This window comes from Mizuhopecten yessoensis, unplaced genomic scaffold (genome assembly GCF_002113885.1).
Source record: "Mizuhopecten yessoensis strain PY_sf001 unplaced genomic scaffold, ASM211388v2 scaffold6719, whole genome shotgun sequence".
Lineage (NCBI taxonomy): Eukaryota > Metazoa > Mollusca > Bivalvia > Pectinida > Pectinidae > Mizuhopecten > Mizuhopecten yessoensis.
In genome coordinates, this window is record NW_018406690.1 from 388,130 (window position 1) to 460,218 (window position 72,089).

At 35.8% G+C, this 72,089-nt stretch overlaps 5 protein-coding genes across 7 annotated transcripts in view; 2 read left to right on the forward strand and 3 right to left on the reverse strand.

The window, feature by feature from the left end:
• Positions 1-5,582, reverse strand: part of LOC110452495 (serotriflin-like) — a 10,583-nt gene extending 5,001 nt beyond the window's left edge. The window contains exons 1-4 of the mRNA XM_021501056.1: positions 5,479-5,582; positions 2,879-3,040; positions 1,413-1,628; positions 264-388 (exon numbers count right to left, since the gene is read on the reverse strand). Of these exons, the coding sequence (XP_021356731.1) occupies positions 264-388; positions 1,413-1,628; positions 2,879-3,037 (500 nt within the window). The 5' untranslated portion in view covers positions 3,038-3,040; positions 5,479-5,582. The remainder of the gene's footprint in view (positions 1-263; positions 389-1,412; positions 1,629-2,878; positions 3,041-5,478) is intronic.
• Positions 5,583-16,134: 10,552 nt separating this feature from the next.
• Positions 16,135-33,238, reverse strand: LOC110452505 (WD repeat-containing protein 36-like). The gene is made up of 20 exons (XM_021501076.1): positions 32,965-33,238; positions 31,006-31,033; positions 30,706-30,806; positions 30,041-30,158; positions 29,440-29,627; positions 29,029-29,161; positions 27,887-28,062; positions 27,341-27,461; positions 26,934-27,083; positions 26,133-26,287; positions 24,754-24,868; positions 23,293-23,458; positions 21,796-21,904; positions 21,505-21,584; positions 20,896-21,107; positions 20,102-20,244; positions 19,150-19,263; positions 18,072-18,156; positions 17,291-17,478; positions 16,135-16,469 (listed from the first exon to the last, which is right to left on the reverse strand). Exons 1-20 carry the CDS (start codon positions 33,106-33,108, stop codon positions 16,320-16,322), a joined length of 2,676 nt encoding a protein of 891 aa, XP_021356751.1. The 5' UTR covers positions 33,109-33,238; the 3' UTR covers positions 16,135-16,319.
• Positions 33,239-33,483: 245 nt separating this feature from the next.
• Positions 33,484-39,132, forward strand: LOC110452552 (NAD-dependent protein deacetylase sirtuin-6-like). The gene is made up of 5 exons (XM_021501160.1): positions 33,484-33,948; positions 35,077-35,244; positions 35,605-35,984; positions 36,982-37,175; positions 37,574-39,132. The coding sequence occupies exons 1-5, from the start codon at positions 33,597-33,599 to the stop codon at positions 37,764-37,766; spliced, it is 1,287 nt and encodes a 428-aa protein (XP_021356835.1). The 5' UTR covers positions 33,484-33,596; the 3' UTR covers positions 37,767-39,132.
• A 13,290-nt stretch (positions 39,133-52,422) lies between these two features.
• LOC110452498 (tctex1 domain-containing protein 1-like) lies at positions 52,423-55,188 on the forward strand. The gene has a single exon (XM_021501058.1). The coding sequence runs from the start codon at positions 52,989-52,991 to the stop codon at positions 53,637-53,639; it is 651 nt and encodes a 216-aa protein (XP_021356733.1). The 5' UTR covers positions 52,423-52,988; the 3' UTR covers positions 53,640-55,188.
• A 4,050-nt stretch (positions 55,189-59,238) lies between these two features.
• Positions 59,239-67,417, reverse strand: LOC110452555 (tctex1 domain-containing protein 1-like). Of its 3 annotated transcripts, none has more exons than XM_021501165.1 (2): positions 66,997-67,417; positions 59,239-60,707 (listed from the first exon to the last, which is right to left on the reverse strand). In XM_021501165.1, the coding sequence occupies exon 2, from the start codon at positions 60,588-60,590 to the stop codon at positions 60,045-60,047; it is 546 nt and encodes a 181-aa protein (XP_021356840.1). In that variant the 5' UTR covers positions 60,591-60,707; positions 66,997-67,417; the 3' UTR covers positions 59,239-60,044. The 3 variants fall into 3 exon arrangements, with proteins under 3 accessions (XP_021356840.1, XP_021356838.1, XP_021356839.1); XM_021501163.1 differs by lacking the exon at positions 66,997-67,417 and adding an exon at positions 66,641-66,887; XM_021501164.1 differs by lacking the exon at positions 66,997-67,417 and adding an exon at positions 62,677-62,779.
• Positions 67,418-72,089: the final 4,672 nt, after the last annotated feature.

Sequence of the window (72,089 nt, forward strand, 5' to 3'; positions counted from 1 at the left end):
TGTTATTTTAGCCCTTCACATGTTATTACTATGTTTAGTATGGTGTGTACTTATTTTCATCGTCCGGATATATTAGTTCTCATTATGGAGGGCAAATCAAAAGACGTTTATCAAACTGCGGCGAAAATTTTCCGGTATACAGTACAACAGGAACCAAAGAAACACTTAACCAAAAGGGATGATATCACAAACCAATGCATATTGGAAACGACACCGGACGTCTTCGAATTGTTTCTTACACGACCTGAAATCAATGAACTTACTTTGGGTCATAGAAGCAGCCGATATACCAGGCATTAGGGATGGTGGAAGTTGGATCCCACGGGACGTGAAAGGCGGGACAACGGACCATGGCACATCCTACTTTCTGCGTGTCTGCCCAAATCAGCTGAAAACAAATTACACAAACACAATGTACTATACTTACATTGCAATATAACAGTATGACACAGTGTGCTTACAATGAAAGGACCCTCAATATTAAGTACCTATCTGTCCTACAGCTACAACAAAGGAATATCAAAGTATGAATTGCCATTGGCTGTAGTCATTGGATATATATGTATCTATGTGTGTAACATAGTAAGGACGTGATATTACTAGGATTTGACCGTGATTTCAATGGCAGTTTTCGTCAATGAAACCGAAGACACTTGTGAGAAGTGACAGTCAATTGAGCAGGTCTTGTTGATCCTTACCTGTGGGAAGCGACAGTCCCTTGGGCAGGAAAAGTTGGTCCCTACCTGTGATAATTGAATTCCTTTGAGCAGGATTTGTTGGTGTCTACCTGCGAGAAGCGACAGTCCCTTGAGCAGGAAAAGTTGGTCCCTACCTGTGATAATTGAATTCCTTTAAGCAGGATTTGTTGGTGTCTACCTGTGAGAAGTGACAGTCCTTTGAGCAGGATTTATTGGTCCCTGCCTGTGATAATTGAATATCGTTGAGCAGGATGTGGTAGTGTCTACCTTCAAAAAGTGACAGTCCTTTGAGCAGGACATTTTGGTCCCGAACTTTGAAAAGCGACAGTCCTTTGAGCAGGATCTGTTGGTCCCTACTTGTGATAATTGCATTCCTTTGAGCAGGATTTGTTGGTGTCTACCTGTGAGAAGTGACAGTCCTTTAAGCAGGATTTATTGATCCCTACCTGTGATAATTGAATATCGTTCAGCAGGATGTGTCAGTGTCTACCTGCGAGAAGTGACAGTCCTTTAAACAGGACATTTTCGCCCCTATATGTGAGTAGTGACAGTCTTTTGAGCAGGATTTGTTGGTCCCTGCCTGTGATAATTCAATATCGTTGAGCAGGATGTGGTAGTGTCTACCTGCAAAAAGTGACAGTCCTTTGAGCAGGACATTTTAGTCCCGAACTTTGAAAAGCGACAGTCCTTTGAGCAGGATTTGTTGGTCCCTACCTGTGAAAAGTGACAGTCCTGTGAGCAGGATTTGTTGCCGTACCGGAAGTACTGAATCTCACTGTACCAGTCTTCCATTGATTTTTTAATGAGCTCTTCATTACTCTCTTCGTCAGTGTTAAAAGCCAGGTTCTCTCCGCGGCCTTTCATCTGGTGCTCAAAGGTACACGACGAGATCCAGTCGAGGGCCTCCTGGGCCAGCGTGTCATCCCATTCCTGTTGATAATAATATAGTCAAACATCACCAAACTGACAGAAAAGTGGTTATAGAGGTAAATTTGTAAACAGCCAGATAAACCATCAAATTGACGGGTAAGAGATTATACAGATAAAACTTTAGGATAGTTAAACAGTCAGTCGAATAAATTAAGTGTAAAAAAAGAAGTTATGTTTTTGGCGCGGAATTTCCTTCTTTTTACTGATGAGTCACGAATGGACAAAACGTCCGTATTTTGCAGTAAACGTATGCTGCAGTTAAGGTCCGTATGTTGCAGTTAAGGTCCGTATGTTGAAGTAAACGTTCGTATGTTACAGTGAACTTCCGTATGTTGCAGTAAATCAACAAACTGATTTTTGAAATAGTTTCTACCTTACTTTATGTTTCTAGTAATTGTTAACATGTTTTACTATTAACAGTCGAAGACAATCAAACTGACAGGTAAGTATTTATACAAATAAAAATGAAAAAACTGACAGGTAAGTAGTTATACAAATAAAAATGTAAAACTGACAGGTAAGTAGTCATACAAATAAAAATGCATGGTTATTTAGAGACAATTTCCATAAAAATATCAGGGAATTAGTAATACGTGTAAACGTGTATGGTTTCATGTACAATGTGTTTACGGTAAAAACTGTAAGTTTGACTGGTAGGTTGCTACTGAGGTAAAAAAGCAATTATACAATTAAGTGTTTTTTAAAGATAATTAACAATACAGGTAAGTACTGATACAAGTAAGTAGCTATATACAGGTAAATACTTACATATAGGGTAAGTGGTAAGAAGAATTGCTTAGTGCATTGCTATTTTATTTTCGCATTGATTTAGAAAGTAGAAATCCACGTAGTGCTAAACTTTTCTCTAGATCTGTTACCAACAGTTTGTAACCTTCGTCCTGAATGCACGTCTTTATATTTAAGGTGATATTTGCAAAAATAACCATGCATACAAGTAGTTTACCACGAAACCCCACAAAACATTTACATATTGTGCACTAATATGACGTATGGCATATAACACGAAACATATTTCATTAATATGGAACGTATCGTGAATCATTATTTGTTTAAAGGTTGTCTTTTTTAATATATCTTTAATGAAGTCCACAACAATAGATTATTATCTAAGCATAAGTTTTCAAGTTATCATGAAGTTGTGTTCACTGCTGAAATGTGCTAATATGGATTTTAGCAGTTAGATTATAACTTAAAGTGACTAAAAGTAAGTTATTTATATAAACACCTACTAATTCGTTCATATTGGCTCCGTGCTGTTTCTCTCTCATTGCATTGTGCATTTCCACGATGTACTCCCTCAGGGCCGGGGTAAACGGTACTTCAACTGCAAAGGCCCCGCCCACCAGCAGGCCCAGCAGGCCACATAAAAGCACCATCGATTGATTCATTGTCTGAAATAAACCCGTTGTCATCAAATGTGTAACAGCGTATAACTTGTCCGGGTTTGAGAGAGATTTGAAATGTATTTGTCAGAAAGCTAAGTGATGAGGGGACGTCGAGAAATCGGCGTCACGTGATTAAAATTAAAAAAATCTCTCTAAATATGCTTGCGGAACCCTCCATAGCCATGGAACCTTCGGAAAATGAAATGAGAATTCAATCGCATAACTTATTTACTTGAGTTAAAGAGATTAAATAAAAAGTGCGGATGATACATTCCACAAATGTATTTATAGCAAGATCGATTCTGGTGATCTCGAACCAAGACTGTTGCATGTATTACCATACAGTTGTATTTTTTTTTTAATTCATCAATTATCGATTTATTGATTTTTTAACCTATTTTTCTATGACAACCCAGAAATAGTGTGTGTATGAAGTATGAATTGAGAAAATTCATTATGAGAGACCTGTGCGATTTGAAAAAGCATGGTACTCGGAAAAAAAACAAATTCACGTGATGATGAAAATGTCAACGTTATAGTTCATTTGTTTCACTTTTAGCAAGCAAAGAAAGATAACTCCGACATTTATGGACGATAAAAACGTCCCATCAAGTGTTGCTCTGCAGATGTGTGAGGAATCAAGCCTACAGCTGATGCCAGTGAAACGCATCTTGAGCTTTTTATGACTCTATTTCTGGTTATTTTGCCATTTTTCTAGTTGCGTTTAGCTTACGCGAAGATAAAAGTCATTGTATGCTCTTACTGTTAAAGTACTTAATGCGATCACAAGTTTAATTTTCTAGGTAGAGTTACCTTACAGCTGTGGTTGTTCATCTTCGAAATCTCAAATAAAGTAAACTCTTCAAATACGACCTGACAAAATCGTAAGGTCATTGTCATTTACTACATTTGTAAGAACCAGAAATAATAATAAAAAAAAACACCAATCGCCAGGTTGATACATTGTACCTGTCTTAATAAGATAACAGGTAAGCTACAACCAAATTAAAGCCTGTCAATTTTACCGTTACACTGCCGAGCGATTCCTTCTAATTTGCATCAAAAAGGTATCATAGGTATGTAGGATTCTTGAACAATTTCCAAAATAGTCAACTCATATCATCCGCAAGGTGGCGCGCATGTGAGTCTTCGATTTGTTCATGCCATATTCCAAAGGTGCTGCTACAAAACCGAATGCGGAGAACCCTTAGATTTCGAATATGAGGATTTTGAAAACTCTTCGCTACGTGCGCATTCTCTTCATTTAAACACAATTTATTGACAAATGGATTGGGCACAAGTTCTTCCAACTTACTAGGCCCTCTCCCAACAATACGATATACAACAAGTACAAATATCACGTTATAACTAAAAAATAAACATATATTATGTACTTGATAATTGATATGTAAAACAGAAAGAGACAGGAAAGGGAGTGAGGGAAGTGGTAAAAAGGGGGATCAGTATAGAGGTGTTCTGGTTACATTGGCTGTCCACTAAATTGTTTCAAACCTTTTGGTAGATTTTATGTAAGACTGTACAGCGAGAATAATTCTCTTTTCAAAACAAACAAAAATACCTATGTGTTGTTTGTCTTCATCGGTATCAATTCGTAGATATCATAATTTAGAATAAAAAAGACATTTGAATACAGCAAAACAGCTAACAATAGGTCCGCAAACTTTCACGAGACATATTCAAATCCAGAGACTAAACGGAGAAAACAGAGACGACTATTTAACTGAGTGTAAGAAAACATATTATGATTAAGATTATAAAAAAATAACACGATTGAAAACGTTTACACGTACATAAACCAAATAAATTTACAATTGTTCCGTTTTCCATCCTTCATTATCCAATCCCTGTGGATTATCTAGGGCTACCGGTGTTTTGCGTTCTATAAGACAGATCTACTTTCAAATAAAAGAGTTCACCGGATTTTACCTATTCTTCGACAGGAACAGTCAATATAAATGACACAACCATAAGTCTCAGAACCTTTGTGATATATGACAAACAACTCAAATGCTATTTCTTTTCAAATACGAATCATTGTCAAAAAAACAGCGGAAACGAAAAAATAACTCTTCACGAGCCAAACTCATTTTGAGTCTTTTATCACTTTTATTCCAACATTTGTTGTTTTAATAGTTGTGCCTCACATATGCAACATGTCATTTTCCTCTTTTTAAAAGAAAAAAACTAATTAAACAATCCATTTTGGAAAGAAAAAAAAGAGAGCATTTCTTAAAAGAAATGAAAACATTATACTGAAATTAAAAGTTCAATCAATCGAACTTAATACGAAATACTATTCTATGTTGTTTGTTTCTTGCTTTTTTTTAAAAAAAACATTAAAATAACTTTTCTCGGTATTTCTGTTGAAAATATGTATTTTATCACATAAGAACATAAACTATGAGAATAAAACTTGTACTTACTGCTTTGAAACCGTAATGCGGTATTTCGTGAAGTCAGCTCTGCATTCTCGTGTTGTATGCTGAGACTGTGGGCGAAGTTGGGCGAATACAGCACTTATACTCCTCCCCTCCAAATCCAAAGATTGCGCACGCAGTTGGCACGTAGTACCCAAAAGGTCGTATAATGTGCGAGATGTAATCTCGAAGACCATTCAGATATCAAATGCCGCTTGGTATTATGGAACATCAATTATAGATACTGGTTAATTGGCGGAAGAATAATTATTCAAAGCTCCTTCCGTACCCAGGGTGACCTCTTTTTAGAGTATAAATTCCGTGTAATTGCTACGGAAAAATAATGTCGGTGGCTAGAAACGACTGTACTTCGTCACACAGACGCCTTGATCATTGTTTCACACAATAGTTTTTTTGCCGATACGTTGGACATAAGTACATACTGCACACAATACGGCCTTTCACATCGCAATAAATCTAGGATCGACGGGAAAATACTAACGAACGTAAAAGACAATGTTAAAGTTTCTATTAATAGGTAGAGTTGATATGGGTATATTATACGCATATGTACAGTGGACCTATTTGCATTTTGCTTGACAAGGCGTTCAAATATAACGAAAAAAGGCAACACAGAGAAAAAATATATACATGAAATGTCAGAAATAGTTGAAAAGGCATCTCGAAGGAAAAAGCCGTACTGCATGGAATTCGATGCATACATCTCTGTCTCGATAATATAGTTATTTTCATTGTACGATTAATCACAGTGTCACTCAATCTTTAAACAGACGCAGCCTTATTTAATAATGTTTCCCAGGGACCTTTTATACGGTTTTAAACGTTGTACATGATATTTGAGAGGAAATAGGAATCGACAGATTTTGCAGAACAGATGCTGGTTAGAGTAAGACTTCGGGTTTTATAACTCAAAACATCACAAGCAGTAAACTATTTGCAGTGCAGTTATTTCACTCAACATTCGTCAGCTTGATAAACCCCTCAGAATCATGTTCACGATATATATACGTATACCCACATCAGTCGAGTCCCTTAAACCCAAACAGGACCAGCCTCCATAAACCCCTACAGGTCCAGCCTCCCTAAACCTCTACAGGTCCAGCCTCCCTAAACCCCTACAGGTCCAGCCTCTTTAAACCTCTACAGACCATGCCTCCTTAAACCCCTTCAGGTCCTGCCAACTTAAACCCCTACAGGTCCTGCCAACTTAAACCCCTACATGTCCAGCCTCTTTAAACCAAAAAAGGTCCAGCCTCTGTAAACCTCTACAGACCCAGCCTCTTTAACACTCTATAGGTCCAGCCTTCTTAATCCCCTACAGTTCCAGCCTCCTAAATCCCCTACAGACCATGCCTCCTTAAATCTCTACAGACCCAGCCTCCTTAACGCTCTATAGGTCCAGCCTCCTTACAACCCTACAGTTCCAGACATCTTAAACCCCTACAGGTCCAGCCTCTTTAAGTCCAAAAAAGGCCCAGCCTCCTTAAACCTTTACAGACTATGCCTCCTTAAACCCCTACATGTCCATCCTCCTTAAACCTCTACAGACCCAGCCTCTGTAACGCTCTATATGTCCAGCCTCCTTAACCCCTACAGGTCCAGCCTCCTTAATCCCCTACAGGCTTAAACCTCTACAGACCCAGCCTCCTTAACGCTCTATATGTCCAGCCTCTTTAAACCCCTACAGGTCCGGCCTCCTTAATCCTCTATATACAGGTTTAAACCTCTGCAGACAAGGCCTCCTTAAACTCCTACAGACCATGCCTCCTTAAACCTCTACAGACCCAGCCTCAGTAATCCTCTATAGGTCCAGTCTCCTTAAACCCAAACAGTCCCAGCCTCCCTAAACCCCCACAATCCCAGTCTTCCTAAACCACTACAGGCCCAGCCTCCCGCTACCCCAATAGACCCAACCTCCCTAACACCTACATGTCCAGCTTCACCAATGCAATATCCCGAGAGTTCCAGGCACCTTTAAACACCTCAGGTAAAGCAAATCTCACAGACTGAGTCTCTTTATCGGGTCACATTCAAAATATTTGCCAATTTTTTCTTGATGTTATTTTCCTTATTGTTGATCTATATAAATTTCAATGAAAATGATAAACGTCTTGGTTTTCTTATTATTTGAGTCACACGTATATTGCTAAACCGTGTATCTGTTATTATTCAATTATAGCCTTTGGCTGAGGTCGATACCTGGATTTATCAAACCGAGAAAAGATGTATTAACCGAGGACGCAGTCCGAGGTCAATATTTCTTTTCTCGGGTCTATAAAACCAGGTATTAACCGAAGTTAAAGGCTACAATTGTTTTATTATTTTACAAAACAGTAATGTAAGCAATCTGAAAAAAAAACACAACAAAAAAGCTTCGGAAGTGGGACGATGCATTGTTTGGAGACACGTCATAATACTATTTTTAGAAACACCCAGTCCTTCAACAAAAAGCACGCGCTTCAAGTCAATATCGGTTTTTATCGGTGGACACGTGATGCACTCCTGACCAATCACTTGTCGGGAATAATATGAAATAATAATAATAAGTTATAATTGCATAACGTTATTTATTGTCATTTGTTATTTTAAGACATCCAAAAATTAAAACTATTGCTATTAATATGAAAGTGAAAATATTGTTTTTCCAGTAGATTATTCTAGCATTACCCCAGAGATGTAAAATCTTGTATAGATACATACAGAGTAGAATATTCTTTCAAAAGTGAGAAGGAATGTGAAACAATACATCCACTCAGTCAAACGATACCCATGAACAATTACACACCAAAATGTTTATATACACTCAGTAAACCGCAGGGGAGGGGGCTTTAACGACGGTAAATTATCGACCGGCAGTAATTAATTAAAGCATATATACATGATTGATGTTCATAAATATTTATCCGATTCAGCTACTCAAACGTGCTGAATTAATGGTGAAATGTCAGTGACTCTGATAATATCTACATATATATCCAGGCCTGTAATCTCGTACTGCCGTGACCTGAGTCCTTACTCCCGTGACCTATGACGACTCCAATGATGGTTCTGAAACACTGTGTCCTGTGGTAATTCCTATTTTTTTTGTCCTATGATGATTCTGTATCGTATACTAGTAACCTATGGCGATTCTTTGTCCCTTGTCCAATGGTGATTCTCTAGCCAGTGTCCTTTGATTTTCTAGCACGTTGTCCTATAATTATATAGCACGGTGTCCTGTAATTCTCTAGCACGGTGTCCTGTAGTTCTATAGCACGGTGTCCTGTAATTCTATAGCACGGTGTCCTGTAGTTCTATAGCACGGTGTCCTGTAATTCTATAGCACGGTGTCCTGTAGTTCTATAGCACGGTGTCCTGTAATTCTATAGCACGGTGTCCTGTAGTTCTATAGCACGGTGTCCTGTAATTCTATAGCACGGTGTCCTGTAGTTCTATAGCACGGTGTCCTGTAATTCTATAGCACGGTGTCCTGTAGTTCTATAGCACGGTGTCCTGTAATTCTATAGCACGGTGTCCTGTAGTTCTATAGCACGGTGTCCTGTAATTCTATAGCACGGTGTCCTGTAGTTCTATAGCACGGTGTCCTGTAATTCTATAGCACGTTGTCATGTAATTCTATAGCACGGTGTCCTGTAATTATATAGCACGGTGTCCTGTGATTATATAGGACGGTGTCCTGTAGTTCTATAGAACGGTGTCCTGTAATTCTATAGCACGGTGTCCTGTAGTTCTATAGCACGGTGTCCTGTGATTATCTAGCACGGTGTCCTGTGATTATATAGCACGGTGTCCTGTAATTCTATAGCACGGTGTCATGTAAATATATAGCACGGTGTCATGTAATTCTATAGCACGGTGTCTTGTAATTATATAGCACGGTGTCCTGTAATTCTCTAGCACTATGTCCTGTGATTCTCTAGCACGGTGTCCTGTAAATATATAGCACGGTGTCCTGTGATTATACAGCACGGTGTCCTGTAATTATATAGCATGGTGTCCTGTGATTATATAGCACGGTGTCCTGTGATTATATAGCACGGTGTCCTGTAGTTCTATAGAACGGTGTCCTTTGATTTTCTAGCACGTTGTCCTATAATTATATAGCACGGTGTCCTGTAATTCTCTAGCACGGTGTCCTGTAATTATAAAGCACGGTGTCCTGTAGTTCTATAGAACGGTGTCCTGTAATTCTATAGCACGGTGTCCTGTAATTCTCTAGCACGGTTTCCTGTAAATATATAGCACGGTGTCCTGTGATTATACAGCACGGTGTCCTGTAATTCTATAGCACGGTGTCCTGTGACTATACAGCACGGTGTCCTGTAATTATATAGCACGGTGTCCTGTAAATATATAGCACGGTGTCCTGTGATTATACAGCACGGTGTCCTGTAATTATATAGCACGGTGTCCTGTGATAATATAGCACGGTGTCCTGTGATTATATAGCGCGATGTCCTGCAATTATGTAGCACGGTGTCCTGTGATTCCATAACACGGTGTCCTGTGATTATATAGCACGATGTCCTGTAATTATATAGCACGGTTTCCTGTGATTCTATAGCACGATGTCCTGTAATTCTATAGCACGGTGTCATGTAATTCTATAGCGCGGTGTCCTGTAGTTATATAGCACGGTGTCCTGTTGTTCTATAGCACGGTGTCACGTAATTCTATAGCGCGGTGTCATGTAATTCTATAGTGCGGTGTCCTGTAGTTCTATAGCACGGTGTCTTGTAATTCTATAGCGCGGTGTCCTGTAATTCTATAGCGCGGTGTCATGTAATTCTATAGTGCGGTGTCCTGTAGTTCTATAGCACGGTGTCATGTAGTTCTATAGCGCGGTGTCCTGTAGTTCTATAGCACGGTGTCTTGTAATTCTATAGCACGGTGTCCTGTAATTTTATAGCACGGTGTCCTGTAGTTCTATAGCACGGTGCCCTGTAGTTCTATAGCACGGTGTCCTGTAGTTCTCTAGCACGGTGTCCTGTGATTATCTAGCACGGTGTCCTGTAGTTCTATAGCACGGTACCCTGTAATTCTCTAGCACGGTGCCCTGTAATTCTCTAGCACGGTGTCCTGTGATTATCTAGCACGGTGTCCTGTAGTTCTATAGCACGGTACCCTGTAATTCTCTAGCACGGTGCCCTGTAATTCTCTAGCACGGTGTCCTGTGATTATCTAGCACGGTGTCCTGTAGTTCTATAGCACGGTACCCTGTAATTCTCTAGCACGGTGCCCTGTAATTCTCTAGCACGGTGTCCTGTGATTATCTAGCACGGTGTCCTGTAGTTCTATAGCACGGTACCCTGTAATTCTCTAGCACGGTGCCCTGTAATTCTCTAGCACTATGTCCTATGATTCTCTAGCACGGTGTCCTGTATTTTTATAGCACGGTGTCCTGTGATTATCTAGCACGGTGTCCTATGGTGATTCTGTCTTCTCCTGTCACACATTGTGTATGATGATTCTATATACATATAGAATAGATAATGTTACCTATGTTGATTCTGTACGTTTTCCTTGTTTTATGATAATATTTTGTTCCCAAGTTTAATGATGACTCTGTGCATCCTTATTTTATAACGGTTCTGTGAGATCTATGTTGATTTTGTGCTCCTGAGTCATGTGATGATGATACTGTGATCTATATTTTCATTTTCGTGTCCTATAACGATCCTGTTCTGTGACTACATGGCATATGACGATTCTGTGACCTTGGACAATTCTATAACCATATAACCTGGACTGCTCTGTGACCTTACAGGTATGGTACTGATCCATGTACAAACCCCAAACTTACAGGGATGCTACTGATCCATGTACAAACCTCAACCTTACAGGTATGGTACTGATCCATGTACAAACCCCGACCTTACAGGTATGGTACTGATCCATGTACAAACCCCAAACTTACAGGGATGCTACTGATCCATGTACAAACCTCAACCTTACAGGTATGGTACTGATCCATGTACAAACCCCAAACTTACAGGGATGCTACTGATCCATGTACAAACCTCAACCTTACAGGTATGGTACTGATCCATGTACAAACCTCGACCTTACAGGGATGGTACTGATCCATGTACATACCTCGACCTTACAGGTATGGTACTAATCCATGTACAAACCTCGGCCTTAAAGGGATGGTACTGATACTTGTACAAACCCCGACCTTACAGGTATGATACTGATCCATGTACATACCTCGACCTTACAGGTATGGTACTGATCCATGTACAAACCTCGGCCTTACAGGGATGGTACTGATACTTGTACAAACCCCGACCTTACAGGTATGATACTGATCCATGTACATACCTCGACCTTACAGGTATGGTACTGATCCTTGAACATACCCCGACCTTACAGGTATGGTACTGATCCATGTACAAACCCCGACCTTACAGGGATCGTACTGGTCCATGTACAAACCCCGACCTTACAGGTATGGTACTGATCCATGTACAAACCTCGACCTTACAGGGATGGTGCTGATCCATGTACATACCCCGACCTTACAGGTATGGTACTGATCCATGTACAAACCTCGACTTTACAGGGATGGTACTGATCCATGTACATACCCCGACCTCACAGGAGTGATACTGATACATGTACAAACATCGACCTTACAGGGATGATACTGATACATGTACATACCTTGACCTTACATGGATGATACTGATACATGTACATACCTCGACCTTACAGGGATGGTACTGATCCATGTACAAACCTCGACTTTACAGGGATGGTACTGATCCATGTACATACCTCGACCTTACAGGTATGGTACTGATCCATGTACAAACCTCGACCTCACAGGGATGATACTGATCCATGTACAAACCTCAACCTTACAGGTATGGTACTGATCCATGTACAAACCTCGACCTCACAGGGATGGTACTGATCCATGTACAAACCTCAACCTTACAGGTATGGTACTGATCCATGTACAAACCTCGACCTCACAGGGATGGTACTGATCCATGTACAAACCTCAACCTTACAGGTATGGTACTGATCCATGTACAAACCCCGACCTTACAGGTATGGTGCTGATCCATGTACAAACCCCAAACTTACAGGGATATGGCATATGACGATTCTGTGACCTTGGACAATTCTATAACCATATAACCTGGACGGTTCTGTGACCTTGGACAATTCCATAACCATATAACTGGCATATGACGATTCTGTGACCTTGGACAATTCTATAACCATATAACCTGGACTACTCTGTGACCTTGGACAATTCTATAACCATATAACCTGGACGGTTCTGTGACCTTGGACAACTCTATAACCATATAACCTGGACGGTTCTGTGACCTTGGACAACTCTATAACCATATAACCTGGACGGTTCTGTGACCTTGGACAATTCTATAACCATATAACCTGGATGATTCTGTACCCCGACCTTACAGGTATGATACTGATCCATGTACATACCTCGACCTTACAGGTATGGTACTGATCCATGTACAAACCCCAACCTTACAGGGATGCTACTGATCCATGTACAAACCTCAACCTTACAGGGATGATACTGATCCATGTATAAACCCAGGACAATTCTATAACCATATAACCTGGACGGCTCTGTGACCTTGGACAATTCTATAACCATATAACCTGGACTGCTCTGTGACCTTACAGGTATGGTACTGATCCATGTACAAACCTGTAAGGTTGAGGTTTGTACATGGATCAGTAGCATCCCTGTAAGTTTGGGGTTTGAACATGGATCAGTACCATACCTGTAAGGTCGGGGTATGTTCATGGATCAGTACAATACCTGTAAGGTCGGTGTGTGTACATGTATCAGTACCATCCCTGTGAGGTCGGGGTTCGTACATGGATCAGTACCATACCTGTAAGGTCGGGGTATGTTCATGGATCAGTACAATACCTGTAAGGTCGGTGTATGTATATGGATCAGTACCATCCCTGTAAGGTCGAGGTATGTACATATGGTTATAGAATTGTCCAAGGTCACAGAATCGTCATATGCCATATCCCTGTAAGTTTGGGGTTTGTACATGGATCAGTACCATGGTACTGATACTTGTACAAACCCCGACCTTACAGGTATGGTACTGATCCATGTACAAACCCCAAACTTACAGGGATGCTACTGATCCATGTACAAACCTCAACCTTACAGGTATGGTACTGATCCATGTACAAACCTCGACCTCACAGGGATGATACTGATCCATGTACAAACCTCAACCTTACAGGGATGATACTGATCCATGTATAAACCCAGGACAATTCTATAACCATATAACCTGGACGGCTCTGTGACCTTGGACAATTCTATAACCATATAACCTGGACGGTTCTGTGACCTTTGACAATTCTATAACCATATAACCTGGACGGTTCTGTGACCCTGGATAATTCTATAGCCATATAACTTGGACGGTTCTGTGACCTTGGACAACTCTATAACCACATGACCTATGACAATTCTGTGACCTTGGACAATTCTATAACAATATAACCTGGACGATTCTGGGACCTTGGACAATTCTATAACCATATAACCTGGACGGTTCTGTGACCTTGGACAACTCTATAACCATATAACCTGGACGGTTCTGTGACCTTGGATAATTCTATAACCATATAACCTGGACGATTCTGTGACCTTGGATAATTCTATAACCATATAACCTGGACGATTCTGTGCCCTTGGATAATTCTATACCCATATAACCTGGACGGTTCTGTGACTTTGGACAATTCCATAACCATATAACCTTGACTATTCTGAGTCCTTGGACAATTCTATAACCATATATCCTGGACGGTTCTGTGACCTTGGACAATTCCATAACCATATAACCTTGACTATTCTGAGACCTTGGACAATTCTATAACCATATAACTTGGACGATTCTGTGACCTTGGACAATTCTATAACCATATAATCTGGACAATTCTGTGACCTTGGACAATTCTATAACCATATAACCTGGACGGTTCTGTGACCCTGGATAATTCTATATCCATATAACCTGGACGGTTCTGTGACCTTGGACAACTCTATAACCACATGACCTATGGCAATTCTGTGACCTTGGACAATTCCATAACCATATAACCTGGACGATTCTGTGACCTTGGATAATTCTATAACCATATAACCTGTACGGTTCTGTGACCTTGGACAATTCCATAACCATATAACCTGGACCGTTCTGTGACCTTGGACAATTCTATAACCATATAACCTGGACGATTCTGTGACCTTGGATAATTATATAACCATATAACCTGGACGGTTCTGTGACCTTGGACAATTCAATAACCATATAACCTGGACGATTCTGTGACTTGGATAATTCTATAACCATATAACCTGGACGGTTCTGTGACCTTGGACAATTCTATAACCATATAACCTGGATGATTCTGTGACTTGGATAATTCTATAACCATATAACCTGGACGATTCTGTGACCTTGGACAATTCTTCAATCATATAACCTGGACGGTTCTGTTGTTCTTTGACCTTGGACATTTCGATAACCACATGAAATGTGATGATGCTGTGGTTATTTGATAATTTTGTAGTTATTTGACCTTGGTCAATTCTGTGACCTTATGACCCTTAATTCTGTGACCTTAGATGCTTCTGTGATCTCATACCCTGCCCATTTCCTAAAGTTGAATACCTCGGCTTTACTTTTATGTGATCTGATATCCAGGACCAGGTATTAGTAGTGTTCTATTTAAGTTGACTGTCCATGTACTTTTTATCATGAGGTTCCAGATATTCAGGAACATTCTAAATGCGTATACATACAACATATATGTAAAGAACACCATAAATCTCTTGTTTTGTTCAATATTTGTTTATTAGCTTCCCTCTGGATCTACTGGAGGGTACTATAGACACTTTCCATCGTCAGTCAGTCTGCAATTGCCTCACTTTGCTCAGGTGATATCTTATATAATCTGTCAATTACAGATGATCAATAATGTACTTCTTTGTATGCATTTGGCAGAGTGTCATGAATTGTAATTGGGTTTCATGCTCCACTTCAAACAGAGTTATGAGCCATTGTTCAGTGTGCATCAACATCAATTTATTTGGGGCATATCTGTAATACTCTGTCACCCACAATTGTCAAATTTTGTATGCGAGTATCTCTGGAGACGGAAGAGTGTCATGTATTGTAACTGGGTCTCATGCCCCACTTTAAGCAAAGTTATGGGCCTTTGCTCAGCGTACACAACTTTGTATGGGGCATATCTCAAAACCAGTAGGGGTAGTACAGATTGTTTACTGTATCTTGCCTTGTTCTCTATAAACAGGTTTCTGTCAAACAGATCAAGTTTCAATCATGTAAATCAAGATCTCAAGGTTAGCACCATGTCAACCACAGGTACTAGCCTCGTTTGTCAATACACCTATAATATCATCTTATAGGTGTATTGACAGACGAGGCTGGTACCTGTGTGTCAACTGTAACGGTTGTCATGATGTTTGTCTGGGAACAGTGTTATAACCGGCTGAAAGGGGTGACTTGCTTTGTTAACACCAGGCACTAAAATAACCTAGGATTGACAGGTGTGATACAGATGTAAAATAATAAATAAGAAAAGTTTGGTTTTCATATACATTTATTACATATATTTCAAGAATAACAGTTTTTGTTTTATCCTGAAACAGTACTTTCTCAGGCTTTAGTCACTGTGTGAATTTTGTTTTACCTGGTATTAGTTTCTGTGCATTATTTCAATATTGTTCAGCACCTTTGGCCATCAGCAGTAAAACAAATCTGCAGTATTGTAATCTATATTGTTGCTGTTCTTAAATAGTTCACTAGACACAAATTTTGTGTAAACAAATCCTGCACCTCGTGCCAAGCTTCTGTCTGCACCTGATTTACATTTTCCAATTCCTTCACCAATGTGGGTTCCGCAGCAATCAGACTGCCATGGACCTGGAACAGACATGGAATAATCTAATATTCATTTACTCTGTTTTGACTTGAGGATCCCTGTCCCACAGCAGGCAAAATGCTTGAAAATTCCACTGTAGACTTTTTTGTATAAAGAGTAGCCTCCCCTTAATTTTGTATTTGTTGTAACTGTAGAACAATCTGGTCAGAGTACTTCATTTGACCGGTTAGCTCAGCTGGAAAGGGTGAAATTATACCAAATTGAGGTTCAGAGTTTGAATCCTGGTCTACCCTTGCTGATTTTTCACACTCAAAACGATTCTGTAAGTTTCACAAGATCTAGTTTTCTTTTCAGACATGATTCATAGAAAATTCTGTCATACTGGGAAATATTTCCCAATGAGTAAATTTCCAGCACTGGTATGTGGATCCTCAAGTTAAATGTTCATGTAGTAAGCTACAAGCCTTCCTTATTCATCCTTAAAGTTGTTTGGTGATTAAAAAATAAACTACACGGTTACATGTAAGCTTGGCATTAAAGAATAAACTACACGGTTACATGTAAGCTTGGCATTAAAGAATTAACAACACGGTTACATGTAAGCTTGGCATTAAAGAATAAACAACACGGTTACATGTAAGCTTGGCATTAAAGAATAAACTACACGACAAAGTCAACTAACAAAAACTTTTTTTTAAAACTTTCAGTAACGATGCAACAGTATAAACATTAAGCAACAATGTAATGCAATTCTGTAACAAATAGGAAGCTATATTTAACCTTTTCAAATTCTCAAACATTTAGATTGTATGATTTCCTAAGCCAAATTCAATGGGTTAATTAATTAAGATATTACAATTACCTGGATAAACAATCCCAGGTAAGCATTGGCCAGCTCAAAGTCCCTCCTTGTGGTGAGGACATAGCCAATAAAGCTAAGAAAACAGGACACTAGCTCCAGAGATCCCCCTCCATCAGGTTCCAGGGACCGAATCTCAATATCAATAGCGGATGGACCAAGCTTTTTCATCATCTGAAGGGTCTGATCAACTGTAAGATAAACACATTGTTAATCTTTAATCAGCTGTGAAAAATATGTCACAACAGCTAAGTTCAACCTTGGCCGTGTTTAGTTCTCCTTTGTTCACCGAACAAAAGATGAATCTTAAATGAGAGACAAAGTTCAGATGGAGATTTGTTGTTTGTATGTAACTTAATTGTTTTTTTCGTTCTATTACTATACTTTACTATTTTTTTTGGCTACAGTTTTTGTCCATTAGTCACACCCAATCATGGCAGATTCCAAATAAATTATTTCCTCTTCTTATTACTACTCAGGAAACCCCTGGATACGGCTTTGTTTGAACATCTCTTTGGGGGTTATGAATTATCATACATGTAATGAATCTAGCTGGATCTGGTAAAACTTATCACTGGAAACTGTCATAGCTAGTGAGATCACATGCAGATCTGTAATTTTTCATAAAAATAAACATCTTACTTAAATTATATGATCATTCATTCTAAAATGTTATGTGACTGCAAAATTTCAGCAGCAAGAAAACTACCCAAGTCATGGAATTGTTTATTTAATTTTTAACAACTAATTATATTTAATTAACTATATAAATACTGCTACTTACAACTACCCTCCTCAGCATCTTGTGTTAACACTTTGCCAAGCCCTGAAAGAGGCTGCAGATTTCCTTTGATGATCTTGGAGGAACTCTGAAACACAATACCATTCCTTTAGTACAATAATTGATATACATAATTATATACATGTATAATGTAAATTTTGTATCTGTCAATTTACATCAACCACTTACATTGGTAATTATTTTTTTCTTCCAGCACGAATTGCTTTTAATTTTAATTTAGGAAAATTATTAATACATAATTAAGCATGAAAACATTATACTTAAAAGAGACCTTTAAAAAAATATTTGCATGCTTTAAAGCGCTAATGAGGGCATTTCTAGATGTAGAGGTTCTCAAGCAGAGAGGCACTTATATTTGATCATAAAATTGTGGTTGGTGGGTGTCACAATAATGTGCCTCTTCATTCACAAACACTTATTTTTGAAAAAGTTTAAAGACAATGATCATCAGTGCTGATGATCATTGTAATAGTCACATTAATATTCAAATCTTATCAGAATCACTAATTAGGAACCAATGGTTAGTGTGGTTCCGATTAATCAATTTAATCGATGATCAGTCATTTTACGTCCGACTATGATTAATTGATCATGATTTTCTATGATCGATCATGGTTTTACTACAGCATGAAAACCATCAACACTATTACAAATTATTGAGATCAGACGTTGAAGAGAATACACCACATTTTACCCATATTGGTGACTGCTTCTCTCTTCATTTTCATATTCATTTTATGATCGACCATTAATCAATCATCGATCATTTGGGAAAAAGTGAAGATTGATTGGAGATTTTGAAGTGATTCCCAACAATATTATTGGTCTATGTATACTTGCTACATATTGTATAATGTATCTAAATACAGCAACACAAAGTAAGAACAGTCTGTTTTAGATACCATACATGACCGATAATCTTGAATATAAAATTCAAGCTTCTGTTAGGTCACCTTTAACTCATTCACCCCTAAAATTTCATAATGAACTATTTCAACCTTTGAATTGAAGGAGTTCAAATGTATCTTCGGGGGTGGATGAGTTAATACCGGGTAGTTACCTTATCTTCCTCGGCCTCTTGTTCAGCGAACTTGAACTCCAATCCAGCAACAGTGGGTAAGAAGAATGGTGCTGCCTTGGGGGCCTTAGGAGGCTCCTTGGGTTTGTTCCTTCTCTGCAGGTCAAACACAAACCATTCATTAAAACAGACACAGTCAATGGAGATATTTTTGATAAAACATAAAATAAGAGGTGAATACGATTCTGTATTACACATATGGCAATTAAAAATTAATACAAGAATAATGTACTGCCCTTGTTACTGAAAATTCTATTAGAGCTCATTAGTTGTTGTCCACTCAGATCTTCAGGTTTTCAAATCAAAACAATCCCTTTGGTTTGTTTTAGCACCATGGAACGTGATGTCATCATTCCATGCTCAATGTTGTTAGACAGTCATAGTTGTCAAGTTTAAATTGTCAAGAAGCAAATTAATCCATGACAATGATGAGTGTTGTACAGCACTAGTGTGTTTTTAAATACAAATTTTTGGTATATAATTGGAGTTTATATCTGACATTGCAGTAAACGCTTCTTTATTGCAGAAACATAACCTTCACCGGAGTGATATGCACAATCATGGCTGTTTTCATCTGTACTTAACGTTTGCTTGCTACGGTGGCCAACATATTGCTTACAGATATATATAGGAGTGAAATTTGTCTAAACATGGGGCCGCTCCCTTAAAGACAGCAGTACATGTTATGATTACATAGTATCAGTTTACTCATAACACAGGGATACAAATCAAACATGGTTCATTAAACACAGGTAACACTATTAAAATATTCTTCATTCCAGACTTTCGAACATTATATCTGACAGTTCGTGTTTAAGAAATAAAATGGGTTCCCATATACAAATCATAAGTATTTGCATTTACTAAAAAAATGTCTGAAGTATCAGAATTTCAGCAAAAGTTGTTACAGCAAAAAGTGTTCTAGCTGCCTTACCCTGATTGTGTCAAGATTTAGAAGATTCTGCCATCGAGAGTTTGGTAGCAGAGATAAGGTCACTAGTTCATCAGATATCTGTTGTGGGGATTTAAAGTCTGTCAGATCCTCTTCTGTGGGGTCCTCCTCATCCTCATCCACTCCTAATAGATATAAGACACAGATATTAAAGATATAAAATCACTGTCATATCCACCTCCTCCTTATACACTCGTAGTGGATATAAAACACAATTGATAATGATATAAAGTCAATTTCATCTGAACAATTATATCACTTAAGGTTCAATTATTGAATGTGATACTTATATATCTATCTTACTTTCATAACTAGAACTGTACAGTTGTGGTAACAAATTTGTTTAATAGTCTTATAATATTCTAAGAATTAGATACTCATTTTGGGGTAATATTTAATAGTAGAATCATCAGAAATAATACAACACCACCAATAACAAACATACTAACACAGAGATGATTTTAACTCCTCTATCTGTTATTAAATCAATTATGGTATGAGTAAATGTAGTTATAGAAAACATTTAGTAAAAAGGCAACCTTACTCCAATCAACCCTGCCCAATTTATTTATAAATCTCAAATGCAAGCCTGCTTGCATGAGGGACCACCTCTATTAAGAGACCACTTGTGTTCCGAGACCACATTTGAAAATCTCTATTGCAGTTATTTTCTAGTTAACTGAACCTGTATTAAGAGACCACTATATATTGGCTTCCCAATGTTAACAGTGGTTTCTGAATACAGGCTCGACTGTATCTTCCTAAGGAAGTCTTACCTGAAGGTTTTTGTTTACTGGTGGCGGGCATAGACAAAGTGTGTGGCTCAAAGTCTGCAGGGAGGGGCCTGAGAGGCACATGTGAGAAGAGAGTAAGGTTGGACCAGAGGTACACGCCAATGTCATCAACATGGGCTGTCACCAGGAAATCCCCCGTAGGTGACATTGACAAGGTCGTTACTGCTGAGTCTACTGCAAAGCAGTCTACAAGTCTGAAACAGCACAACAACATAAAATACAGAACAGAACTAAATGATGTACCTCAACTGTTGTACAAACCTATAAATACAGGAGACTATTGATCATGATTGCTACAAAATTAAAGCAAACAGAGGTTATAAAAAAAAGAAATTATTTAATTTAAGTTCAATTTTAAATTAGCAAATTGTTTTTCATGTCTTCAATTGCCTGATGAAAATAGTTGAGTAAGTTTATGACCGAGCTTATGGAATATCAAGTTTTCAGATTTAAGAAACCATTTATGGGTATGAACCATTAAATAAATATATTTTCATGTCTTACAAATAGCTATTTCACTATGCTAAGATTTCAGGATATATGTGGAACCATGTAAAATAACACTGCAAAATCAGTGATTCCTTTACATACCTGCCTGTCGGCATGTCCCACGTACGCACACTGCAGTCCATGGCTGCTGTGATCAGCCATCGGGAGTCAGTACTAAAGGTCTACAAACAGTTAAATTAAAAAACTCCAATGAGTAGAGGATGTGGTGGACTGTGTGCTCTGTGATATATGAGATGTACTAGTACTGAGTGTGTCTATGGGGGTGGACTGTGTTCTTCGGGATGGTGTCAGACTGTGTGTTTCAGTGAAATGAAAAGGTTAAATGTCTACAGTGATAGAACGAAGTGCTGCCGGATCTGAGTAGCGACTTACCATGTCTGTGATGCTGTTGGAGTGACCAAGGAAGGTTCTGACCACCCTCTTCGTGTCAATGTCCACTATCATTATACTGAAGTTATCGTGTGATACGGCCATCATTGAACTGGAACCAAAATCAAAGTTAATTCCTGTATCTCAAATATATCCTCTATTAATCTCAGAAATAGAAGAAAACAGTGTAAACATGTTTCATCTTCAATAATACTGCATATAGACACACAAACATCAGGTGATGAGATCAGCTGTAGTAATGACATCAATGATTGGATATAAACCAGTGATATACATAATTCAATCTAGATCCTTAATTCTTAGGATGTCAAAGAAAATCTCTGCTGGTAGCCATTCTAATCTCAATACAATTTAAGTTACTGTATTTTCAAAAAAAAGGTCAATAAAAGTTGTCTAAGAAAGATGTTCGGGAGTCAAAAAGATACTGTCAAGGGTCTACTGAAAGAATTTATCTATAGTGTGTACCTGTTTTCTTTCTTTTAAGAATGTTTCACACTGATCCAATTTTGCATATATATATGTAGTATCTTTTTCTTCAAACCCCAACAACTCAGTTAAGTTCTATCATTTCCTTTTGTGGAAATAGGCAAAAAAACATCTAATTGTTGAAGGGATACCAACGTTCTCAAACGTAATATAACATTATTTTTTTTTAGATTGATCTCTCAAAGGTAATCACAAGTATTATAACCTTTTTTTTAAACTGATATTAACAATGAACAATTCATTCAGTAGCAGGCTGTTACCATTAACCTGACACCTGAGTATTATTGAAGTTGTTATATCTGTGTTTTGTTAGTTAAGTTTAAAGCCAAAACTTAGCTCCACCCATTCCATAATTATTTGACACCTGTGTGCACTTCTTTGATCTACACAATAACTTTTGGTTTTCTATAATCAAATTTCAAATTGATTTACAACTGACAACACATATGATCCTGGTACCAAACTCATACAACAAATGAAATGAAATAGATTCCACAGTAATTGATAGACATAACACTAATGTACTAGGGCTGTCACATCAGATAACCGGTACATCGCAATATACACATGATACGTCGCTGTATTACAATATTTTTGAAAAGCTTATTCTGAAGTGTCTGCAAAGTATTTTTGATAACTTTATCAATTGCTATACTTTCTAACAGATGTGCCAATAACCATGCACAAGCTTCTACTAGTGGTGGGAATCAGTTAAAATCCATATACCTGGTAATATATACTTCAGTTGAATATATTTCTGACAACAATTTTTTTGAAACTGAGATCTTTTTCCCATGGCAATATACTGGGATACGTATCCCAATACATTCCTCCTGTATTGCAATATATTGTGATACACTCCAGGTGTGTTTGTGACACCCCTATAATATACTAATAACAAACACACTGACAAATTAATAAACTTATCTTTCTTTGTGTAAACATATTTGAGATATACTAATAACAAACACACTGACAAGTTAATAAACTTACCTTTCTTTGTGTAAACATATTTGAGATATTTGATTTTTCAGCTGGAGACATTTTAGGAGTTTCCTGTCTTTAAACTTCCAGAATTTGATATCACCCGTACCCCCAGCTGTTATCAGCATCTGATTAAGGCCATCAATGGCCACCCCTCGTACGGAACAGTCATGTGCTGAAACAAAAGTACAAATATTGATATACCTCACTATCATCAGCTAAACACAGATATGTCTCATCATTATCGAAAGTCAAACACTAACTAGAACTGTCGCCTATGGGCTAACTAATACCCCTCGCATTCCGGCTGCATGTTGCCCCTGTAGGGCCTCTGACAATGAAACAAGGGAAAAAATATATAGAAAGATCAAGAGTTTTGAAAGTCTAACCTCAGATGTCATACTGACAGACCAAAGGGAAAGACAAACACCACCACTGTGACTTTTGACTCAATGACCTCAGAATTATGTCACAATGTAGCTTGCATCATTGCTACATTTACTACAAGGTATTTGTAAACAAAATACAATTTTCTGCAATAGTTAGCCATTTCATTAACATAATGCACCTGTGACCTTGAAAGTTTGTTACAAAATAGCCTGAATAATTGGCTACGATACTCTAATGTTTATGAGTATAATCAATACCTACAGTTTCCGAAATATTTAGCCATTTCAGTAACGTAACTCTTTCATGACCTTTGATCTCAGAAATTGGTCATAAGAGTAGCTTTCATTAATGCTTACAATATTACAATGTATATGTGAATACAAATTACCTACCGTTTCTGAGATAATTAGCCATTTGAGTAACGTAATGTACTGTCTACAGAAGTCAAGGGCCATAACTCTGGTAAATATTGAAGGAACATAATGGCGTTCTGGGAGACACAAGTTGATCATTGGAGGTGTAACATGTGTGTAAAGTTTCATCAAAATCCATGCATAAACCTAGGAGGAGTTGGAGGTACAAATTTTTGACAGACACAGAGATTCCAGTATAACCCCCCACCCCCTAACTTCGTTGCGGGGTTTATAATAAATATTAAAAGGATTAAAGACAAACACGAGTCCATTTCATCGGAACTAAATTAAACCACAGTAAGCGTATTTTGCATCATAATTACAGTGAAATACATGCATGTAAATTAAACTTGTGTTAATAAATTTGATTTGGAAATTACTAAAATAAGTATGATTGATAGCAAATGAAATACCAGTTTTTAAACAGTTCTTACAAAAGTGGAAGTCATCAGAATACAAATGCTCTATTAACACACACTGTAAAGCAGATTTTGTTTTTGTCATTTTGTGAGATAAAAAAATCAACAAGGACACAAAATATCTACAAAGAAATATATGTTTACAGTATCAGTTTTCAACACTGCTTTGAAATTTTGGTTGGTAATTTGGTCGAAAAATCCAAAATGAAATCCTTCCTTTAAGTATTTGCTTTTGGAGAATGTCTCACCTGTTGGATCACCATAGCTGCCTCTGTGTATGCCGGACTGGAGATTGTATTTGTCAACATGCCCAGAGCTATACCCAATCACCGTAAAGTTTCCACATGGACTGATATCAACAGCCTGCAAAACGTAGTTCATAATGTCATAAACCGATACCATTAATATAATCGTGTGCTCTACCTAATATAAACAATTCCAGGCTCATCGGTATATCAGACATGCTACATTGTATATATTATTCAACAGTATTTCATTACTGCTCACACTATACTAATTACATGGCAATATTTAAGTAGTAAATTTTCAAGCATCTGTCTGAAGATTGCTTAAAGATAGTAGTATCCCTGTTGACATGTTACTTATCCAAAACGACAGCAGTATACCATGTACAGTAACACCTTGTTATACTGCCACTACTTGTCCTGAGAAATTTTTGCGATATAAAGGGGTTTGGCAGTAAAATGAAGGAAATGTATAGAAGAATTCTCAAGTAAACGAGTCTACTGGTATGCTTCATGCATTAGAATGTAAAAGTTGGCATATACAGTTGTACATTCATATTGAAAATTATTCTGACATAACATATCCTTCACCATAACATATCCTTTACATACAATGTTGGCCACACAATGATTATGTCATTCTTTACAATAGCCAAAATCATTATAATGCTGGCTATAACTCACTGTTGTGAGTCATATGTTACAAGCTTTTTCTGCAGGCAGATTGATTTTTCTTGCATACTAGACCGAGATATCTGCATTTCCGGCGGTGCTGGAAAATTCTATTTAACCCATGGGTCTGGATAGCTTACATGTGCAGACTGGCGGGTGAATTATAGTGACCTTTCGGGGTCACACTGTCGTTTGTGACGTCATTTTATGACATTTTGGGGTCAGTCAGAGTCATTGACGTCATTAACAATTGCCATCTGGGCTTCATATGCAAATGAGAAATGTGCAGACTAGAAAAGCAGCTGTATATACAGGTTTTAGGTAATAAGAAAGAAATAGAATCCATCCCTGATGTGATGTAAGGATAAGGTATTTCAAACCCTTGGGATAAAATATTGAGCAGAAGAGCCTCGGCAAAACCTTGATTCTCATGCTCAATATTTTATCCCTTGGGATTGAATTACCTGATCCATACCTCTCATCAGGGATGGATTCTATTAATCCAAAGGAGTCAAGAGTTGAACTCAAACTTAACTATAAAAACCCCACAAGAACACTGCGTCCCTATATCACACACCCTATCCGACACCCACACTGTAATACTTATACATTTATCTGGAACACAAGAACACTGCCTCCCTATATCACACCCCCTATCTGACACCCACACTGTAATACATTTATCTGGAATATGTCTTAGGGAAAAGTACCTGAGCTACAACATCATGCATTGTCTTGCCGTTGAACCTGTCATGCTTGAACCTGTGTTGACCCATGGTTGACCTCTGGTAGCTCCAAGTCGTTGCTGTACACAGACCACGGTGGCATGCCACAATGTTATCCCAGTCACTCTGTCGACTTGATTCTGTATAAAACAAATATCAAACTCTTGACATGATGCTCAACCACTAACGATCCTTGGTCTGTTTTATTAGTACTTGACTCTGTATCTTTAAGTACATGTTTGAAACTTACAACATCTCCAACAGCCAGTGACCCTTAGCATCGTTTTCACTCAATTATTTTATCAAACAGTATTCAACAACTAATAATCATTGGCGTCCATTTACTTGCCTATCTATTACAAAGTATGAAACTCATAATCCCCATCAATAGCCAAACTTCACCAAGCATAAATACTTCCTCACTTCTATTCTATCACTATCTTGCACTGTATCAGCCAAATGTTATTAAACAAATCTGTTTGGATGTGATAATATCGATATCGTTACACATAGTCCTGTGTTTACTGAAGTCTAACATTGGTGATAATCACAATGCCTACATATTTAAAAACATATTCTAACCATCTGACTTTGAAAGTGGATCAGTCCTACTCTTCATCAAGCTACAGGTAAAATATTATGACTCTTCGCATCACGATTACACGGATGTCATTTTTTCAAAAGAAGAATTTGAAATTGATGATATACCATTGCATGAATAAGTATAAAGGCATAAGGTATAAGGTATAAAGAGCCTAGATGAACTAATGTCGAAAGTGAAGATACCTGAAACAAAGTGTGTAACAGAAGGCATCATGTGTTTGTCCTTCTTCAGGCCGGACTTCCTCGTCTCAGTCTTGTTATAGGAGGCTCGCCCAAGGCTTTTGTAATGTTTGTCATGAATGGTGGAAAATGAACGCATAGTGCTGTCTTGCCCTGTTAACAAGTATCAAAACCAAATGTGAGTTCAATATAAAGTCTGCAGCAGGAAATGTTACGACAGTACAAACAAGAAATATGAATTTTACAAAAAAGTATGTACTTTATTATTTCTTTTAACAATTAGATACAAAAATGAACCGTAAATTAATTTTCGAAAACAATTCTTAAATAATGATATTTTATATACAAATGAATTAAAAAAAAAATAAAGACTTCAATATTTGCATTAATATTTTTCTAGATCAATGTACCTGTACTGAGGATATTTTTGCCATCATTTCCATAATGCCGAAGTCTGGTGGGTGGAGCAGAATGTCCTGACCTCTGATTGAGCAGACGACCTCCGCCATCTGGTAAATCCATAATCCACACCTAATGAAACAGGTACAGGAATATCACATATACATTTGTATCAATCAACAAATTGATGAAATAATTTAAACTTTATTCTGCCTGGCATCATAGTCTGTACTTAATCCTTCCCATATAATATTTAGCAACATGAAAAGTGGTGAGTGATTTGGATAACTGAAACATCTTAAACTGACAAGTTCTAAATAAAGCAGGATTTACTGTACAGAAGTGTAGTTTGCAAAAAAGGGTTCTTCGAACTGTCAAGAATCTAGTATAATCAGAATTACATTTGTTTCTTTCATAACATCAAATGTCAAGCTATTTGCATTTTCATCTCTTCAGTCTTGGGGATTTTGCTTAATTTCCATATATGTCCCTGCTTTTCTATAAAAGCTTCATATTAATATTCATCATGTCAGCATTCATTCTGATAATGTGCCTACCTTTAGTGAGTTATCAGATGCTGAAGTAATTATCAACGGTTCGGAGGCCACACAGACCAGTCCCGTCACAGAGGTTGAGTGAGCTTCCCTTATTTGGCTACTCAGTTTCCTTTCCTCCAAATCCCACAATGCCATGTGACCAACAGCACTTCCTGTAACCATCACTGGGTGACCATCTGGCAACAAAAGACCAAAATTCAAAATATAGAAAAGTAACGAAAAAAGAGAAAGAAAGACTTTATGAGAACCAAAAGAAAAAGGGAACAAGAGTACCGCGGGGCAGAACAATATACGCCCGTCGAATGCCATATAGTGTTATATACTTTCTTACATTGAAATAAGACCTGCATCATTCAAAGAATGGTTAGCTTACATGCTATAAAAATGTAGGAGAAAATCTCCGAACAAAAAATCAAATACTGAAATGAACAAAGGGCAATAACTTTTGGAAAAAATTGTCGAATCAAAATTCTTTTAAGGGAGACACAACTTCATATCATGATTATAATGTATACCAAGTTTCAAAGAGATCGGTCGAAAAATGTAGGAGGAGATTGCCGGACAAACAAAAGTTTACGCCGGACGGACGGTCGGAAGGACAACGCCATACCATAATACTGGCTGGCGTATAAAAAGACTAAATATAATTGTATTGTAGTCTCATTGACTCTTTCTTTAGCTCTAGCCGTTGTTTACTATATGGTACAACATACATCTTCATTACTTTTTTAGAACATACATTTGCATTAATTATTTTCGTATGTATTTTTCGATCTATGTATTAAGTTATTAGTGATCTTATGACTGTTAGATATGTCTATCTTTCAAATCCGTAACAAATGTAATCGTTGAAAGTGAAATACTCAACACACACTCAAATAGTCATCAATATTTTTTTCTGTGATGTCTACATATTCCCCACCTGATATACACAACTTTCTCTCCTTCCTTTTGCAGGTTTTGCTATTTCCAACCTACTCTTCATATTTTGGGTGATTCTACAGTGTGTTATAGAATTATAAGTATAAACTTTTAATTTATATCTTAACTAAAGAACCCTTGGATGTCCGATATATAATCCGAGGTTTTCAACTTGAACTTAAATAATCCTATTTATATGTACCTACAGTGACCAGACTTACCTGTTCTGAAACCTATGCTGGTAACTGGGCCCCAATCCTGACGAAACTTTATTACGGTTTCGTCAAATTTTAAATTATGCAAAATGATTTGCCCATCATCTAATCCAATGGCAACTACATCAATGGCTGGAGACTAAAATGGAAATTACATTTTCTTTAAAACATGATACTTTGACTTGCTTTGATTCATCCTAGAGAAGTCCTTATGTAAAAGTCTGTCCTTTTAAAAGCAGGAGAAAATAATCTCATTAAAACAAAAACTATAAAACTGATGTGATATTTAATTAACCTGTACATTGTGCCTATACTACAAGCTGCTATATTGTGCAACGGACAAAGGATTGCAACTATTTCCAATAACATCTAAGGCATAAACAAAACTTGATCAAGACTGTATCATATTATTGTTACTTGTTCAGTAGCTGTGATTCCTGCGTTCCATCCGTCAAACATGTAAAGCATCTTGTCAGTGCGGATGTTCCACAGCTGAAGCTTGCCCTGTTTACTCCCCAGCAGAATCTTGTTCAGATAGGTGCTTGGATGCATTAAAGTTGTTACACAAAACGTGCTGTTGTTGAACTTCATCTCCATGTAAACAACTGTGAAAAATAATGAGCTTATTAGTATATCAACTTCAGTAAAACACATTTTACAATGATGGGATTCATAATAAATTACATTCCTACAGGTAAGATTTGGTTAGAGTTCATGGTGTTCATAAGACAATGAATGCCAGGAGAAGAATTGATGACTGATTATTATAATTAAGGATTCACTATAGTATTGGCAGTTAACACATGTCTCAATATTATATTAATGGTAGCACAATGCTATATATAAAACACCATGAATATGAAAATTTGATATTAACATCCAGAATATATACCTGTATGATATATATTTCCTACATTTTTTCCATAGTTATGTTCAACAGAGACCGACCAACATCAGTGAAAGTACCTTGAAACAATATTGTAATTACTAAACATAGGTAGTGTTAAGCTGTACTGACCTTCAGCATCCACATCCCAGACTTTGACCGTGCTTTCTTCATCCACAGACACAAGGTGTTCTCCAAACGGTAGCAACATGTGGATGTCCTTCTCGTGCCCTTCATAGGTAAATGACAGCTAAAATCAACAAAAGCATATAAATTAAACATTCTCTTAAATAATGCTAAACGTAGCTGTCAATTTCAATGGTAATTGTATTTTGTCAGTGAATGTGATGTACGGAATTGAAAATGAGAACACTGCTTTTATGTGTACTATACATACACCAACAAAACACAAAATCTGCACTGATTATAGTATACACCATTATTATAAGTATTATAAGTATATATACTAATCAAGAATAGTTCAAAGCTTATGTACTTCTGGTCAAAAGAAATAAACTTATTTACTAGGACACAACTCATTCCTGAATATTATTCACTTAGTGTATGTCAAAATTGATGTTTACCTCGGTAAGTTAATTTCAGCACAGTGTACACAAATTATCAGAGCCAAGGGTCCTTAGATTCACTTTTTAGTCCCCCATTCTCACCCGCCAAATAAGTAGTTCGATTTGCATCTGACCAACAGTTTATTTATTTCAAAAATAAATCTGTAATTTTATTTTAAAACATAAAAATAAAAGGAGGAAAAAAAGATAATACATTGTGTATATACAAACCTGCTTCCATCTAGTATAGGCTCGTATCACATTCTTGCAGCCGGTAAATACAAATTTGGAATCTACAGCAAGGCAGTTTATGTCATCAGGATGAATGTCACCTAAAAATGAAATTTGAAGCTGGCTTTAGAGAAATCTGCAATATTTCAATGACAATTTTGTTCAGTTCACACACTACATACAAGTCAAAAAAATGCCTCAAATGATTAGTCGTCATCTCATGTTGCAAATTCAAATTTATTTGGGTTAAACACTTATCAGAGTTAATAATTCCCTGCATAAAAGATGAATTATACTTACTAACACAGACTATCCCGAGTTTTGAAACCTGAAAATAAAGTTTAAATACACATTACTACATATATATGGCAGTGATGTTCTCTCGAGGATTCTTCAATTCAGAACAGACTGATGTTGCTAAGACAATATAATTGACAGAATTTTAAGCACACAACATTTGGATTGGCTGTTGAATAACGATTGGATGTGGTTTACAAATTGGTTAATATCTAATTTATTTTACAAAGGTTGATTATATAGCCAGTGTTAGGAATTAATTCTAGCCTGAAATTCTCCGACTAAAAAATGTATTATCAGTCATCAGCTGTGGACAGTAATTTTGATCACAATTAAAATGCTTGTGTTTTATGTGGTAAACATTTAATTTGTTTGGGTTAATTTCTTATTGCAAATACTGATGTGTAAACTTACTTTCCAACAAGTAACCTCAAGCCTTCATTTTTTCACTTTTTTAAATACATGACATATCTTAGTGTCAACAGTTGTGCTTCATTTAGAAATCTTTTTTTTTATCAGTAATTTCTTATCTAACATACCTAATTTAATGTGTTTTATATAAAGTTGTATAACGCTCTACATATTAGCCACCTAAATGAACAGATACATGTAGGCCAAATCACACTGCCAAGTTGGATGATAAACAGCATGTGCACTAGCTATAGCCTCGTCTGCACGTACACCTATACATCATGATCACTAATTAGCTATAATATATATTCATATGATATAATATACATGTGTACTGACTAGTCTGAATTAACTGACTCCCCATCAAATAATATACCTATAAAAGGAGACAGTCAGTTATTTCAGACTAGTGTATTGACCAATTAAGCTAGTGCCAGCTGTAACAGTATATGTATGCTTTACAGGTATTTTGTCTGATGAAATCACTGAGAATTTGAATGTATCATCATATTTATCTTAAGTCATCGAAACCATCATCATACCCATAAACATTTCTTCTACTTCTACAGCTCAGGATAACGACTATCTTCATCAATTTGAAGATTAATGTCAGAGCAGGTTTAAGAAGGAAAGATGAAAGTTTTTTGACAGGTATAGCTCAAGGGAAGAAAGTTACTTTTCTAGTATGAGTTTTGGAAAAAGGAATTTGGAAGGAGAGCTCATTTCTATGCCTCCGATTCGGGGGATATGTCTGTCAGATTTGATGACAAAAACTTTATAATTGACGATATTGTAGAATGCAGTTTATAAGATGAGCAGTTTTAAGTCTATCTGCTAACTAAAGGGCGCAATTCTAATAGGGCTGTAACGATACACATTCGGTGTACGATATGTTTTTTCCGTGTTTCGTTTTTTTGTATTACCCAACTTCAGGAATTTAACCATACATGTGTAACGTAAAATTTGATTGGCTCGTATGATAAAAGCTGTACAATAGTTGTTGCTGTTACAAAACTTAGCATAAACAAGCATGCAACATGGCAGAGCTTCAATTAAAAAAACTCCCGCTTCCTTTCGCTCGCCTGTTAGGCAGCATTTATGTCTGTTTAGGGTTCCTGACCGACCCTAGCTTTTTACCCCCGACCCAAAATTTTGGATGGAAAAAAAACGCAATCAATTTTCGTATTTTAGAAGGTTCCTTGCCTTTCAAAATTGCTTCCAGCTCCGTGTTGCGCTAAATGTCAGCATATGGAGCACAATTTGCCTCCAAATGAACCTTGTTTATGTAATTCTTTGTTTTACATACAATAGTATGGTCATAATAACATGACCACACGGTACACAAAAATATACACAAAAAAATTCGACCTACCTATCCTTGATTTTTTGCCCATGCAACCCTAAACAGACTATTTTTGTTTTTGGCCTAACTATAAGTAAGCTATTTGTTTAATTGATCAATACCCAATTTAATAATTGATGAAGACAAAACAGTACTCTCAATTATCTTAAGCCCTCTCAGCTATAAGAGATTGACGAAAATATACGTACGTTATATACATGGTATGATTTCCCAACACATGTAACAACATAATTATCTTTGTGCTTCTGGTGATACCGGACTGCCAGGGGAACGTGATTGCTGACAAATCCAAGCGCTCTATATCCCTCAAAGATTTTACTGGCGACTGGCATGTTGTATATATTAAAGAATACTATCAGCAACCATTTTTGAATGTGTTTTTCATCAAATGTTTGCAATAATCGCTTGGAACCTATAAAAACAGATATATCAACAAATCCACGTGCAGCAAACCTAATTGTCGTAAAGTAGTTCGTTTATTTTACGACATCCAAATAAAATGAACTGTGTGTATCAAGCATCGTAAATTGTTTTCAGTATAATTAATTAAATAACCATAATTAATTTGGCTACCAATTGTTAGTTCAAACATGAAATAGCATTGAACTAAAACAACTTTTTGGAAAGTCGTAAAACTAAAAGTCATGGTCAGATAAGAGTTTGTAGTCATCTAAAACGAAAGTGGAGTTGATAAGTAAGTTACTGACTGCGTCTATGAGTGAACTCTATTTAAAGACAATTTACTGCTTCCGTCTGCAAAAGCAGATCTATATGTGTTGGTTAGTATACGTCTCTGGCTAACGTCAAAGAAGGTTTGAAAATGAATTGTTCATTTAAGAATTGTAATATTGGTTCACTGGCTGAATCTGAGGGAAGAGTTGAGGTAAAAACTGTCCTACCAAAGAAGAGATCTGTTGAATCAAAACTTTGTATAAATTGGAGAAAGGATGGAGAGGCAAAATTTCATCAAGATTGTTGGAATGATGTTATGAAGATGTCACGTTCTCGAACAAAGAAAAAGGATACACCCAATATGTCACAGCAGGAAAAGGTTCTAGTGAAGGAGGCTGCAAAATCTTTCGAGCAATTCGATTCCTTTCAACATGTATGCCGTGAAGCGAAGAGAGTTGCTAAAATGATAACTTCAAGCAAACACTGCGTTGCTTTTACAGGTACAGTACAAATGATGCAACACTCTGATAACGTTGAAATACAATCCTGACAGTTTTTCGTCAAGGATATACATAAAGTGTGGCAGATTTTAATTGTATATTATTATATAGGATTACGGTCACCTTCTAGTTCTAAATTTGTACCTTCATGCTACTCACAACCGGACACAACTATAGAACAGAAAAGCTGGACCAGCTTACGTTGACATCGACACTACATGAAAACTAGATGAAAACTATAGCTTCGAGCTAGAAGTAATTTCCCTTTAGCTCAGTGGTAGAGCGTCTGACTAGGAACCTAGGGATCGTGGGTTCAACTTCTAGTGGAAGCACACTATTGAGTATTCTCTTTCCTGTTTTGTATAGAGGTAGTACCTAATGTACATGCATATGTACTCAAACAAAGTTGGAGGTGTCCTGTTATATTATAATTATAAGAGTAAGATAACACTCTGACATCTTTTGAACTTAGTAGTACATCCATGTTATATAGCTTACTTTTACATCCTGGACTGTACCGACATACATGTATCTTAATATGAGGTTGACTGTTGTTATATAGCGTACTTTTACGTCCTGGATTGTACCGACATATCTTAATATGAGGTTGACTGTTGTTATATAGCGTACTTCTACATCCTGGATTGTACAGTCATATCTTAATATGAGGTTGACTGTTGTTATATAGCGTACTTTTACGTCCTGGATTGTACCGACATATCTTAATATGAGGTTGACTGTTGTTATATAGCATACTTCTACGTCCTGGATTGTACAGTCATATCTTAATATGAGGTTGACTGTTGTTATATAGTGTACTTTTACGTCCTGGATTGTACCAACATATATGTACATTAATTAGATTTTTTTTTACTAATTTTGTGTGCTCACAATATATGATACACAGATCGGATACACATGCCATGCAGAAAGGAACTGGCTGGGAAATTAATTGGTTCTAATGATGAAGTTACCAAAACTGGTTGCAACCTGTACTCGAATGTCCTGTGTATACGTACGTGTTCCTATATGTATGCTGGCTAATATTCTTACAAGGAAATTGTTTTTTTTCCACATTCCAATAACTATAAGGTGAGGTGAAGCTTATACGACTAAATCAATGTTTAGGTGCTGGGATTTCTACATCAGCTGGTATTGGTGACTACAGAGGGAAAAGTGGAAAGTGGACAGAGATGGATCAAAATCTACTAGATGTTGATTCACTGTTTGACACAGACGAACCACTAACAAAGAAAAGGAAAACCAAAACCGAGGCTCCAATTAATCAAGAACCAGGTATGAAAATGATAGAGCAAAGCTGAGTGATGAAATGTGAAGATATGTTTTAGTACTCTTCAGTTATATTCCATTAGTTCGTTGATGGTGGTCACCTCTTCTTGCCCCCATAACTTGTACAAACATCATGTATCACACAAACTCTCATAGTCTGCGTCAAGCTAATCTGAAGCTTAATATGAGTCCAAATGTCATGCATGTATACCTGTAGCTGGACAGCAGTGTCATAGCCACTACCCCAGTAATTCAAACACTGATCATGAATATCTTATTATTTAAACACATATTTACAGTTAAATCACATATAAGTAAATATTGTTTTATACACATAAAAATCATTTGATTATTTTGCAACAACAGAGGCTGAAGAGGAGAGTGAGGAGGAGGATGGCGTTCCCTATGAGTCATTGAGACCAACCTATACACATGAAGCTCTGTATAAGCTCCTACAGGATGGACACCTGAAGTATATCATCAGCCAGAATGGGGATGGACTTCACGGTTTGTCAGGAGTGCCACAAGAGGCTATCTCGGAGCTTCATGGCAACGTCTTTATTGAAAAGTGTACATTATGTGGGAAAAGATATGAGAGGGATTTCTATGTGATGGATGACATTAGCAGTCAATACTTTGAGGAGCTAGAAGATTTTGGCAAAACTGACATACGCAAACCCAAGCATGCTGTGAAGTGTGAGAGGTGTGAGCTTTGTCATCGAACAGGCAGGAAATGTGAAAAGAAGGTAAGCAGACATGTTATACTGATCTTACAGGTTTAATATTTGCTGTCAAACATGGAGAACAAGTAAGTAAGGAGCCATGATCAATAATAATATTTTTTAGATGAAACATGGACAAATGAGAACTTAACAAGGGTTGCCAAAGGATAAACAATATTTACATGTATACAATTATTAAAGAGCAAGCTGTTTGTGGTGTAACATAAGTTGTTTCTATAATGCTACAAGTCAAACTTACATTGTATACCTATTATCAAACTAGTGTTTTAACATTTTCTAGTTATCTTGATCTATCTCACGGCAGTCTTTTTAGAGTTTATCTCAAGAACGGCTGCAGCAGTTGACTCTAAACTCTGTATACCTGAGGGTTCTGTGTGAGAGCCTGGTACATGTACAAATACATGGTACAAATGTTATATGAATTGCGTCTCTGGTCCTACCAAGTGTTCTTACTTTTTTGTGCCAATGAAATAATTCAAGATGGCCACCCTGGTCTCATTGGATGATACATTCAACTTCTTAAATGGCTGCAGTGATTGACTTCAAAATCTGTATACATGTTTCTATATGAGGTCCTGGCTAAGTGTTCTTAATTACTTTTCACATTGATGAAGAGTCTGATTAGTTGTCATATTTTCTAATCCACTTCATTATATATGCTTGGTAAAAGTGTACTCCTAAAGTATTAAGGCCAATGAAATTTTTGAGAGCATACAGTTCCATATGATTAAGGCCTTGTTATTTTTGTGAAAGCTGCATAGTCATGTATTACTGGGTAATGCTGTCTGGCTTATACAGGTAGAGTTGTGTATAGTATCAGTATATAACAAATCAAACTGTTACTGGAATAGCTGGTTTCTACATTACAGTTCCTATTTTATAATATGTATCTTGGAAAAGTCCTACTTAGCTTACCTGTACTGATCGAGAATACTGTGTAACTGTGTAGTAGATTAAGGCACCTGTTATTCAGTCCATTTGTCAACATTTTCTCATGCAGGGTTGTCGAGGACCCCTAGAAGACTCCATCATAAATTTCGGTGACTTACTAGAGGATGAGATAAATGACCGGGGAGGTGACCATGCCAGTCAGTGTGACCTCATGCTGTGTCTTGGTACTACACTCAGGGTCACTCCAGCCAGTGACCTTGTGGAGCTTGGAAAACATCCCCTCAAACTGGTCATCTGTAACAGGTACTTGTCTTAGCATTGTCCGAAATTATTATCTGCTTTAGTGAAAATATCTGGATTGGATGTTGTTTTGAAGATGACTACATAGTATGTCCTTACTGCTGGACATCAACTCCCAGACAACAGCATAATTTGACCAAATGTACTTTATTTTTTAATGGTGATCAATATACAAGACATATGATAATATAATTCAGTTAAGTGTGAAGTAATATACTTGTCTTCATGAATGTTTTGAGCATATTCTCAATACCAAAGTAGAATCATAAAATAATAAATCATATTTGCATACTCATTGTAGTATCTTTATCAGCAGTTTTATGTGGACTTATATTTTTCACAATTTTTTATCATGTGACATTAATTTGCTGTACTGTATTTCGCCTTTCATTTTGTAACAGACAGGAAACTTACATGGACAGTACTTGTACAAAGAAAGCCAAGGATGGTCAACAGCTAGGATCCAGGGTGTTCGGGGACTGTGATGTCTTTTTCCGTGAAATAATGAAACACATCCTGGATCCAGAGGAACTGAAGGAATGGGAAGATGGTAGAGCAAACCGAATGAAAAACTATGACAAACATCGCTCATAATCTAATACATGTATAAGTTGCTCATAAACTAATACATGTATAAGTTGTAACTGGAAAATTTCGATATTTCTTGTAGTACTTATTGTAATCTAAAAGTTTTACAAGTCTTGAATTGGATGTCTAATTTATCATGAATTTTAAGTCAGAAAGTTATGTTATATTTTTTATGTACCAGGACAATACAAGAAGCTGAAAATAACATCCTTGCCTTCAACTCCAGTGTTATTTCTTTCTTCATGTGATAGTTTATAACCATGTTGGATATGTATTAATAATTAGAGCCATGTTATTTGCTGGTCACAATCATATAAAAAAAAGTTTTGTGCTGAATATGAATCGATCGTGAGAAATTGTTGTAAAGCCTGCAATTATTAAAAAAAATATACTTGCTGCACTATTTATATTCTTTTTCAGTTAATGTAACGGTAACATGAAACATACAATTGTTTATGATGATATTGACTGAAATGTCATAGTAAAGAAAATTCTGTCGTTCTTAGGAAGGATGGAGCTAGTTTGTTCCTCAATTTTCACTCAAATTTCCATTATTTAATCATGTGATATTGTTGTTACACGTTTGCTTTCTATGTCATGATTTATATGTTTATCTGAATATATTAACACCTTTCTTTTTGTGAAAGTCTTACTATGAATATTTATATATATATATAACTAGTTTTTTCTTTGGTATTATTTTTATGTGCACTAAGAATATAACTCTTGATAAGCTTATAAGAAAAGCATATGGACACAAAAATTCAGGTACTGTTAAAAAAACTGTATGTTTTATCTGTGATATAAGAATTTGTGATTCAGGGTTAATATGCAATTATTGAAAATATGATTATGTGACTGTGGAGAGGATTAGGGGTACCTCAGTTTAGCAGAACATGTTAACATATATTATTATACATGTACCTGTGATTTGCGATGAACGTACGTATATGTCTAAAGAAATTTTGAATTTTGTATGCCAGTGTTTATACTTCTTCATTTTGAAACTTTATACAACTCAAATATGAGATTACAGGGTAAACATTTCTTAATGCCCAAACATTTGTATTATAAATATACTGTACAGTGTATAGTGCTACAGTTTTACATATCATGTTTGTTTAGATCTCTAATTTTTTGGGAAAACAAATACATATCTTAATACGTTATTATCTGTTACATTTATTATCACTTTATAAAATATACATGTATATTCATTAATATTCTACAAAAAAAGAAAGATATTTGGAAACTAATTTCCTGCTCCTCAGAATGTTGCCACTTCATGTTATTTACTCAAGTTTCATATTTTGTATTAATTTTGTTTCTGTGTTGAAATAAAGATTGTTTAACAGTTATTTTTCTTTGTTGGTACATATGTACAGAAAAACAAAATACACAAAAAAAGGATGGAGTAAGAAGCTTCACCCTCTAACTGAAGATTTTTGATTAATAACATCACGGTTCTCTTGACAAGTTTGTTGTGTTTGATAGACAAGAACTTCAATCTCTTTGTCTAGTCAATTGAATAACATTTAACGGTCTGATTCTACACAGTCTTTATGTACACTTTAAATGACTTGGGGCATTATGGGTCATTTTCAGCATTTGCATATTTCAGATTAAATTTATTTACAAAACAAAATTGGGGCTTTCTTTTACTACTTCAACAACTAATTCTAAATCCCTGATGAGGCTGGAAATAGCCCTTATTGCCTCTAGTCCTTTGTGCCTCAGTTGCACAGGGTTCAGATACCCCCGAATAAGCCGTATAAGAAGGGAGGCATGTCTTATTTTGGTATAATATGTAAAATCAAGTTGAAATTCCTCATAATAGTTCAGGTTTGCATATTAATTCGTTTTCCTCACAGATTTAAGCTTATTAGCTGAGATTAACTTTATTTTAAAAAAATCAATCCATAGATCAACAGATTATTACTATAAAACACATTTGTCTTTATTAGATACTTTTACTTTCAGGAAGCTTCATTTCAAATTTCTTTTATCAAATTACATTTGCATTTTCAAATTTGAAAAGATATTTTGATTTTTTTTCAAATGGAGGGTATTTATCATTATGGAACATTAAGTAGACATTGTACTAAAATTAGTAATCAAATCTAAAGTGGAAAAGTTAACACCGGCAGCGGGCTGAATATGAATTTTACCGGCATAGGGTGATAGTTTTTTTGTGTAAATACATTATATATCATACAATTTAGATGGTTAAACTACATTCATAATACGGTGTACTACATTATATCATTGTGTTGGGTAAACATTGAATTAGCAATAAACTATCTTTTAGAATGTAAGAGACCTTAAATGAAATAACACATCAAATTTTTAGGTCACCTGAGCTTTAGATCAAATGACCTATTGCTATCCGTCTTCGTCCGTCATGTGTCTTCCGTTAATATTTTACATTTTAAACTTAAGCTGAAATACTAGCAAAGGGATTTTATTAATATTTCATGGGAAGGTTACTGACATCTCCCTGACCAAGTGTTGTTATTTTTCGGTTCGATCAGAAATCCAATATGGCCACCACGGCCGCCATTTTGAAAAACTATTTCAAACTTAAAGTCAAGTTCTACTGGGCCGATTGAACTGAAACATGGTAGGAATGATCGACTCATGGTCCTGATAAAGTGTTGTTATTTTTCGGGTCGATTTGAAATCCAATATGGCCTCCACGGCCGCCATTTTGAAAAACTATTTCAAACTTCAAAGTCAAATTCTGCTGGGCCGATTGAACTGAAACTTTGTAGGAATGATCGACTCATGGTCCTGACAAAGTGTTGTTATTTTTCCGGTCGATCAGAAATATAATTTGGCTGCCATGGCCGCTATTTTGAAAATAACTTTTTCAAACTTAAAAACAAGTTCTAATAGGCCGATCTAACTGAAACTCGGTCTAGGAATGATAAGCTCATGGTCCTGAAAAACTTAAGTTAACGTTATACTTAACTATTTTTTACTCAAATTGGTACATATTTCAACATCAAAAATAAATACTGTAGGACTCGGGTGACCGTTAAGGCCCATTGGCCTCTTGTTTATAATAATAATCTAGAACAAATTTGGTAATCGGAATGTGTCCAATAACTAAACCAGATTTGAAAATAATTAACTTCACGTTCATGTACCGGTATTATGTTGTTTATTTGTGTTGTTATGCACTATGTTGGCATCATTTATAAGGGAGGCAACTCGTTCAGTCTTGCCATCACCAGGTAGATGCACACATTCATTTGAAAAGATGACATAAAATGCACGTCAGTGAATGTATTCACAATATTCATCTTCAAACAGCTTATCAACACCATGATTTGTATGGTATCAGGACCCGGTTGCTCAAAGATTGGGCAACTTTCACCAATGATTAGTGAAAAAAAATCAAATAATTGCCAATAATATATAAGAAACAAAGGCGTTCAAAGCAAAATTAATCATCAAACACATTGATCTCTAGTAGACAACACATCTACATCTGTGAAATGATAGCAGAGGTTATTGATTTTGTTGTATTCATATTTTTAAATTTTCACGAATCACTGGTTCATGCTAACCAATCATTGATCAACCGGGACTAAAAGTATTGTTGTTAAATGGACGGAAGTGATGTGTGAATTCATATTTCCATTTTGCACGTAGAATGAAAGGTGGTTCTCTCAGTTCTAAGATAATATATACTGAAAAAACATCAATGCATCGGTACAACTGTGAAGACAGTTGCTACATGTAGTACAGGCATGTCTGAAATTCTCCAGTTCAAGTGTACCGACATGTACACTGAGTCAAGGTGTATCTGGCATTCTAGAATTCAAGCATACTAACATGTACAGGCCTAGGGAGGCTTAGGGGTTTGGGAAGATCTTTGGTTGGCGAATTCCTCAAAAGCTTGAAGAACTGATTCTGAAGCGGTATTATGAACTTTGCGGATGACATTTAACATTCACAGCTAATTTAGTGGCGGAAGAGATCAATAGATGTTCGCTCACCTGGATAAAAAGATAGGTTAATGAATGGTTTCTGAGAATGGGGAAGTTGATGGAAGGTTTTCCTACAGATGGTCAGAACGTTCCTAAATTGCTCTAGAGACCAGTAAAGAGCTTATGAAAGTGGTTCACGGGATCTATAAATGATAGAAGCACCATCCAAGAAGGTGGAAAGGGGTTTGGTTCCGTATGTTTATGTGTAACGTCCTATTAACATCTACATGTATGGCCTATTTAGGACGAGCCATGTTTTGGCGGTGGGAGAAAACTGGAGTTTCAGCTTGTCGCTGGAGAAAAACCACCGACCTGCGGACAGGATCTCAGTGGCTACTGTACATGTTCCATGTAGGTCTCGAACCACCTAGTGATCGCAGACAGCAAGACGCCTTAACCACCCGGTAATCCCGACCCCTATAAGGAATGGACAAGAGTGGAATACCAAGGAAATCGAAAGGTTGATGTGATATGTATACAGTTCCTTCAACGACCGAAAAGAACTGAGAACGGATCAACAGTCGTATGTCTGCGACGATTACTATTGCGAGTCTTAAGACAATACTGTATTACCTTCATGGACATGCATCACAAAGGAGTACGGGATCACAAATGTCATTATTTGAGTGCCAGAACTGGTGAACACGTGAGATGAGCACGCGATGAAATTCGGCCGGGGAAGAAATGAGACACAGGGAGGCTAAACATTACATAGGTGTAACACATCCTATATGAGATGATATAGGCCCATCAATAGATCTTCAAGAAGGTCATTGCCGCAAAATGTCTCACGTTACCTACCCACCTCGTACAATCATGCAGTGAGTACAGCAGGTCCAGTCTTACCGCATACATGTACGCATGCACGACACACATGGAGGCACGTCCTTAAATGAACTTAGCTGTTTATAGGACGTTCATGTATCTCATACGGGCTGGTGTCAGTGTATATAGTATGAGACGGGCTCATAACTTTTCCTCAAAATGAAAAAGATATGGAAGTTGCTTGGCATGCCCAGAGAGGATCAGAATAGCTACAGAGGTGTAACCTTACTTCAAGTTATTTTTAAAGTATTAGAAGTGATAAGTGCTGATATAATTAGTCCTACACATGTATTTTGAGCTCGGACAATTTTCCAAATAAACAGCAAACAGCATACCAGAAAAAAAACCTTGTAGCTTACTGTATGCACAGCATTTACGTTTCAAGAGTGCATTAAGTATAATAAGGAAAATAAGGAAAATGTCACTGTAGCATTTCTGGACATTAACAAGGCTTTTGATACTGTTTGGCATGCTGGATTGTTGTACAAGTTGCATGAAATTGGACTTAAATCAAAGACATGGGTTATCTTAAAATGTATTTACACTGGTGTGAAAAGTTGTATAATCGCTAATAACCATAACTCGAGGTGGGTTAATGTCCAAAGAGGTATCTTACAAGGAAGTGCATTGTCAGCAAAAGAGTACTTAGTTTGTTTTAACGATCTACTGAATTAAATAGAGAAAAGCGGTGAAGGTTGCACTGTAATCAGAATAACTGTAAATGTTCCTACTCAAGCTGACGATATCACGTTGATTGCTAATAGAGTTTATGCGAAAAATATAGCAAAAAATGAAGATTTGTATTTTCTGTGACAAAAATAATGAAATTTCATAATACCAAAAGAAAACCATTAGTAAATGATAATTTGTATCTCTATGATAACCCATTAGCATATGTTGATGATATTTTACTCATGTTGGTGTTGCATTAAATTCGAAATTAAATTCTTTCAATCGCACCTCTAGAGCATGTTGTCAGATAAAAAGTGGTACTATGAGGCTCATACGGAACGGTTTACATCCAAGAGCTTTAAAACCAATCAATTCATGTAACTTAATCAAGCATACGGTATATGCTTCGGTACTGTATGGTTGCGAACTTTGGTATTTGTCACGAACAGAAATTCTTATATTAGAACGGGCTTACAATTTTGTAATAGCATCTACATGTATACAAGGACTTGAAAGAGGAATCCGTACCGATGTGTGCTGTTGTCTAATTGGTCATCCATAGAAAGTATTATTGACGTCAAGAAATTCTTCTTCTTTGGAAGGCTATGTAGAATGGGCAGGGATACGTTGTCGTTTAAGATCTTTTTGAATCCATTGATTGCAGCAGTTCTGTTGATGGATACAAATTGTTTGATTAAAAAGCAAAGTTATTAAGAATAATTCAGAAGTATTGTCTGAACAAATATGTGCATGAATTTATAGATAATTGTAATTTTCCTAATAAGATAAACTGGAAAACTATCGTTTAAGTGTCTGTTTTAACCAAACAGGAAAATGATTTAAGGGAACGTATTTCAAATGACTATGATTTTAGCAAATTTATAAATATTCATGATAAGTTATAACCGCACTGTCTATGGTTGTTATATAAAAACAAAAACCTTTATACAAAGATAAGACACATTTTATAATGAATATAATTGTATCAATTAGAAAAAGTAGAACTACAAAACTTTGTCACAAGTGTGGTGTGCTCTACCAAGATCATACAGAACATGTTGTATTAAGATGTGATTTTACGAGTACTATTAGAGATAAGCTATGGATGGATATAGCCAATATATACATTCATTACCTGAAGATGAAATTATGTATCATCTGCCTGGAGGCGAAGTTAACTTCAGGTTAGACAATAATGAATTGGAAGAATTTAGAATTACTTCTGTGGTAAATGTCTATAAAATGTTAAAAATTCACAGCAGCTGATTTGAAAGTATAATTTTGTATATCAATACGTTTAATTAGTAACTACAAAATTATTTATGGCACTTTCTTTATTGATTCACATGCTCATATAACCGTTAGGGAGCATGTTATTGTACAATGTACAGTACGCATACCTTATCGTATGTCCAATAACATATGTACATTTTTTTGTGACATGTCTGTATTATCTATTGTTTTGATTTTGCTATTGTATTATCTTGTCTTTATTATTATGAAATATATTGTAATGTACATTTGGAGGAAATAAAGATAATAATAATAATAAAAAGGAACAATGTCAATAATAACCGTTGCAGAATTTATTTGTCGAAAATATTGTTGATTTTGTTTGAAATTTAACTTTTTAATGCAGAATTTGAGTGGCGCAAAATTGCATTGAATATTATAATTCATGAAAAAACTTACCTGTACATGCATTCCGGAAGTATCCGTGTATTCACAATTATCGACATAAATGTAAGAAAATGCTTCAAATCTCAAAAAAGATGGCATGTATTTTCATTGGATATTTTACAATAATTCATGAAGCTACATGTATGCATGCTATTTTCCAACCCTAGTCACCCTTGTTGGCTTTGTGCTCATGGTCAGTTGTGATTTATTCTGTGGAAATATATGCCATTATTCTGGAGATTTGACACATTTTCTAAATTTTTTCTCGATAAAAGTGAATACATGGATACTACAGGAACGCATGTACGGATAAGTTTTTTTTATTCATCATTGAAATTTTGCGCCACTCAAATTCTGCACATGCGCCATGCTCACCAAGTAGCTCCTCGAACAAAAGCAATGACCATTGCAGGCCTTAATCGGAATGTGCACTCCATTACGGGCAGAAAGCACAAGTCTTGTCCAATCTCAGGATGCTCAGCCGTAATGAAACGTCTGAACAGGCATTCGCAAGGCGTGCATCGGATGTCGAGAGAAGATTCGAACAAAATTGTAATCCAGACCAAGACACAACAATATATAAGAGTAGAAGAAGCAGATACAGATCATGTCTGTGATGGAACTGGGGCTATTACGTATCCCTCTACCCCTTCCTCTTCCCTTGCAGAATCTGAGATAATGACAGAGAGACAACAGATGTTGAAGGAGTTTCTGGATCATCTTACATCTGCGAACAGATACAAAACAACCGAGGTCACAAAACAGCATGTCCAGCAATTGAAACATATACACTGGAAGGTTATATTGTTCCTGAAGTGATACAGAAAGAATGGCTGGAAGGATTTAGGGAAGTGCGATTACCTGGAACTGTGAAATCATACATTGGTTCATTGAAGGAATTTACCTCTATCTTAATAATAACGGGTATATCATCAAATGGCAATCGGCTAAAAGTCGCTTCGGAAAGATGGTCAACGGCATTGTCTAGGATTACAAGGAAAAGGATTGTTAAAAGACAGGTTATCGATATCAACAAGTCTGTCAACATCAAGGACATAGAGGCATTCAATTCCTCCAGCACTGTTGACCTCGCAAATATGTACTATGACATCAAATTAGGAGAGATGACGTCAGTTACGTTAATGAGAAACTACTGTATAACATGAAATGTTCGTTGTGTATAAACATTCGTGGTTTCCGTGGTTACTATTGAACCACGAAAATAAATACAACGAATTTGAATGATATACGTGTCTACTGTTTGTTAATAACGGATATCCTCGAAGGTTTTTACCACAGACCATCTGACTGGCTTCAAACCACGAAGGAAAGTATCCACGAACAATTCGTGTTATACAGTATCTTGTGCTCCAAATCCAGTTTCAGAATGCTCAGAGGGCGGGGCCCTTAACTGCAATGGCATTTAAGTCCGTCAAGTTCGCAACGCATCAAGGTAACCGTTACGTTATCAGTGTCTACGACAACAAAAACAGGTTACAGGACACCAGTTCTGATTGGCTTGTCATAGGACTTGTACAGGTACCTAAACGTGAGGCGTAATGATGCCAGGGTTAATACATGAACTGGACGCCTTTACATCACCGGTGTTTTTGAACTGGTCTTTGACAAATGTTTCAGCACCTAGAACCGACCTATCATCCACTTTTACTGCAGCTATAAACGTCATCTGGAAAATGGGAACAATTGCAGCGACTTAAATCCGAAAATTGGCTGTAACAGAGGTTCGCTAGTTAACGCCTTAGGCACAGGAAGCTTTAGTCTCACATATGACTCACCGTGCCTCAACAGCGGACGTATACTATCAAATGCACGGTCGACAGCAGGAAGCGACCACGGTGTCGGAACTGATAGATAACACCCTCAGTAGAAGTGGACCTTCAAGGGATGAGGTGGGAAAAGGAGCAGGTGAGAGCGAGGAAGACGAAAATGATGCAGACAAAAGAGGTGAGCCAGTTGAAATCAATGAATTCTGTACGGAAGAAGATTATGATGACACCTCTACGCAGAGCTCTCGACGATGCTTTACTAGATCAGAGCAAGCATCTGTGTTGCAATTATTATATAAGTTGCTTATTTGTTCTCGAGGCGGGATCCGCTAAAAGGGAGCAGGGTTAAGTTATGTTGTAAAATGACCATACCTCAAATTACATATTTACCTACGTCCTAGTAAATAACACTTTGAATACGATCATTCTTTTATAAAAATGTATGGTAAAATGAAAATGAAATGAATATTTTAAGGTTAAACGTAATATATTAATCGGAAATGATAATGAGTAAAACATCGTCCTCTAGGATTTTATAATATAATGCCTCTTGTCTTACAATCCACTTCAAATATTAATTGTTCCATCTGATCAAGTCATTTCTGTGTATGTTTTGAGGTAACCCTGACGTTCATACCGGCAGCAGCATGTTTGCTCTTTTCTGTACGATATTTTGTTGTTAGCCTAAACAAACAAAATGTGTTTGTTTCCTTTTACAAGTCTGAAAAACTGGGTGAAGGTAGGTAGATAATACAATTTACTTAACATTTTTTAGAAGTTTTTTTATACATTTAATAAGGAGAGTGCTTTCGTGAAAATTGCTAATTGGTTTACGGTAGGTCACAAATAGCGTAGGTAGAGAAATTGATAAACATAACGTTTTAGGCCTTGTTTTGGATGACTTCAGTTATTGGGTCCATACAAGTGTCTAATGGTTGTTTTCTGTTAACTTTATTCACTGCGACGTGAATGTGCTTTGAAAACCTTACTATATGTCGACACACACTTGTTCATTCTAAATAGTTTATCATAGTAACCTCTTCCACTGAACATTAGTCCACTTTAATCTGAATGGTTCATTCTCAGTAGACTTCTTGTGAACTTTCACGGTGGTGTCTATGTGACGCGGATGATCTTTCCATTTTCTGGTGGGTTTCTGTGCAGGCAGGTATCATCAGGTGGGTAATGATCTCCACTAAATCCTGCAGATAATTATACTAGACATGGCGTTAGGCACTTAGTAAAGTACACTACCTTATACCTTGGTATTCCGGTTGAAATTTCATCAGTTGTATACGACCATTTACTTGTCTACCTATCATCTATTTTCCGCTCTGTTAATTAATAACTTGATTAAGGACAAACAGGTGAATTTCTCTGGTGAGTGTTCTGTTCCTGATCAATGATTGAATAAAGCGACTTTAGTGATGTCTTTAAAAAGACTTGCGAAATGGGCACAAAAACCCTAATTCGACCTCAAAATTGATCGAACTACGATACAATGTGATCAAAGGAAAGATAGCAATGGAGACATAAAGAATAAGAGTAACATTACAAAGATAATAAGACCAGGTTACTGGAGGGTTACGCGTCTTCTGCTTCTTTGACAGCTTTCGTTATGCAATTTTAAGTCAAGCTGGAGTAATTTAACGTTCACAAAATGACAAAGAACATATAAGGAAATATGTAAATGACCAGCGATCAAAGAGACGGCGTATATGCTTTTTATGATATCAGACGCTTACATCTCAGATGGTGGATGGTTATCAGAATACGCTTTTTTAGTATACTTTAGTATAAACGAAATATTTTTAAATGGAAGAAATAAATATATATAGACATTAATTTCAGTTCTGGTTTAAGGCACACTTTGATAATTATAAAAATATAATACTCTGACTAATTAATGGATTCCTTTTCATTATCAGGTACACTCAGTCCTTAAATACAATGAATTATGCATGCATGAATGCTCCAACTATTTCCCTGAAACGCCATTGACATGTATTGACGATATAAAGCTATACTTCCTACGCAGGGTTACTGAATTGTATTGTAACTGTGATAATTAAAAAAGAAATTTATAAGTTATAGTTTTTATGAGTCTTATTTGTATTAATTTGCTATGTTTTATATACATACCGTTCCCTTTAACGTAGTGGCATGACGCCCACGTGACACGTAGTAGAACATGATAATTATTTCTGTAAACCGTACTGACAATTACATGTATTAGCAAAAAAAGATTGTATCTTATACATTAAATACGATATCTCATTCAATTAAAGATATTTTCATAAATATATAGCATACCTTGTGTAATTGATTTTTATATAAGACATTTATTGAGATACTCATTAGGAAATGCAATGTCTTATACGAATGTAGTTTACATGTCTAAGTCGACTCTGTACACCCACGGCCCACCTCTGAAGATCACGATTTTCGCGAGAGACAAGACACTCGAATGAGCATAATCAAAATCGTCAACCTTCATATCACAAAAAGAAATAAAATCTTTCCCTGAGAGATCAAAATTTTGCCGATAGTCTTTAATCAATCTGCATCAAAACTAAATTTGTCTGTCAGCAGTCGACATCTATCAGGGAAGTCGTGATATTCGGAGCAAGCTCTGGAGTATCGAATCAACTGTGACATGTGAACACCTTTGGTGGTGGAAGCAGGGATGTTACTATGAAGAAAAGCTAAATTAACGATGAAACTAACTAGATGAAGACTTAGTCTAAAGGACGCTCTCACGATATCATTGGGAAATAATTCGTCAACTTGTGCTTATTAGTGTACCTTGTGGGTTCGTTATCTCAGGTTTCCACTTTATTTGAAAACGTGATGTTGCTTAAGTTTACCTAGATTTAAATGGCATGTGTAGTCGATAAATCAAAAACATTTACCCTTACGGAACATCATGGTCTTCTTCTCCTTACTCAGAGTCGCAATGTGAATATTTCCCTTGTTTAAATTTGGTCCTTTTTCAATCGATTTTGACTTAGAACTTGATTATGTTTTCGCTTCTAATTTGTGTTTCCGTATTACATATCCAATTATAACATTTCCGTATTAGATGTCCAATAATAACTCAATATGTCATTTACACTAGTCTTACTGGAATGAAGGCGACATATGCAAATAAGATGACATGAACATTACGTAATGAAAATTCTATTGATATTTATCAACTTATCTTAATTAGTTTGTTCTTTCATGTTCTACCTTACCAGAGAATTAACTAGATGTAAACAGTGTTTTTTTTCTAAAAAGTTTTATTGCTTTCTTACATATGGGTACTGTTGGTTTCTCTTCATCTGTATCTGTTAAATTTGAGAATGGCTGTCTGGAATTTAAGAGACATCTTTTGATATACCCATGTAAAACTACAAAGAACTAATATCATTGATCGCCGGATTTAATTTTATTACATTTTTGCCAATGACATAACGAATTTTATCAACTTGAAAGAACTGAAATCTTTCGGACATATACAAGGAAATTTGTCACGGTGTGAAAACATCCCCTTTTGGTATTGACCAATCAGAACAGTACTTTCTATTCATTTCATTCAAAGCCGCAGACTTGCTATTCAAATACAGAACTACAGTAAAGCAAGTAACTTTGATATATATTTGCTACATACAAATAATATTTATTAATTTTCACAATGGATATCCTTTATGTAAGTACAGTTTACTAGGTATTTGAACATAACGGTGAAATTGTGTTGTATATCCGATTCAAAATAACGCACAGCCTTGTTGTCAAGCGTGGCATCATTAGAATATAGCGCCAATGATTGCGCTATTACATAAAAAACAGTTTTGATGCAGTTATAATTTCGTTATTTCAGTTAGTTCGAAAATGTAATATTAGAAGAAAAAAAGATTTTTTCCCTATTTATACCATATATATTTGACTCGCATGTCAGATAATACCAATATTTCACACGTGCAACGCACTCGTGATACACATAAGCACTATGCTATACTCGTGCAATTTATGTATAATATTCAACAGGAAAACAAAAATTCATTGTCGGTGTTATGCATAAGGTTAGTCGTCTGTCTGTTTAGGGCAAGGAAAACAAGAGATGTGTCATTAAACAACGTGCTTCGATTCTATCCCTGTGGTAAGTGTTCACTTCACAGGAAAACATACGAATTTATTATGTCTATCGATGGGATTGGAGAGAGCACAACATGCTGTATGACATCAGTTGACATCTTTTCTGCTAGGTAATGCGTTCAGGGCAAAGTGGGCTGGTTGATAAAACTACCACTAACAAAACGTAAGTATTTTTAATGTTTAAACAGTAGTGTAGACCATGTTGGATTTTCATTTTTTGGCGCCTAACATGACCGGTGATTCCTCTAAGGAAGAACAGCTGTTTGATGCAATATAAAAAAAAATTAAAGGTACAATGTATAGTCAATTATGCTTGTCTTACGTTCATCTTGTAATTAAAAGACATTATCTATCATACCTTTTAAGAACAGCAGAAATTATGTATGTTTTATAAAAAAAAAAGCATGTTGGATCTGGTTTTGAATCAAATACACATTGAATTTGTTTTTAAATGTAATTAGAAAACTGTAACACGTATTCATGCAAATCCATAAAAGATCTAGATTTAAAATATATTTGTTAAGGTTTCAGTGTTTTAAAGGACAATTTGATTCTGTAACCCATATTCGCGGGTTTATGGTATTCTTTATTGCCTTAAATATTGAAGTGGAGATAAGATTTATGTATTACTGGAAAAAAGTAAAGATTGAAATTCTGTTTTGACGTTGTGATAGGATAATGCCCTGCTATTTAGCAAGAGTGTGTCAAATTGATGTTTAATATACATGATATGAGCCTTAAGTGTTTGTCTATTTCAAAGAGTCAAGAGATAAACGCTCATTTTCAAATCACTTAATAAAGTAATATTAATTTACTTTAGATCGAATAGATAACTTTAAAACCTTAGATATAAGAAACATGACAGGCAGAGCGAAATTATTTATATTAAAAGCGATGTTTTGCTGCTAAGTACATATACCGGTCAAGTCAAGAGCGTATATAGGTACTTGTTTATTCTCCTCTGATATACGATACGTGTCGGAGTGGTGTATCAACCGTCACCTGTACATTATTGCTCACTGGAATATTTAACTCAGGCTAGCGGTGTTACAAATCGGGATAAAACATATGCAATTGGTTTTATATGTATAACAATATATATATATATATTGGGCAACTCGAATCATTGTTCACTGTGCTGGATATCTTCACCAAGTGGTGGATATTGGACTTCACATTTAAGAATTGGAGATTGAACATGCTGTATCGTGTTAGAATATAGGCAATTTCACTTTGATCATACTGCTAAACAACCAATAAGTTATCTTTACTTTTGGGCAGCTCATTACTATTCTAGATATTCATATTACAGAGGAGAGTTATTTACGAAAGGAAATGAACATGCGTCAGACTCGTTAACTAAATGCCAGGCAATTAATTTTATTAGCTAATTGAAAATGTGTTCTACAAATAGCATGTATTTGTCATGTTCGTTTTTGTCTCGACCCTCCTCACCAATTGGCATTTCGATACGATTGATAGTGTTGTATTTTAAATTTAATTTCTACTTTCAGATGTTCACACGAGAGGAAAAATAATGGACGCACAGTTATAAATCTGCTTTGACGTCATGGGTCGATGGGAATTTCAGTCACCCTCAACAACTTGTAGTTCATATAAGGCACGGCAGGAGGAGGATGTGACTAATCGACTTTCTCCTACAAATATTGACTGAGGCAAGGGAACCAATTTAATGTGAGCACCGACTTGGAGACAGGAAGCATCACGTATTGATTTCACCCCAAGAACAAAATACTATTACCTGTTTATGACATAGGACAATCCGTCCAGGAATTCCGGCGGCTGCATACCTGTTGGACACTTAATCGATGGGATTAGAAGCGGTGAATACACTTACATGTTTAGCTTCGGTGGAATTCTAAAACTTACGTGCTTAATGTCCCCACAGACCGTGAGAAATGAACTAGACATTTCAGTAAAAGTACGTTTTGATTCAGGAAGAACTCAAAACTGTGGTATTTTGTGAAGCTACAGTTATGTGAAAAATATTGAATTGTTTTGTGGATTATTTCAAAATTTGTACATATACAGGAACTATTCTGGTTAAGACCGTGCTGTGTTGCTCCGGATTTCGTTATTATTCTTATTTGTGATAGATTTTCTTGGTAACTATGGATATAAGACCAGCAACCCGATCTGTATCGACTTCAAACCTCCCACCAAAGATGGGAGAAAAAGCAAAAACTGCACCTCTTCTCAAGTCAAACAGTTCTTACCTGCTGAAGAGGCAGATAAGCACCATTTCTGAGAAACAAAAGGATGTACCGGTTTTCTCCGAGAGATCTGGTCCATCGTTTGTAGGATTATTGGCTTCCAAACGTTTAGCAAAACGGCTAACGTCCCGAATTCTCGCCGGTCGTACAAGGAGCCTTCTAAACTCGCGCATGTCCGGTCTTACTATCCAGAAGGAGCCTTCGTACCGCATGGAACCGAAAGAATCACTAAAATTTAATTCCTCCAAGGTCGAGAAGATCGCTAACATGGTGCTAGAAGATCGACTTGCCGAACTTAAATACAACCCACGTCTCTGTTCAAATATCAGTCGCCTTATTACAGAGGAAATCAAGGATCGGGTGAAGACACTAAAGTTTGACCGGTACAAGATAATTGTGATTGTTTTTATCGGCGAGAACAAGGACCAGGGTGTTCAGATCTCCAGTCGGTGCGCGTGGGATGACGAAGTCGACAATTTTGCCACTTGCACTTATAAAACTAACGCCATTTACGCCACGGCGACAGTATACGGTGTCTACAATGAATAGTGACGTCATTGTGTAATATGCTCATTTACTACGTAAATTCGATCTGTGATAAGGTAATGTGAAGGAAGTTATTCTATATGCGTTCACAGGTTCTATAAACGAGGTTATCAACACTCTGGTTAGACAATCTGTATACATTACAACCTACAAACACTATGAATGTTGGCACTTCACATGTACTTTTGCGTTGTTTATTTCTTCCTCAATGTTGTAATTAAGTAAGGCATTTACAATGATCAGTTAATGTTAGGACTGTGTAGACGTATTTTAGCATCGATCAAGATTTTAATATGACCTGAAAAACAAATTAAGTCGACTTGAAGGAAATTTCATCATGTTTTTTTTTGTTATTAATTGCAAAATGATGGTTGCATATACATATTACATTGACGCAATATTGTATCATACTTAACGCAAAGTTATCTTTTTATCTTTTCTTTTATTAAAATTACAACAATTACGAAAGCCAATTGCAACCATACCATTGTAGTATGGAGCTATGAGAATGTTGTAGTCAGATTTAGCCGCAAAGTTATCTTATAGCATCAGTGTATTTCAAAGCATAAGTGCAGCGAACTTTAACTTTGATTGAATTATATGATTTTTTATAGCAATTTCATGCCGATTTGCATTTGATTCCCCCATCAACCAACCCTACATTGTTTTGTACATTTGGCACAAGAAATTGAAGTATGAGTATCAACAAGGTTAAAATTTAACTACACTGACCCCATCCGTCCATATTCAAAAGAAACTTTATCAACTTTTCAACTTCAACCGATACCTTTTATTTGAAAGTGAGTATTTTTGCGTATTTTTCAAACAGTAAAGACAAAGTAGGAGAAGGACTTATCACGTTATGAATCAGAAACATCAATATTAGAGTAATAATAAAGTTTGTCAGAATGAAATATTTGTTGCGCACGGAATAATAAATGTTACTGATTGAATTGGAGTTGTTCCTTGCACGGCAGTTGAATCACGCAACTTTTCCAATTTGATTTCAAACAGCTCATCTTCGATACTCCATAGGTTACGCTCACTTTCGCCCTCTAAACCCTCGGAATATGTCATAGCAAAAATGAAGGCACACGGCTAGCTATTGGATTGGTCTCAGGTAAAGAAAATCTGATCAATTTCAAGGCTGATACCCGTCCATTGAAGATTTCAGAGGAGCTACTCGATTTCAAAGGCAGTCAATTTTACCGTTACGCGACCGACAGATTCTTTTGTTGACGTCAGAGGATCAAACTAGTCTTCTCGTTTCATCAACAAGGCGGTGCACACCGATACTTCGATTTTGTCTTGACATGTTCCAGGGGTACAGAGAGCGAAAGTGAGCGAAACCCTGGAGTATCGAGGATACATATTGCTATGGTAATAGATGTAAGACACACACGTGTGAATGTACTTATACCATTTGGTAATAAATACAGTATGTCAAAAGTGAACTACATATTGCACCACACAGCTGTTACGTTCCCGTCCTTCTGGGATTCATCGGTGATACTATATTCCGTCTTTGGGTTTTGCGGAGTTATCTTCTCTTGGGAGCAGTATTGATTGTTACGTCATTGGTTTGTGAGAGAAAATTACGTCGTTTTCTCAAAAATTGATGACGTTACTCTCACAAACAAGTGACGTAACAATCAATACCTGCTCACAAGAGAAGATAACTCTGCAATACGCAAAGAAGGAATATGACAATAGATGATATCAAATGTGTCGCTCTGGTATGGTGATTTTTCTTTAAAGAGAAACAAAATGTTTGTAAATTTAATGACGAAATTATCTACGTATGTGCAAAACTATGTGTATGTATGCATGCACAAAAGTACAGTGTTCTTCTGTATTGAACACTTGATATATACTAGTAATATATTTATTTGTATACATGTACTACAGTAAATGTATTGTATAAATACTGTACTAGAACCATCACTTCAAATATTTCAATATTTGATATTGTAGTGAACGCATGTTAATGTTTGTGTACAAGGTAAATAAATTTCATAAACACGTGTCATATTCGTTATGATCTTATTCTTCGTGTGTATTACTTTTGGTCGACATTTCTTTTAGCTAAATCTAATTCCCTAATTTGAAACTTCTGCCTTAGCATGTTCTAATACTTCAAAGCACGTTTATCAGGTATTACTACAAGCCCATTCACAGTAGCGAAATATTATTTACAAGAGTCGGTTAACTCAACAAACATCGTTATTAACGGAACATACTCGACCCTCGTTTGATATCAAATGTCAGCCCACTACACTAGAACCTTGGTACCCGTAATCATCCCTTTACACACACGACCAACTGTACAAAAGTAAACAGCACGAGTAATTTTAGACTCTGATAAGGCGGTTTGAAGTGTCTTTATAAACATTGACGAGTGATCGAAGCATCGCTCGAACATGTAGACAGGTGATATACATCTCGGTCCATTAGTATTCCCGTTTAAAGCCTTTTTATGTTGCTTAAAATGACATCTCTAGCAGCGTGAGCCTCGTATAAATGAGAAAGAGATGTGTTATTTTAGTGTTGTTCTTATTACTTGTAGATTTGTGCGCTTATTTAAATGACTTCTGAGAGGTGTGCTTGTCTTTGTGATCGCACTAAGTACCCCAGCCATCTCGCTTTGATGCCTTTTCAATTACGGTTATTAGTTGTGTGATATGTTACTAATGAGTGTAAAATGTAAATGACTTAAGGTGGAGTGATTAAAAGCTTGTGCTGGTAACGGTTATGACATACACTTTTTGGTAGCTAACCACGTGAACTGAATATATTACAATCAAACATAACTTTTTACACATGTTTCGTATAAACGATTATTGCGACCTATAACCATCAACAAATATTATTCTCTTCAAGTCATGATAACCCTTTTTCATTGATATATATACACTTTCACACTAAAGTTAGTGTAATTCGCCACCCAAGTATAAATTATGTTAAAGATATAACCGACCTAAACGACCCCAAATGTTCACCTGAAAAGCTTACCTTGTGATTTGAGTAGAACAAGTTTCTTACTTGAGACGTTGATAATCCATAATTATCTTATGACAACATATTATATTTTTTTAATTTACAATTGATTAAACCATTAATGTCGTAAGTTATTCAGTCGAGTATGCAGTACAGATCAGATTTTCATTACATAATTTATATATAAATACTTAAATAATGCCTTGGAATTTGACAACATGCTACGACATTTAAATAAAACCCATGTACTCTCCCGTAAATGTCTAAATCCGTCGAGTAGAAAAGAAAAAACAAATTAAATAGGTATGTCAATAATGGTATTTCGGTGTGAAATGTGATAAAAAAATAAGTATGACATCGTGTTTTTTGTTCGTTCTTATTTAATAAGGTGAGTGGCAAAAACCTATTGAGTGTCAAGTGGACCTCTTATAAAACTATTTAGTTAATAACATATGTATTGTCGGAAATAGTGTTTTTTCTACTTCTCGCGAAATATGCCATGCATTTTTTTCAATAGGATTTTTTTTATACAGTATTTACCTCTATTACACAGCTGAAAAACGCATGGATTTTGTTTTCTCGTTTGAGCATGTTTGAATTTCATCTAAACTAACAATTTCAAATTAATTCTTTTTAATTGATGTTCCGATTTTTTTTCGAAAAGTCGATTTTTTTTACAAAGTATAATTCAATCCATTTTCTGAAAACTATGAAATCAGTATTGTATTTTTGTCGAAGTTGATTATTATGCTGTTCTTCCTAAAATATGACTATGTAGTAATAATCACAGAATAATAGCAAAACAATATGTCAATAGATTTAAGTGTTGTTCATAGGAATACCTCATCACTTAAGACTATATGTAACATTATTGTGACATTCACCACCAATCCAAAATGTTCCACAAAAAGAAATCCCAATAGTAGTTTTCGAGGTTATTTCGACTTGATAAAAATATTTGAAAATATCTTTAATATTAGCCAAAAAACCTGCATTGATATCACCAACGACATTATTATTCATCAAGGGAAATAACTGTAAAATAAAATTACTGTTATAAATGGGTTATTCAACAAGGGAGTTAACTCTAGCATAAAATTACTGTTATAAATGGGTTATCTAACAAGGGAGATAACTGTAACATAAAATTACTATTATAAATAGGTTATTTAACAAGGGAGATAACTGTAACATAAAATTACTGTTATAAATGGGTTATTTAACAAGAGAGATAACTATAACACACAAATATGCATTTATATTGTTTCTTCTTTAATGTCCTATTTCCTTGTGATTACTGGATTGTTAATATAATTGGTCTTTATGTTTACGACTTGTCGAAACTGAAACCAAAAGATGTAAAACGAAGATTTGGGATATTGTTTAGTTAGAAATATAAAAATACAAATAAAATATAAAAAAAAAAGAGACTTTAATTGAGACTAAAATCAAATTTTGAATAACCAAACTAAAAATTATAAACGATTGATAAGAATAAAGGGCACTGTGTATGAATTGATCAGCATGTACCTTGTACAATGGTTTGCTGTGTAAGTGGTCCAAAGCACGGGCTATACCAATTACATACTAGCAATCATGTCGTTTGTTCTCGTGATTTATAACCGGCAATCTTAATGGTTCCATGTGTATAATTTAATTAGCTAGTTCGTGTTGTCTTGTTTGTGTTTATAATCAATGTGTACTCATCTATTTGATTACTAAGCATATTCCTGTGCCGTACTACAGTGTCTTCTTTATGTGTATTGAGATATCTAAAATCTCAATTACACAGACAAGAAGTCAGGAGTTTTAACTGGGTTACTGGTATGTTTTCCTTAGACGGGGTCGTGCAAGCTTAAAGAACAGATGACCAGTGTTTAACTTTTATATAAAGCAAATATACTGTATAATATCGTACACAAAACCTAACATATCACCATATGACAATCTAATGATGAAAATTCCTGAAGAAAGCTACATTATTTCAAGCACCTCACGCTCTAAGATGGGTCAAACGAAGCTTAGTTTAGTGTGGTGACTGGACTAAATTATTCTAAGTAGAATATATATATTTATAAATATATATATATAATATATAAAATATGGGGCAAAGAAGTAATTCCAACTGTGTGGACAAGTTTTCGGAGCGATCCGCTCCTTTATCAAGACACAGTGAAATGTATGATATGTATACACCAACAAGTTAGCACACTGAGTCAAAATCAGACCTCATGTAGACATGCAAGCTTGAGCATTAACCGAGAAGACACCAAATAAAAAGGAAATGCAACTTAAATCATGCGACACTTGTCATGACTATTCATGTCAAATCTAGGAGTATGATGCAAAGTTGACTTTTTTTACTGACTTACTGACTTTTTTAATCGACATAGATTCGTAAAACGCGATTCTGTGCTCACATAATTTCTAAGGAGATCAAATCTCAAAGCAGTTATTTTTGTTTATGTTGAATGTCAAAACGCATAATCGTCTGGTAGGACTGCTTTAATGTCAATTGCGATCAGCTTCACTTCTACAATAACTACTTGGCCGTGTTGGTTTCTAGGGACTTAAAATGCACATTTTTTGAAAGCAAAACGCTCCATTTATGGGAGATGTATAAATAGATTTATTTAAAAAGTACAAAATGTATGACAGCTAAAAGTGAATGGTTTCTACAGAAATCTACAGGAATCTACTGAGATGTTTTACAACTATGAAAATGTTTAAACAAGTCGCACAATAAAATATCAAATGGCTTGTATAGATGACAAAATTTAGAAAATGTTTGCAAAATAAAAATATTATCACAATTTCTTTATAAAGACATAGGCATAAATGCAGTAGGTAACGGAGGATAGATGGAGTCCGTCTTGACATTAAGTAAGCAAATATATACAGAAAAATACCTGAAATAAAACCTATCAAAATGTCACCAAACAAAACATCCCTCTTTAATCCAGCAATCAATATGTTACTTTGACAAATAACTATCACATAATTATCTTAATCGTAAATAAACGAGAAATTCTAATATTTTTAAACATAATTCCATACATCATAACTATTTGCAAAAGCATCCTCGACTCCGTAGTAATAACAACATGAATGATATCTAAATGATTCTTGAGAATAAAAGTTTATACAGGACTTGTTAAGACAGAGGTATCCTTCTTTCCTGACATTAGTTCAATGTAGAGTTCATACATGGCCTCAAACCATAAAACGGACGGATCTAAAGTCGATATTTCAAACTTTCTGATAGTTTGAATTCACTGTTTTTGATGGTTTTGCGTAGTAATCTGTTATCCAAACTTTCCATTTCATTGGTTTCACGTACATATTTTGTTCAGCATGTCTTGTTGGTTTTCTTTAATTTTGTTTTTGATGTCTATTGTCGTGATGTAGGGCCTATTCCCTGTAAACCCCAAACACAGACGCGTTACAAAACCAGGCTTTCCCTTGGTAGGATCCTTGGTACGTATAAGTTGCTGAATTGTCGTATTTATTGTCCCATGCGCATCTGCTCGTGAGCGCCATTGCCTGGTCCTTGGCCTCTCCAATGTATACCACACAGATATATTTGTATCGATCATAATGTAGAGCTTTCATCTGGTCTTTTATTTCGTCACTTAACACTTTTGCCATATTTCTCGCAAATTTAGAATTATATCTATACCTTTCTAACCGAGACGATAGGATATCCTCAAGGATTTGTCGGGCCTTAACTGAGCTGAATTTAAGGTTGGGCTCCATCCGATAGCTCGGCTCCTTCTCGATGTGGACGTTGCTTGCAGCTATCGACGAAGACCTGCGATCTTTACCGAGCTTTGACGTCAGTTTGCTCGTTAATCGCTTAGATGCCATCAATCCAACTATAGTTGGTCCGGACGTTGCGGGCTTCATCGTCTTTTTGACCTGTCCCGCATCCGTCGATGCTGACTTCCTATCCGCCATATTTGCTGGTTGTGCTGTTTCCTGTCTAGGCAGTTTATTCCTGTTATTCGAAAGCAGTATGTTGTGATCTGGTTTCGTCCTTCAGTGGCAACACCAGCTGTGTTGTGCTGTGAACTCCTAGAGATAAAAACAAAAAATGCGGTATTAATGCCAGTATAAGCACAATATAGACAACCACACGTTGTTGTGTGTGACAAACTACTGTTTTGTTTGTCGAACATTCTAAAATGGAAATGTTCGCTTTGTGGCCCTTTAAACTAATCGCGGTGTAGAACATGTCCAGCTTGCAATAATTCTGAAATCTAAACATTAAACTATGATCTAAAAAATAAATTTTCGCGTGATGATATTTCGCGGTTATTAACCCTTAATGCGAAAAACGCGAATATTTCACAACCACGAACATTTCAAATTTAACAGTATGTTCTAGCACATTCTGTAAAGACAGAATGACGTTAAACCATCCACTGAAAATATATATACATTGGCTTGATGATTTCGTGTGGCGGACTTAATTCATAATGTTAAGTTTTGTATTTGGAATCAGATAAACACTTGCTCTAGTGGTATTGCTATGGTCAAACCACGTCAGTTCTAAATCGGGGGTTTCATACAGTTGACTGGATTCCATGTAACAACGTAAACAAATCAATTGAACGGAATGTTGAACTGGAAATCAAAACCAAATAGTTATGCCATGGTTTACATTTACAAGCATGTATACACAGGTATATTGGTCGATAAATAAATGGCAGACTCTTTTAAGGAATCGAATGTTTAATACTAGGCCATTCTTTTATTTGTTAATAAACATTGTCTGAGGAACTCTTTTGAGCTACAGACTTACTCGGACTTATCAATATATAATATATAATAAAGACATTAAAACTTTTATGTAAATTTCTGACGAAACCTGCTATGAATGAGAGTAACAGCGTCGTTTGTCATAGCGTCTCAATATCTGATGTAGGAACACATTTGCTTGATTCCATTGATTAAAGCTATCTTATTGAAACTGAAAAAAAAAATCCGTCACACAACACTTATCGCGTAATATTGGAATTCTATACGAACAGTTTAAAAAATTAAACGTATAGAATGTTGATCACGGCTAGCTTATGTCAATGCTGTACTGTTCATATCGCCCAGGTAAAAGTTGAGTCGACAGGTAGCATACAGCATGGCATTCACACCTGCACGTTAAGCAATTGAGATAATGAAAGCAAATTGCCAAAGCGATTTCAAACACCACGCCAATTATGCGTATATTATAGTTTTGATGCCATGTAAAGTTTGTTGAATACGCCTTAACAGAACGTGAATTACAGGTGTCCCAGTGGCGGTGAAAGGACTATAATCACACGGTCTAATCTATACACTGACATATCCACAATGATTTTATCCAACTTTTATCCCAAACCTTTTTGTTAATTATGTTAATAACTGGTATGACAAGGTTTAGTCGACATGCTCTTAATAATTTTTATTTCAAGTAATAACTAAATTATGATTTTATGGCTGGTGGTTGAAATACATAGCCAAAAATTATATAAATAGCCAAAGACGCCAAGAACATCGAATTAGTTCTATGGATTTTCCCACAGGCAATATTTCTGAAAGAGGATACGTTATAGTTTAACAAAGTTTAAGTTTTCATATATCTATGGATACCCGCTTTCATTGTTTCAATATGATATATAGTATAATAAGTAATATTCTGCATTGATAAACTAGTTTTTTAAATATTCAGCATCGTTTCCTTCTTCAAATTCCTAGTTATTAACAAAATCATGTTTATATTCTAATGCCAATCAAAGATATAATCCGAAAATAGTATGAATTTTCTCGTTCACTTACAAACGTGTTTGTTATCAATTAAACATATCATTGCTGTACGATAATGAAATGTAAAATATAACGTTTGGAATGAAAGACATCAAAACCCAGGTGAAACATATGATCCATAACTGGATAAATTACATCCAAAACATGCTTTATATATGTATCCATGTCGTTACTGTTTACATGTAAGTATTTGACCTACTATTAAATTATAAACATCAGAAACAATATCAGTGAGTCTTACCTCAAAATTAAACAACTGCCGGATACCCTTCAGAGACACCTATGTTCAGTGAGCTCCTATCCCTAACCGTCTGGGTACAGCACGGTACAGATAATGAGCTAGGCTTTCGAGTGTGTGTTTAATCGTTTTTTTGCCTGCAGTCTCACTGGCTATTTATATGCCTTTCATTATTACAGTATTTGCAGACGCACCAGAAGTATACATTTGAAGGTCTTTTTACTATTCGTATTAACTTCAACTGTTAAAAATTTCTACGTAATAAAAAGTATTAAAAAAACATATAATTGCGTACATTTTCAAAACCAAAAGTGCAGCAAATAACCCTTTCAAGGCAGTTAGATTGAATGAACCAAGTTCTGAATCAGCATTACAATAAATGTGGAAATACCATGCATCGATGTTTACACAACCTTTCTGGCGAAAGTCTACACAATAACTCCATCGATTGTATACCTCAGCAGAGGTTTCAAGTTTATTCTCCTTTCTTGAATTTCATATCTAGGCATTTAAATTTAATTGACAAACGATAACTGAAAAGACTTCAGTCATAGTATGTTTCCTCAATGTCCCCTCGAAGCGACACAAGCTGTTGAGAATGAAATCAGTAAAATAGTTGTATTGATTGCCCGTGTGTTAGTATTGTTGTCTTTGTGTACAGAGTTGATCGATGCTTTGGTAATCACTATGATAAATAATGCCGGCTCGACGTGACAGTGTAAATAACTCTAATGGTAAAAAGGAACACCAATATACGATCTTATTACAGACAATATAGCAAGCGGCAGAAAACATGATTTAGAATTCAAGTGAATTTTAAACTTCCCTTTTAAATTCCTATTTCATGTTTATCTATAAGCAAGGGTGAAAATATAGGATATGTCCTATATTTTCACTAAAAAAATGTTTTATATGTTATATATACTGACCGATAACGACTGCAGACTTTGAACATCAAATTTATATTAAAATGCACGCATTAATGAAAACATTATGCGATCTAAGATAACGTTTTGAATATTTTGTTAATGTTTTTTCTATTGTTAATAAGAAAAGAACCATATCAATTCAAAATGAATTTAGACCTACACATAGCTGTCATTTCATTTAGCTGTATTCAACTGACTCGTTTTTAATGCATGATACGCTGATGTCCTTCCTTTTATCAATACACAAATTGGACAGAAACTCATTATAGAGTATTCATTCTGAATGACCTTTTTATTATCAAGTAAGATCTTTTGCAAAATAAAAAAACCCATCATATTCCTCGTCAAAATACACATATTTGTCAGATGTATATTAATATGAACCCGTTTTCATTAAAATTCATCAATTTAAACCTACTCCTTACAAATTCTCTTTACTGATTCAGTTCGTGTAAATAACGGGAATATAACAGCATGAATGACACGAAACAATGTGTATACTAGGAGGTTGGTAGTCAAGTGCACCATGACCCCTTAAGTTGACCTGCCTGACTAACATAAGATGATCGAGGCCATCCATCCGTGCCGCCTTTATCAATGATCTCTGGGTATTCTATTGTCTCGATGGGATTAGTCAGTAGTCGTTATCGGCCAGTCACATTACATTACATTAATTGTCTTTATACGTAAAGTCAATGTCTATGTATAGAATATGTTCACATGGTGTTGTTAGGTCCACAAAGATCCGTTCAGCTATTATAAACTGTATTGGAAATATTCTCAATATTTGGTAGAACAGTGTCCATGACCAAACGCATAAACATTTAAATAAATGAATGCTCCGGCGGAAAATAAAAAAATAATTATGCAATTATCAACTTAACGGGAGAGGGTTCTGGTATGTTATGTGGCCTATTAAATAACACTAATTTTCTACCAAACTATTAATGCAGAACCTTGAAATTCATTTTTTTGTAATTTACTTTGGTATACCATCAAACGATTTTGTCCGTTATTGGGTTCAACACGTATTACACAAACATATATCACATATCAAGGAAACCAATTAAGATGACAAAAACCAGTAATTTTAGTTACATATACAGGCATTATTTGTATGTGAGAAAAAGCTATATAATTAACAACGGGGACATACTTTGTTTGGCTCTCTAGGTCGACAAATTAAATTTTTGAATAGGTGCTTCCAATTTCGTATTCCCAGCGATTATTAGATGAAATCGAATGACAAATTAAGTAGATCGAAAACTGTCCTGTATTGCGTGACACGACAAACTTTCAAAACAAAAATCTGATAAACATGTTAAGAGCATGGAGTAAAAAAAAGGCATTCAACCATTGACTTTAACTTATGTATATCTCACAGTGCGCACTGGATGTTGATGTTTGCGATATAACGAACACAACACTGAGAGCATGATGTCTACACATACAGTAGGAGTATATGAACGAATATTGATTCGATGATTAACGAGCACACTGTAAGTATAAGATCGTTATCTATCCACAATTAGAAACCATGTTAACGGTAGGTAACGTCAGTCTATAACAGTATTAACATAACACTATTAACATAACACTGACCTGTCCCCCAAACAAGAATTGAAGGAAATTACCATTAACCGAATATTGTTTTTAAAAATACATGTGAGCATGTTATTTGTCTGTTTTAACAAAATAAAAGAATGCTCCCCGTCGCCATGTTGTGGAAATTGAAAAGCTGAAGTGGTTTTTTGTGTAGAAGAATCGGGCATGTCTAAGGTTTAAGCTTGGGGCGATCTTTTAGATCTATCTGAACGTAATCATGTTGATAAGCAGTTAAATAAACAGTTCAAGGCTGTATTGTTGAACAGCTCTCCTTTATCAGCCATGTATTAATAGTATTGCCTTCATTCTTGTCCCTCGATCAACCATACAATACAATTACCTGACAAGTGGGTCAGTGTATTGTTAGCTTTACGCTCTCACAAGACAAAATCAAATCATAATGTTTCTGTACAGGAATCGTACAGTCGAAAGTTTATTTCGCAAGACATAGAAATATCTTTAATAATTAACATGCATTTGGTTTTTTTAAATAATTTTATCCCGGAATAAGGAGTTACTGTTCTGAAGATTGTAAGTTGATCAGACTCGGCCTGTGTTAAATATGTCGTGTCGAGCCCACTCCAACTGATCTGTACAATGTATAATATAGGAGTATTCTTATACCTACATTTATATTTACGCCCATGGAAGAATACATGGCCAAGTTTAACCGGTGGAAACTTTTCCAATTGCTATTTTATTGTTTTTGGGGTACCTGTATTTCTTCCTTACATGAAATAAATTCGAACCATTCGGTTACACTTTATTTCGTTTACAAGACGGCTTATTTTGTGTTACAAACGATAAATTGACAAATATTGTAATAAAACTTTTGCCAAACACATGTCAGAGTACAGACTGAAATAAGACCAACCTTAGCCATACCTACTTCCAATGCTTCATAGGTGGTTCATACTTAACATGTTACTATTGGTATATACTATGATATATATATATAATTTGTTCCCAATCGTTACAAAGTGTCAATACTGATTCAATATGCTTAGTACAGCGAAACCTAAATAACCTGTTTTCTCCCCATAATTGCTGTTCTGACTCCTTTTGTTGACAAAGGGGTTAGTGTTCAAACAACCACTAGGCGTAAAATCGATCATTTCATGTTTCATTATAGTGATAAACAATCCACCAACAATAGCCAACAAACAAACGACTTAGACAGCCAGCCTGTTTTACAACGTACTGCTGTAATACTACACCAATCTGTGGCTGTATCCTACATACAAAGTTACTCTATTCGTGCTGTAGCTGTTAAACTATATGTGATTATAATACACACAAAAAATATAATTACAGTTGCCGTCATCAACAAATCAAAGATCACTCAAACATAATTAGAAACAAAATACTACTGTCGTTTCGCTCAGAAACACAAAACAATTATTAGGTAGAAAACAATCGTCAAGAAAACTTACCTGTGGTTAAATGTCGAGTGTGTGTATACATCAATTAAAACGCACAGCACTTTTAAATTTCACAAGCGAACCTCCTTATCTACACTACCTCTACGTTTTGTCTATTGAGGTCACGTGATCCAGAATACAACGACAAGGTAACCAAGCAAACTGGTCGAGTTACCTCCCCTCGTCATTGATGGCACATTGTGTTCTAACTATCGGAGAAATGAAATAATAGCCAACTGGAAAGTTTTAACGATCACACTGCCGTTGCATCTATCTCTTATGCAAATAACAGCTCGTGCTGGGTTTTTTGATCCAATACTGCTTTGAAAGGATTTAGTGCCCAGCGATCGAAGAGCGTATATACATACCTATTAATGTTGTTATATAGCTCATTCTTTAAATTCCAATGCGTCTCCTAATGCATTTTCCTATCGTCTTTCATCTATGGTGACGTTTTGACATATTTTTCTTGATGTGATGCTCCTTCAACGTTATTAATTCCGAACTACGACCGGTGTAAACAAAGGAGGTATCTTAGTGCACACGTAGGTAGTGTCAGGCTGGAACTATGGCCGACTCCATGTGTATCGCATGCTCCAGGTAGCAATGTTATTACGGAGTACAATCAACTTGTTTCGAAAGAAATTGATTTATTTGATAACAATGCTCTCACTCGTCAATGAGATAATGAAGATATGATTAGACAAACATTTAGATATTCCAGCGTGAGAGAGACAATGGCTGTCGTTGAAATGAGTGACATTTGAGGTTAACGTGAGAAGTAAATCGTTACCCTAGGTGGTACGTTAGTGATATATCGACAGGGAATATGTCCACGCTCGGTACATAATGTGTCTATTGTACAGCTTTTAACAATGGTTGTACTTGTCAATCATATATTTTGATTGCTTGCCGTACTTTTGAATCGAGTTCCCATTATAAAAAATTGTTATGAAACTAGTTTCATCGAGTTGTGTAGAATCAGATGGAATTGAAACTATTTCGAGATAATTCTCATTATATGCACAATAAAGGGACGTAGTATATCCAATTTTACGTCAAATATGACTAGCTTTGTGTCAACTCAATGATAGAAATCACGTTTGATATAAATCAAAATTAAACACATTTTCAAAATTATATTTGATTTTTCAATTAAGTTATTATAATTATTTTGAAAAACTAATATAGAAAAGATAGAAAATGTATTATCTGCCGCCTATTCTGCTCCCACATCTCTATTTAAAGCGGGATAACTTACTTGTTCTTTAAACTTTCATTTCGAAAAAGTATTATTTTATAACACACTTTGTCATATTAGGTGTAGGTCAATGGGTGCGCCTATAAGAGTTATCACATGGGTGTCCCACTTATAGCACGTGTACTTTGCAGACATAGAGTAAGGTTAATGTACAGTTTTTGGTCATGATTAGGATCGCAAGGATACAAAATTATTTCAATAATTCTAAATTGTTAAGAATGATTGTTGTGAAACCATTATAAACTGATTTTGACAAAAACTGCTCCTTAAATTGAAAGAGAATTAAAGTTTTTTTCTACCTTTTATTTTTGACCTTTGTCCATTTTCTCATAAAGATTAAAACGCAAATGAAAACATTTTTGTTTCCAATTCCAATGAACTGTACATCAACAAAGTTTAAAAGGAAGCGTGAAGGAAAACCTCGCTACAACTGCCACGATTGGCGATGAAAATACGAGTTTTATATTTCTGTTATAAACTATTTTGTGTGTGTGCGTCAACATCGGTTACGAAATGGCTTCACAATTATTTCCAAAGATTCGATTTTGTTTTATATTACATAACAGTTATTTTCTTTGTGAACTAAGTTATTACAAACAAATATACATATATATATCTTAATCGGATATCAAGGAGGAAATATAAATTAGGTTTGATATGAATTCAATTAATTAATTATCATATTGATATTAATCAAATCAGGAATTGGACATTTTGAGTATCTCACAGCATGATAATATATAGGGTTTATATAGGGTTTTAAGTTACGCTGTGAGAGGTCAATTTACAGTGTAAAAATATGAAAATAATTAACCATGGTTTGAGAGTGATAAACCAGTGAAGTTGGACGGAAATATACATTCTCAACAATTACCTTTGTATTACAATGTTACATACACAAACGGACTTCATAAATATGATGACATCTTAGATAATGTAAATAAAATACTTTGTTCCTTCATTGAGCTTCAAATAAGTTTTTATATGAAGATTAATAATCATGACATATTACGCCAATAATCTTTGTTTAATCCTCGATAATCCAGGGGTATCGTTTACTTACGCTCTCTGCAGTCCTGGAATATGTCATAGCAAAATTGAAGGCACGTTGCTAGATTTTTGTTTGGTCTATGCTAAAACAAAAATCCTGACCAATCGCTTGGCTGATACCTGTCCTTTAACACTTACAGAGGGGCGCCACCCGTCTTCAAAGCAAGTCAATTTTACCGTTATGCGACCGCAAGATTCTTCTGATATACATCAAAGAATCAAACTAGTCTTCTTGTCTCATTCACAAGGTGGCACACACTGAGCCTTCGGTTTTGCTATGACATATTCTAATGGTGCAGAGAGTGAAAGTGAGTGTTAACCCTGGAGTAATGACTTACCACAAGTGAGTGGTGCCATTCCCATACTATATATATTATCATTTCGTTATTTCGTAACAAGATTGTCATTACTTATGGGGTATTTCGACTTCAAAGTAATTGAAACTTATATAAAGCTGCCTTTTGAAATATTCAAATAATATAAGCAATATTGGTAAATAAAGATTTTTGTCTTAAAGTTACTTCTTCAACACAATCGCCAACAGAAAAAAAGACCGTATTGATATTGTATCGAATGACCTAAACTGCTAAATCCATCCTCAATACCCCAGCGGTTACGCTCACTTATGCTCTCTGCAAAAGTGGGCGTATCGATGATGTAATAAGGCAAGATAACGTCTGTACCACAGAAAAGTCAAGAAACGACAAATTGTTAAACAATAAAACCAAGAAGAAAGAAAACAAAAAAATATTTTTAAACAGAATACTAGATCTTGAACCTTATACATGTACCAAATATTTGAGGACGATCGCGATCTTTTAGTGAAGATATTCACTGTCAGATACATTCCAGGTTGGTTCATGTTGGTATGACTTTTGGTTTCAATTGATCATAAAAACAAAGTCAAATTGCTTTTGCTTAGTTCATTTGAAATTCTCCTAGAAATACTCACAGTTTAGATAATATTTGCACAATTGAAAGAGACCTTTAATCTGCCTTTTCAGTAAGGATATTAAATTAATATTTTACCAACGGTGATCGTTGAGTAACACCTATGTGAACATTCCAGTTCGTGTGTCTTTATTAAAATTAATCGGTGTATGTAGGATCTGATAAATGTTAGATTGTTGATAGCAATGTTAGAAAGTAAATGGGAATTAACCTTACAATTGTACGCTAATCTTTTGTATAAATACTTCGTGTACGTTGTAATATAAAATGCAATTACCTCATTGTCCATCAGTAAATATTGATCTACATACCACAACACTGCTTATACTGCTTTGGGTACTACACTGGGTACTTATTTGAAACCTTATTTTGATTAGGGACCCGTAAAGCAAGGCACAAGAGTGTTCAATCGTTGAGATACAGCCACTGGTATCAGTTTGTCACTATCCAGCGCATTTGAAGAGAGATTTGTTATTGGTCCAAAAGTGACCTAGTTAACGATCCACCATTTTTGCCGGGGAAAAAATGTGTTTGGTCAATTGCCTCAACGCTAATAGCAAGATAACATAGTTTTTTATCTGCGGTGTTCAAAGGTCAGTGTGTAATGACATTGAGATGACCATTGATATAAAAACAATTACTTTTACATACAACGGAAAAGTTCCATTTTCCGATACCAGTACTGTTCGTAAAATGGAATGAAGAATTCGATAACACATAAAGGCCGTTTGAAATGTCACAGAGTGTATAAGCACACATGATTCATAGAAGGAGATTAGACAATGACGGGGACACGACCCAAGAGCAATTATAAGTACCTGTGCGGTATGTGTATTGATATTCTATTCACAGTAACCCTCTCGACTGAGTAGAATTCAGATCATAATCTTATTTATAAAATAGGGTTTATATTTTGCTGAATGTAAAACTTTTTTTTCAAAATATGTCCAGAATTTTGTACTCGCTGTAGGAGATAAGTTTTTTATTGTACTATTTATTGCAATAAAGAGCGAAATATAGAATTAATGTTCATATGTTATTCTGTGCGTTATATTCATTTTCCAATTTCATTGTGTTGTGCATGCTTTATTCAAGACACGGGATTTTCAATTAATAATGTGTTTCCTTGACAAATGTAACATATATCATATTTTAATACAAATTACTTATGTGCATCTAAAATGTCTGTTTGGTAATCTACGGAATGCACACGATGTCGTCCCAGTCCAACATGATATGATAATGATATAATCACCGAAAGTGGCGTGTGATACACTGATGAACATTGAAACACGTTGATAGTTGAATACGGGAGTAGGATCTTTGAAACAATCAGAATCTCAAATTTTCAATATAAAATGTTGAATAGGGAGGTTTCCCTGTGTATCCCATAAATAAACATCCTATCTAGCTTTCTGACTTAATATATAGTAAAAAAAAACGCGTTAACCTTGAGGAGAAGCCACGTATGCGTGTTATGGCAACACCAACGTATTCCGATATGCTCTCTAATATGACAGGTGTATTGTTCTTCATTGGGTGTCGGATAAGACAGGTTTAATCTGACCAATGCATGTTGTACATTAGGATGTCGGATTAATTAGGTTTATCTGACTGATATGTTGTATCCAGCAGGATGTCAGATCAGAAGGTTAATCTGATAAATGTGTTTCTGTTCTACAGTGTCTCCGATTACATAGGTACATTAGACTGTTGTTCCCCTGTACAGGGAGTCAGAAAATTTAATCTGACCACGGTGTTGTATCAACTGGTCAAAATCCACAGGGTGTCGGATTACAAAAGTTAAACTGATCAAATTATAGAGTTCCACAGAGTGTCCGATAGGACAGGGCTCATTGTTTATGTTATCTTTGTTAGCTATTCTGACATTCTGAATATAAGTAGAGGTTTGCAAACAAGAATTAGACACGAATAAATTACGTCAGATATTTTATTCTTGGTGTGATTGTTTATCACAAAAAACTCTCCAAAACATTGTCGCCCATTATAACATACCCAAGGCTTTGTATATCGATAATTGAACACATACTGGTAATATTGACCAAGGTTAGAATGGTCAGAACAACGACATCAAACCAGTAGTGACCAATGCAGAAATAGGTTAGAACTGGTCAATCTGATCAATAAATAAGGCTCAATAAATAAGGGACCACTAAACCGGTCAAAAGTCCTACATAG

Excerpts from the sequence above, each read along its gene's own strand:
- LOC110452552 (XM_021501160.1), top strand. The coding sequence starts at position 33,597 with ATGAATTGTTCATTTAAGAATTGTAATATTGGTTCACTGGCTGAATCT. Across the intron at positions 33,949-35,076 it reads ACACTGCGTTGCTTTTACAG|GTGCTGGGATTTCTACATCA; the intron begins GTACAGTACAAA and ends ATCAATGTTTAG. Across the intron at positions 35,245-35,604 it reads TCCAATTAATCAAGAACCAG|AGGCTGAAGAGGAGAGTGAG; the intron begins GTATGAAAATGA and ends TTGCAACAACAG.
- LOC110452505 (XM_021501076.1), bottom strand. The coding sequence starts at position 33,108 with ATGCCAGTCGCCAGTAAAATCTTTGAGGGATATAGAGCGCTTGGATTT. Across the intron at positions 30,807-31,005 it reads ACTCGGGATAGTCTGTGTTA|GTGACATTCATCCTGATGAC; the intron begins GTAAGTATAATT and ends TTTCATTTTTAG. Across the intron at positions 17,479-18,071 it reads AGATGCTGAGGAGGGTAGTT|TTGATCAGACCCTTCAGATG; the intron begins GTAAGTAGCAGT and ends TTTATCTTACAG.
- LOC110452555 (XM_021501165.1), bottom strand. The coding sequence starts at position 60,590 with ATGGCGGATAGGAAGTCAGCATCGACGGATGCGGGACAGGTCAAAAAG.
- LOC110452498 (XM_021501058.1), top strand. The coding sequence starts at position 52,989 with ATGGATATAAGACCAGCAACCCGATCTGTATCGACTTCAAACCTCCCA.